Raw genomic sequence first — 59412 nt, forward strand, 5'->3', positions numbered from 1 at the left:
GGGGTCAAATCGCTCCCACTTTGGTTTCATGGGTATAGTCGGGATTCAGTTCAGAGTTGTGTCCAAATATTTGGCTTTTTTTTATGGACAAGACTATATTAATACTTTATTACGCCCAAATCTGGGGATACTCTTCTGCTTTGTCAGGTGATTTAAACAGTTATTAGCGTCAGGGTTGGATGAACTGACTAAGCGTATGTCCAGGAAAAATCTCGTAGTGTTGATCCTCCACCCAAGACCGTACCTTGGGGGCGGGGGTTTGAGCCCCCCCCCCCCTAATGTTCTTCCGACTAGTAAAGCGTAATGAATTATTATAAACAAACTTTAGATGCGTTTCTTAAAGTTCCTTGTAAAAAAAAAACTTGCCAAAAATCCTTTTGTAAATCCGACCCACCCCGCCCGCCCGAAAAAAATTCATAGATACGGCCCTGTCTCCACCTTTCCATATGTACATAAATTTGTTTGGTTATTTTATAACATCCATTCTGCTGATGAATTACCACCATCCCTTCCACCATGTAGTGGTGGAAGGGATCCCTCTCGTAACAAGTTCATGCGTACTTGTTCTTAACCCCTTGCATAGCTAGTGTAAAACTTTGTAAATCAAGCAATAGCTGTAAACAGATTGCTCATTTAAAGGCCACTAATGCTCAATTTCCTTTACAACTTCCTCTTCCTCTTATTTGTAACGTAATATATAACATTTGCACTGCTATCTCCCTGGTCCTTCACAGCAACCAATGAGAGAAGTATCCCTCTTGCAAGCTTCAATTTCATTGGGCTAATTTCTACCAATTAGAGCAGAAAGAGAATAAAACAACTGATCCCTCCAATTTCAAATTTGGACAATTCATTACCTAATCACAGTTTTCTTTCAAAAAAGATCTTGATCAGTTAAGAATGACTGACAACAGTGAAAGTAAAAGGAAAATGACTCCCTCGGAGTTTTTTGCGAAGTTATATAGTGATGTAGACAAGAAAGATGATCAAGGAACAAAAGAATCAAGCTTCGTACCATGGCAGAGTTGTCACTCACAGCCAAGCGGTTCGGAAGAAATACCATTAAATTTAAGCGTTAGTCAAAGATTGACAATACCCGAAATGAGGTATTCCGCTGCTTTAGCTGCTTTCCGTAAGTCAGAGCTACCATAATTTCAAGACTAATCATTTTAATCAAGTACAATCATTTCAAGACTATGAAGATGACGTGAAATTTTCATAGGAAATGGGGGAGGGGGCAATTTCAGGTTTACATCTCTCCAAAGAGGCGCGAAGGTTTTGAAGTGATTTATAACTTAAATTACATTTTTTTTTCTAAATAGTACAAAATTTTACACTTCATATATCATATGTCCTTAAAAAAAGAATTGGGGATATCCCTGCACCCTACCCTCTATATACACGTCTAAGATTTTTATATTGATATCATCGTGCCATCACTGGTCAGTTACAGCGAGTGATTTTTTTTTGTGAATTAGTATCTTAATGTATGCTGTTAATTAATATTGAGGCTCTTCATAAACGTTTCCAACATTTTTAAAAATAGTTTAAATGTCTTTGGGGGGAAGTTGGAGGCAATTTTAATTTGCAACAGTCAAATCATTATACCTATACTTTAAAATAGCCATCTAAAAACAGTTGATTTACGATCGCAGCTTTATATCTCATAAAGAACAAAAGGTAAATTTATCCGTATGAAACCAAATCACAGTCTAAGGAATGAATTTTAATTCTGGACAGCTTAAGTGCTGTGAAGCCCCAGGTCAAGGCCTCCAATGATTAGTTGATGCTTCTGCTGAAAAATTTAAATAAATATCGATTGCGGTTGAAGTAAACCAAAATTAGGCCCAGATATTCTGGCATTTTTGAGTCCGTTTTAAATAGCCTTTGAGGCTAGGATATATTTGTCAGAATCTTTAAAATGTAATAAAATACATACAAACCGACTTTTGATGTGTTTCTAAAAGAAAATTTGTCGTAACCCCCCACACCCCAACAACTAAATTCTTGATAGGGCATTGATTGTTAACCAGTTTGAACTGCCATAGGGTGTTAAAATGGCCTTTTTTTAATAATTATGATTGAAAATTTAATTTGCTATTTATTTTTTTTAATTTACATTTTAAAGATTGTTGACTTTTTTGTCAATTGCGTGACTGAATTGCTTACTATGGGAATTTCAGAAACGTATCGGCTAGGACGATATTTCAGGGGAAGATTCACGGAAATGTTTGGCATATTTGCTTACTTTTAGGTTTCTATCAATAGGAAAATAAGCTGATATCATTTGAAAATCAAGAGTGACATTATAATTCCAAATAAGCAGATATATCCAAATAAGCAAATAAGCAGAAATAAGCAGACATTTGAATTGTCAAACATTTAATAGTAAGGAAATGTAGTAAGGAACGGCGCGAATCAATAGTAACCGAGCTAAAAAAAAAAAAAAAAAAAAAAAAAAAAAAAAAAAAAAAAAAAAAAAAAAAAAAAAAAAAAGTTATAGCATTAAATACATCAAAAGAGAAAGATAGTGTTGGGCATACCCACTTCCCGTTCAGGAAAAATAAGTATTAATGTGTTTCAAACAGTTTGTGGTAACAAACTGTAAGTAAGAAGCGACACGGCTCAATAATAACCAAAACTCAAAGAAACAGAGTTTTGATAACCTTAGATACTTTGCCCAATTTTCAAAAAAAAAAATAATAAAAAAGGAAAGCACCCACAAAAAGTCAAGTTATTTTATTGAAAATTACACCATCAGATTCAGAATATCATAGAACCTTACTGTAGAAGTTTCAAGCTCCTATATACAAAATATAGAATTTTGCATTTTTGGCCAGAAGAAAGATCATAGATGAGTGTTTATTTGTTTGTTGGTTTTCCGTGGGACTATTGTAACAAAAAAAACTATCTTAGAAGATCGAGAGAGGGCTCACTTAATCAGAAATCAGAAGTTCTGGTGCCTTTTTTAATTGACCAGAAAGATCCACGACCCCTTTTCCTCAAAATCATCTTATCAAAATTTTGAGATAGTCTCTGATTCAGTATAGTTGAAAATTCTGATAACTATACCTTGAGGATGACATGACCCTCCATATTCCCTGGAGGAAGGCTTGCTTTTTGGAGGGGGATTTTTTGCAGCGATTATTGTCCATCCGGAGAACTTTCCTTAGGGAGGATATTTACCCGGGGGGATTTTCCAGGAGAAATTTAAATAGGGAGAAGGGGATTTCCTGCCATTATTTGAAAAACATTCAGAAACTAAACAAAAAAAGAAACAAGCTTTTTTTGCTGAATGTAAGGAGCAACATTAAAAGTTAAAACATGCAACAATTATTTTGTACTAGAAAGGAACTATCCTCTCTTCAATACCCCGTTCTTTGCTCTTTAGTTTGACTCTTTCATAACTCTTTAAGGACGACTCCTAAATATAAAGGCCGTTTAATTAAAATAAGAATTGTCTTAAAGTGGTAAATAAAAACTTTAGAGTAAAGAGCGGGATACTGAGGAGGGGACAGCTCTTTTCATATACAGAATATTTTCTGTTCGATTTCAGTTTTAATGTTGATCCTTACTTTCAGTTGAGAAAAACTTGTGTGTTTTTATTTGATGGCTATAAAGAAAGAACGAAAAATTAGGTAGCTTTAAAGCACTAGAGTGAATTTCAGTAGGACTAGAATCTAAATACCTTAACAGCCCTATACCGCTTGACAACATTACTTTTGGGTTCATAAATTCTTGCTGTTAGTCTAGGGTTTATCCAGTATTTTTTTTTTTTGGGGGGAGGGGGGAGTCAGGTGATGTAACAAAAACAAACTTTATGATTCACAGAAAAATGTATTTATATGCATTTTTGTTACTTGTTTATTTTATTTTTAGGGGGGGGGTCAAACCAGGTACACCATATTGGACAGGGTCTTGTTATTAGTACATAGAGGTATGATCATGTTACAAGTATATGGCTGGGAGTATAGCCCCAAAAATATATAAAGATTTTTACGATTTATTATGTTAATTCATGTATTTTTCATACAATTAGTTTTTCTATTAGTAAATTCAAACCCTATTCCCCCGCCCTAGAGATGGAGAGCCCCCAATTAAGCTCCAGGTTATGTGCTTTGTTCTAAACACACTCAGCAAGATGAATCTGTGTATAAATTTGTAACAAAGAAGTTATCTTAGAAGATCGGGAGAGGGCTCATTTGACCAGAAATTAAAAGTTCCAGTGCCGTCTCCGATTGACCAGAAAGATCCACGACCCTTTTTCCCCAAAATCATCTTATCAAAATTCTGAGATACGCTTTAGTTTGACTCTTTTTCACAACTCTTTAGGTAAAAAAAAAAAAAAGGTAAAGGATACGGCATTAGACTTTACAGTCTCTACCGGCGGTGCTGATCTCCGTTTCTTGGCCCTTCAGCCAGGAAGTGCAATGGGGGGTTGGGGGCCAGCCATCCTGTGCTTTCACACACCCTTCCTGTTTACCTTCCCCAGATTTCTTCAGGTACCCATTTAGAGCTGGGTCGACTCTGGCTAAGCGTTTTTTATTTGATGGCTATAAAGAACGAATGAAAAATTAGGTAGCTTTAAAGAACTGGTGTGAATTTCAATGGGAGCAGAGTCTAAATAGCTTAACAGCCCTATACCGCTTGAAAACATTACTTCGGAGTTCATAAATTCTTACTGTAAGTCAAGGGTTTATCCAAGATTTTTTTTTCGGGGGAGGGGGCTCAGGGGATTTGACAATTTGACTTTATGATTCACGACAAAAATGTGTTTAAAATCCCGAGTAACATTTTTGTTACTTATTTATTTTATTTTTGAAGGGGGGGGGGGTGTCAAACCGGGAATACCATGTTGAACACGGTCTTGCTATTAGTACATAAGGATCTGATCATAAAACACCTAAAGTTTTCAATATTTTAAAACATTAAAGCTTTCTTCATTTGAACCCAGTCCATAAAAATATCATATTTCTATCTAAACGTTCTACGGCCTGGATTGAGCCAATTTATTAAATTTTTATAATTCTGAATTGATAACCATTTTAATAGTTTTTTCGATTCCTATCCCATAAACAGAAGAAAGGGACACGGTTCGAAAACCCTGTTTTTAAATTCTAGGTTCATTGAGTTAAAACAAATTTGAAACAAGAACCAATAAAACGGCCTAAAAATTGGTGGGTGAAATCTACAGGTATTTCACAGAAATATGCATGGATGACATCTTTAGTCAGTTCGTCGTTAAGGATAGCAAATCTTAATGGACGATTTTTTTTTATAAACATATTCTATATGCGTTTAGATTATGCCAGTAGATTAGACCAAAATAGGCTAGATATATCACAAATTTAATATACGAGTAAGTAAAATATGCTAAAACGGATCTAGACAGGATTTAAGATGTCCAACCACTTGTTCTTAGTAAAACCGCCAATGTAATGAATTGAAGACACCAATTCTCGGTTATAAGAAGGTGAAAAGATAAAAACGAAACAATGTGTATAAGTAGAAAGCATAAAAGTTATACAAATTTTAAACGTCCTTAAGCCGGATGACAGAAATAAATTTCTCATTATAAGAGGCAAAGGATTGCCCATTTGAAAGAGTGAATTTTAAAACAAATCTAAATTTGGAAAGATTGAAGTCAGAAATCTGAGCAGAGGGCAATGTTGCAAAATTGACGGTGGTCAAAAGTTCAATAAATCTGAATTTTTATTTGGATATTCTCCGTACTGACGAATTCTATATTTGAATTATAAGTTTACCCACATTTACGGTTATTAATAAAAAAAAAACTTTCGCATAGAACAAGCTTTTCAAAGAAAAGTAAGAGTTCCATTAAGCCATAGATGAACAGAAATGAAGTTAAATAATCTTCCAGGGATAAAACGACCAAAAAACCATCAATGGATTTATGAAACTCAAAAGGGACAGAAATTACAATAGAAAACCGAATCAAACTCAAAACGATCAATGATTAACATGAGTAGGGCTTAAAATTCCCATCCCTTCTCAAGACAAGAACACAATTTGCACCTAATTGAAAAAACAAGGGCTAAGAGGTCATATGGTATGAGCTCTAGCAAAATTCTAAGAATCAATAGATTGATTTAAAAGGAAAATCAGAGGCTTAATGCCGGTCGGGATTTAAAATAGGGGCTCAGAGACACAAGTTCCTTTTAAATATTGCCAAAGCACTGGACATCCCCCCTAGCTCCCTCAAACAGAGCGGATCCATTCAGGTTACGTCAATCACGTATCTACGACATTTGCTTATTCTACCAACCAAGTTTCATCCTGATCTCTCCACTCAAAGCTTTTTTCAGTGTTTCCGGTTTCCCCCTCTAACTCCCCCAATGTCATCAGATCTGATCGATATTTAAAATAGGGGTTCTGGGACATGATTTCCTTCTAAACATTAAATATCATTAAGATCCGACAACCCGTTCTTAAGTTAAAAATACCTCAATTTTTCTAGTTTTTCCAAAGTAACCCCCCTCCCCAACTCCCCCAAAGAGAAAAGATTTATTCCGGTAATTTCAATCACGTATCTAGGACTTGCGCTTATTATTCCCACTAAGTTTCATCCCGATCTCTCCACTCTAAGTGTTTTCAAAGATTTTCCGTCTCCCCCTCAAACTCACCCAATATTAGCAGATAAGGTCGGGATTGAAAAGGAGAGCTCTGAGACAAGAGACCCTTCTAAATATCAAATTTTATTAAGATCCGATCACCCAGTAAGTTAAAAATACCTCATTTTTTAAATTTTTCCTCTCCCTCCAGCCGCCCAGATGGTCGAATCAAGGATACGACTGTTATCAAGTCAATTTGTGTAGGTCCCTGACACTCCTACCAATTTTCGTCGTCCTAGCACGTCCAGAAGCACTGAACTCGCCAAAGCACTGGAAATCCTCCCCAACTCTCCCAAAGAGAGTGAATCCATTACAATTATGTCAATCACGTATCTAAAACTTGTACTTATTCTTCCCATCAAGTTTATTCTCGATCTCTCCACTTTAAGCGTTTTCCAAGATTTCCAGTTTCCAAGATTTTTGTTTCCCCCCTCGAACTCCATATGTCCTCATATCTGATTCAAATTGAATTAAATAAAATAAACAAGATTTTTTTAAATGAAAGCAAGGAGCGACATTAAAACTTAAAACGAACAGAAATTACTCCCTATATGAAAGGGGCTTTTCCTCCTCAACACCCCGCTTTTTACGCTGAAGTTTGACTCTTTCTCTTAACTGCTTTTTAAAACAGTAAAACACTTTAGCGTAAAGAGCGGGGCGTTGAGGAGGAAAAGCCCCTTTCATATACGGAGCAATTTCTGTTCGTTTTAAGTTTTAACGTCGCGCCTTACTTTCAGTTAAAAAAAACTTGTTTTTTTTATTTACTTTCTGAACGTTTTTGAATTAATGCATGTTTTGATTTTGGCTCCCCGAACATAAATAATTAAAACAAAATTTGCATATTAATTTTATTTTAGCTAAATGACTTTCTCATAGTTTTAATCGGAAGATTCTGAAAAAAAGGAGCGGGGAGGAGGCCTAGTTGTCCTCCAATTTTTTGATTACTTAAAAATGCAACTAGAACTTTTATTTTTTTACAAACGTTTTCTTTAGTAAAAAATATGCGTAGCTTACGAATTAATTTATGTAACGAACTTCTACATTCGTATGTTTTTAGGATGTATATGAGGGGGTTCACTCCCACGTCAATACCTCACTCTTTACACTAAAGCTGAAATTTTGCCTCAATTCCTTAAGAATGACCCCTGAATCATAAAGGCCGTAGAATAAATAGTTGAAATTACTAAAAATACTTTAGCGTAAAGAGCGAGGTGTTACGGGGAGGTGAACCCTTCATATGCGTAATAATTTTTTTCCATTTTAAGTTTTAATGCTGCTCCTTACTTTCAGTTGAAAAAACTTTTTATATTTATTTTTTCATTGTTTATTTTTTAAGTAACGTTAGAAAATCCTGCACCCCATTCATTGGAATTGTCTTCCCCCATGACAAATTCCTCCATGGAAACATCCTCCCACGTAACCCCCCTGCCTCAACTTCTCCCCTCCCTAAACCAAAAAAAAATCCCGTCTGTACACTTCTCAATAACCATTACTATATGGAAACACTGGTCAAAGTTTGTAACTTGCAGCCCCTCCCACGGGGACTGTGGGGGAGTAAGTCGTCCCCAAATGCATAGTTATTAGGTTTTTCGACTATGTTGAATAAAATGGCTATCTCAGAATTTTGATCTGGTAACTTTGGGGGGAAATGTGCTTGGGAGGGTGCCTAGGTACCCTCCAATTTTTTTGGTCACTTTAAAAGGGCCCTAGAAATTTTAATTCCCGTTAGAATGAGCCCTCTTGCAACATTCTAGGACCACTGGGTCGATACGATCACCCCTGGGAAAAAGAAAGAAAAAAACAACAACAAATAAACACGCACCCGCGATCGGTCTTCTGGCAAAAAATACGAATATCCACATTTTTGTAGATAGGAGCTTGAAACTTGTATAGTGGAGTTCTTGCATAGAGCTGCCCTCTATCACTTTTGACTCTTAAAAGGGAACTAGAACTTTCAATTTTCAGTTTAATAAGCCTCCTGTAAAGCTTATGCAACCAAACCTTTATAAGAAACTTACAAGTTATCTCTAGGTTATCTCATAAGAGCCTTACGTGCCTCCGGGCATAACTTACAACCTTTGCCCTGAGGGCTGTGGAGGAGGGGTTGTAATCTTCAAGGACATAATTACTGAATCTTCAAACTATACTAAACAAAATGACTATCTCAAAATTTCGATTTGATTTACATTAGGAGATAATGGGGCTGGGTGAGGATGGCTGCTCTCTAATCACTTTTGACTATTGTACAGACGTTTTCAGGGGAATTTTTTGATTGGGGGAGGTGTTGAGAAGAGGGGGACATGCTAGGGGACTTTTTCACGGAGGGATTTGTCATGGGGGAAGAAAATTTCCGTGAAGGGAGCGCAGGATTTTCTAGAATTATTTAAAAAAATGAAAAAATAAATATGAAAAAGTTTTTTCAACTGAAAGTAAGGAGCAGCAGCAAAACTTAAAACGAAAAGAAGTTATTACGCATATGAGGGGTTCACCTCCTCCTAATACCTGCTCTTTACGCTAAAGTATCTTTAGTAATTTCAACTATTTATTCTACGGCCTTTATGATTCAGGGGTCGTCTTAAGGAATTGGGACAAAATTTAAGCTTTAGTGTAAAGAGCGAGGTACTGACGAGGGGGTGAACCCGTCATATACGTAATAAAAACATGCAAATATAGAAGTTCGTTACGTAAGCTAATTTGAAAGTTACGCATATCTTTTACTAATAAAAACATTCGTAAAAAATTAAAAGTTCTAGTTGCTTTTTTAAGAAACCGAAAAATTGGAGGACAACTAGGCCTCCTCTCCCGCTCCTTTTTTCTCAAATTCGTTCGATCAGAACTATGAGAGAGCCATTTAGCTAAAAAAAAAAAAAATATGCAAATTTTGTTTTAACTATTCTTCTGCAGAGAGCCAAAATCAAAACATGTATTATTTCAAAAACGTTCAGAAATTAAATAAAAAAAACAATTTTTTTTTAACTGAAAGAATGGAGCGGCATTAAAACTTAAAGTGAATAGAAATTACTTCGTATATGAAAGGGACTGCTCCCTCATCAACTCCCCGCTTTTTACGCTAAAGTTTTTTACTGTTTTAAAAAGTAGAGTTGAGAGAAAGAGTCAAACTTTAGCGTAAAGAGCGGGGCGTTGAGGAGGGAGCAGCCCCTTTCATATACAAAGTAATTTCTGTTCGTTTTAAGTTTTAATGTCGCTTCTTACTTTCAGTTAAAAAAACTTGTTTTTTTTTATCTTAATCTCATAGAGGTGCTTCCAACTTCAGGACATGTACTACATGTGCATACACTAAATCTTTCGGAACCATAACAATCTTTAGCTTAAATTGCGCCTGGCTTACATGCTGGGTTAAGAATGCTGGGCTAATTGAAATAATCCCATTTGAATTAAGAAGAATGCTGGTATAATTGAATTAGTCCCAAAATCTGAAACTGATTCAACAAACTTGTTAGCAGCTTCTGACCCCAATTATTCAGTGACAAATTAGAAGCTTTATTGAGATCGTTTGATCAGGGAAAAAATTGTGGTCAATTCGCTTCCTTGAGAAATCTGTTTCGTTTCCTAATCTTATCAGGTACTAGTTAATAGATCCTATTACGAGAAGCAAAACAGCTGTTACTTGATTCACTTCCGATTAAGTGTGGGGGCGATAATTTAACCCTATTTAATCTGATATAGATACGATACTTCCCTTCAGGTACGGAATTGCTATAATCAATCTTCTAACTGCAATCGTTTATTGATTGCAGGTAATGGAACTTTGATAGAAAGATTTTGAGGGGAGACGTCAACTATCGACTATTTGGAGGTCTTCTCCAGGCTTAAAGCTATGTAGCAAATCCCGAGAAGATTTCCAAGACTAGCACAATGCAGCATACCAGGGATAGTTTTCCCCTAGAAAACTCATTACCTTTCAAATAAATCTTCAAAAGTGAATCAAAATTTTCAAATTGAAAGCTTAGTTGTGACATAGTAAGGAGAAATTTGTCCTCCTCAGCTCGCGGACTGCCCCTATATTCCCAGGAAAACCATCTAGCAATGCCCATGCTAGCCAGCTTAAAAAAAAACACCCAAACTAAATCTAACTAGTTGGACCAAAGACAAAAGGATAAGCAGTGATTTTATGTTTGTTTTCCCAATTCTCGATCTAAGAAATTGTTTACGTGGGAAGTAAACGATAGAAGAGATTCTAACACTCAAGTCGGTTTCAAAATTTTTTCTTCACCACAATAGACTCATACAATACAGAGTAATTAGCAGAAGAAAATTTACTTGATTTGACAAGAAATATACCGGGGGAACGTACAGATATGAACAAACATTCATGAGCGTATACATACAAATCAAACAGTAAATACAGGACATTGGAGAACACTACGCAGAAAAACACAAAGGGGAGGCTCCAAAAATTTATGTTCAAGGCTCCTGGACTATAAAAAATACTCCTAGCCTTGAATTTTCTGTATACAGAAAGCCAACTCATAATGATCGGTATCTACATGTCTCGTCAAATCATCCTCTTGTGTAAAAAAGAGGGGTAGTAATTTAGTCGACAGGGTTCTAAAAATATGTTCACGTGATCATGTAAAATCCGAGTTAGATTGCGCAAAAGATATTCTATTCTGCAATGGCGACCCAATCAATCTCACTGAAAATATAATAGATAAATGATTAAAAAAGGTAAAACAGGAAAATAGGGAGCCAGTCTACCCTGATTCAGTTACACTGGAAATTGAGAACAAAACTTTTACTAACTTTTACTTCTTTTAAAACTGAGCAAAAAGTTGAACATTTTTTCAACTCGGGAAAGGATAAAACGGACCCTATACTAGGTAGTGGTGTCTACAGAGTCCCGTGTTCATGTGGAAAATTTTACATTGGCAGGACCCATCAACAACTAGGGGCACGATTGCATGAACACCAAATTTCAATAGATAAATCCCTGAGATTTGGAAATAAAAATGACAAATTCATTCAGCTCTGGCCCAGCATATAAACAAAAATCCTGACCATTTCGTTCTCTTTGAAGAAGCAACTTTAATATCTACCGTAAATGGCCTACCACAATGTTTTAAAGAGGCAATTGAGATAAAAAAACAACAACATATAAACAGAAATTCGGCTATAAATAAAGACACGGAAGATATTTCTTTAAGCCCAATTTACAACAACTTTATATTAAAAGACTATCAATATTTTTGCCCAGTCTAATTTAAGAAAGCCTGTCTGCATATCTAATGAAAATTGAAATTGTAGACAGGAAAATATTTTGCAAGGCAAAGAATATTTATTCAATCCAATTGGTAACTTCTCTTCCATTGATCTAAAGTTGGTTTTTGTCTTTTGATTCAGTGTCTTTTCTCCTCTCGTAGAGTTCACTTAAGAAGGTTAGATTTTGTTGTTGTTTTTCTTTTCCTCTTTCTCATATTTTTTTAGCACTGAAGACGACTTGGCGGAGGTCCTTATCGAAATATTTGCTTAATTTTCGCCTGCATATTTTGCTTTGCCCAGTTAATGGCTCTGTATCTATTGATATAATGCAATCATGGTTGCAACGGTAGCTGCAACCTAGTAAAGGCCGAACAGCAGCCCATAGTAACCAAAACTTAAAATGCGCTTAGGAAACAAACTACCAAATGAAAAAAAAATTGTCATCTGACACTGATTCAAAAATGGTGACTATTATTTCGGTTCGTCTTAAAAATATAAGTTTATTGCGAAAAGAAATTTATGGTGATTTCGAAAAAAAGTCTGAAACCCCTCGAAAAAGGCATCAGATCAAAATAAAAAGTGTACCTTTGGAATCATCATGCCTGAAAACCTTTCACAGGGAAATTACAGTCCCCCACCATAAACATCAAGGGAAATCAATTTTTTGCATGGGTAGCACTGATGGGTCCTGTTATGTTTTATTTCTAGCAGGGCTAGGGGTGACCAGAACATCATAGAAATGTGTGTAATAACTCATTCTAATAGGAATTCGATTTCCCGGTGCCCTTTTTAAGTGACCAAAAAGATTGGAGGACAACTAGTCTCCCCTCCCTAAGGGCCCCCTCTCCCCAAAGTCATCCAGTGTATCGATATCACGCGTGTCACTATGGGAGTATGTTTATTGGGTGTATTAGTATCACAGATATTTTAGACAGATTTTTAATATCTCATATAAATGATATTGATCATATCAATATCATTGAAATGATATAGCCTTCCTATGAATTCCACCATTAGCAAGTTCCAAATGGCACTAAAAACGACACTTTTGGTACACTTTGGTAATAGTTTTTTAAAAACTATTTAAAACGATTCAGCGTGAAAAATTCATTTAAAAGAGACTTAAATTTCTAATCGTTTTTCTGATAGCTCAAGAAATCCCCCCTTCCATGGAATTTTTTTTTTGGAAATTCAAACATGCTGAAAATTGCCCCTAGAAAAATGTCCAAATGCAAAATTTTAGTTGGCAAAGAGAGTGTAAGACAAATAAAAAGGATTTCGTTGAGAAATTATGTCAAATCTTTCCACTGTAAAATTTATTCTTGAAATCTAGCCCCCAGTAATTTACCTCTCCACATAAACTCTCTCTATGGAAAGCCTCACCAAGCACTAAGTTCTCCCTCCCAAAATGTTCGTATACTTCCTTATAACAAATACTATACGTATACAATAGGCAAATTCCATAACTTACAGGCGGGCTGTGGGAGGGATGGGTCAGGCTACACCTGAAGACATAGTTCGACTATGCTGAACAAAATGACTATCTAAAAATTTTGATTGGCATACTTTGGGAAAAAATGGTCGTGGGAGAGGCCTCCTCCCATTTCCATTTTTTCTAACAAATAGCCCTCCGAAGGGGGGAGGGGGTAGTTGTCGTCCAATATTTCAGGGTACTTAAAAAGCGATATCTGACGACCTTCTGTGACAATCATTTTGATATGATCAACTCAGGAAAAAAATAAAAGTAAATAAATAATTAAACACTCAACTGTTATCTTTCTTTTGACAAAAAAAATACAAAAAATACAAAAAAAAAAAAATACAAAATTCTACATTTTGCTCTATATGAGCTAGAAACTTTTACGATAGGGTTCTCCGGTACGCCAAATCTGATAGCAGTATTTTCATTAAGATTACTTGACTTTTAAGGGATGTTTACCCCCTTTTTCAAAAATCATGCAAATTTTCCTTGGCTCTTAACTTTTGATGGATAACAGTAAAAATAAATTTTATGACTTCTTATAAATAATAAATTCTTGGTAAACTTATATATTTGGAATCAGCATGATAAGACAATTCTTTTGATGTGTTTATTGATGTTAAAATTCCATTTTTTAGAGTCTTGGTTACTTTTGAGCTGAGTCACTCCTCACTGAAAGCACGAACTGTTTGATACATAATAGTTCTAAGGGAGAGACGAGTGGAGGGTAGAAGTAGAACCAATGTATAATCTCCAGGACCGTAACCAGAAATGTTTTGGGTGGGTTGTTTTTCCAGGGGGGGGGAGGATAAAAAACTTGAAGAAACACATCAGAATGTGAAATTGATATTTAATCCTTCTTGATTTCTGGTTCTATTCTACGCTGTTATTATAAAGCAAAGAACAACATTTAACCCCAAAATAAGGTTCCGTCATGATTTTTGAAACTTTGGAAAGTGCTTTTTACATCAGAAATTGAGAGTTCTAGTCCTTTTTTATAAGTCGAAAGGGACTGGAGACTAACCAGCCATGGGAAGGTGGGGGGGGGGTAAATCTTGGTTCCCTTCTATCAGATCTTCTGTTAGATCTCTAAAAAAATCAGCATTTTTATCTCTATAGTCGTCTACGAAGCAGTCAAGCCAAGCCGTAATAAAACAGCCCCATTAGAAATAGACTTCCAAAGGAAGTCTATTCCTTCATTAGGAAAGGACTTCCATTAGGAATAGGCCTGTCAAATTCAACCAGCCTGTTCGTCCAATTTGCGATAGATAAAGGTTTTTGACAAAATTGGACGTAGCCATTGAAAAAACAAAAGAAACACACAAGATTTTTTTTTTATCTGGTAACAAAGTCAAAATCTTGTTCAAAATAACATATAAAAACTCTTAAAATCCCCCTGAGCACGATTGGCTTTATAGGGTGTAATCTGACCAAAATAAAGTTTGTGGTGTAAACAGAGGCTATTTTCGAAAAAAAGCTAAAATGGAAGCTTTTGAAGAATTCAGATGACATAAATCAAATCTGGTTCGTACGTTTAATTTAGGTAACTAAGCTCTTTCAAACGATAGGTCATTCATATTTTCACTTATTTCTACCCTCTTGAAATAGAGCTTTTTAGAAACTAGAGTCCGTGTGGCAGTTTATTTTTATCGAATTACCAATGGTATTTTTGGATTAAATACTTCATACACTTTTTTGGCCATGCTTAGGAGTATAAACATGGAATTTCTCACTAAAAAAATACCAATTCCCAAGAAAAATATTGAGCATTGTTTAAGATAGGAAAATAGCATTAAATCAAAATGGAGTAGATTCCTCTTAACGCCAAAAAAGTGCAATGCACATTTAGAGAAAGGATGAGTCCGAGCACCGCGGGTACATCTCACTAGGAATCTCTTTCATTCGGTTCTAATAAGAAGCATCATGCAATGAATGCCTTAAAGTAATGTAAAAAAAATGAATGTCAGTACAACTAAATTTAAGAAAATTATGTAAAAAGATTTTTTCTTGTGTGAATCATGGTACAAGGGCAGAGTATTTCTGCGGAAAAAACTTCCAGCAGGGGAGGGGGAAAATACATCCATCACGCTTGAAGTATAATTTTCACTTCACCAAGCGAAGCTAGGTTCCCTGGTTGTCATGTTTAATAGGTCGAATGGGCCTTCAAAGTCCCGAATTAATGTCGCTATTAAATTAGTCGCATCATTTTTAACAATTGTAGCGACGAGCTCTATGGGTCTTTCTAGGCTAAATGAGTATAACTTACACAGTTTAAGATTTCAATGTCCCACTGGTCTGATATTTCGCACACTAGTTACAATGTTTCAGGAATTTTAAATTGAACATGATGCGTATTTTGTGATCGGGTCAATCTTGATACGGATCCTGATCTCCTACAGCTTTTTCAGCAAACAAGTAACAAAAGTTATATCATTTAAAATTCATTGCTAGAATGTCAATACCAAAAATTTCTTTTTGCGATTCTTATTGTCGGCTGATAGTCTCAAAGACAAAGGGGCCATTAGCAAGTTGTTCTGAAAACCACTGGGAACTTCAGAAGTAATTCTGGTATAAATTGATTGGGGGGTTTTGGATATGTCAACTTTTCGAAATGTTAGTTTAGAACAAATGAAATCTTGAGTCTTTTACTAATTGTGAAGCAAAATGCTGTCTAATCAATCCACGGACAGCATAAAAAATGTACATCCTGTGTCCACGAAGATTTCAATCAACGCAGTTAGCCCAACAGGAAACTTCAAGCGCTGTCAAATTATTCAATGAGACTTCTTTCGAGTTTATTTTTAATGTTTTCCAAGAAGGCATACAAGAAAATGGTTAGGGTCTGCCCTTACATAAACCTTATTAATAAAATTCTGCTACGTTCAATCAAAAAAAAAAACTCTTTCTATGATGTAAGATTCGTTAAATCTGAATATCTCTATCTCTGGCAAAAAAATGGAGAATTTTAGTAGTTTTCTTACGATTTCCAGGATGGTAGGTGTCTGCTGTTAGTTTTCTATAGTTTATTTAGATCTCTTATCTAACCTATGGAAGTTATGGCAAAACCACTTAATGAATTCTGGATAGTTTGGCCACACAAACTAAAAAAGCCTGTAATGGACGAAATAGAGGGAATCTTCTAGTAATCACCTTAAGTAAGCAGTAGCTACGATTCCCTGTTATACCTCTTCAGTGATTTGAGGATCATCCTCAACCAGGGAGGCCAGGTTGGCGTCCCAGGGGACGCCAATTTGACGGTTATTTAGACTCGAACATATGAAAATACTCTCTAGCTACTTTATTTTTGTAGTCTGCTAGAAGCTGTGAAAACCCAGTTGGGATAATAAATTAAATGAACGCCTCAGAACATAATTGTTACTAGCAACATAGTAATATGTTGTTGAATTAAGATACTGGAATAAAATGATCAAAATAATCTGTTCCGCAAGCAGTACGACAGCACTTAGTTAATTAAACAACAAAACAAAAAGTTTGAACTATGATTTCAGCAAGCATTATTGAGGTGCTCGATTGGATTAAATTACCATGTTATAACGAGCAAAATATCAGTTCTGCTAACAGTATAGCGGTATTCCTTTGAATTCAAAAATTAAACAAACAGCCTGAAAAATGAGTGCCACAAACATTTTTTTTTATACCACGAGAAAAACACAATTCTAGATATATATTCTACAAAGTATTGATTTTATTTTACCTTGTTTCTTGTTAATTGCCACAAAGATTTTGTAAACGTTGTATTTTGTTTGTCAAGTGACTAGGAATAAAAAAGAATGGCATAATAAAAAAGAATGGCTCTTATTTATCGAATCTATGTTGGATACTAACTTTTCAAATAAACAAAGGGTTTTCTGTATGACCTGTTAAGAGTTCTGCTGATTAAGTGCTGGAAAACTAACAGTTTATTAAACTCAAAATGAAGCCACCAATCACCTTGCTACACATGAGAAAGTCCTCAGGACTGCATAAAGTAAAGCCTCAATCAAATTGTCGCTCTTTTGTGGAAGACTCTCAAAGATCACGCACTAAAATTACGCTTATAATTATACTAACTACGAAGGAAAATTATAATGGACTTGTGATTAACACGTTATTACAAGTTTATTGCTGTTTTTAGTGGCAAAACGGCGCAAAAAAGATCCAAGACAACGCCGTCAACGAACAACATTTTCAAATGAGCAAACATTTCAACTGGAATGCGAATTTCAACAAAACGAATATATTACCAGACCAAGAAGGGCGGAACTTGCGAAATCACTATCCCTTACCGAAACTCAGATTAAGATTTGGTTCCAAAATCGAAGAGCTAAGGATAAAAGGATAGAAAAGGCTCATATTGACCATATTAATAGGTAACAATGTTTAAATGTTTTTAGTTATTGTAGTACCAGAGGAGTAAGTAGGGAGACGAGGAAAGATTTAATTTTCATATTATAGGTGTTTTTGTCTCCAATGATGGCTTGGAGCCTGCCAACGTGCCTTTGACCATTCTGCCTCCCTGATGATTTGTCTCTTTACCTTGGTCCTGGGTATCCTCGTGCCCCATTACCTCTTGGCATCTGGAAAGTGTCCTGTTACTCTCCCCCTCGTGCTCGGAGGATATTTTTTTTCAATTTCGAGGAGTTTGTTTTACCGTTTTAAGACTAAGTTAGTCCCCAAGTTATGTCCTTTTCATACGGGCCTCTTCAAAGGCAATACTCTATAACTGCCTAAGTGAAGAGCCTTATGTATGTATTTTTTTTTCATCTGGCCGCTTTGTATGGAAGAAGTTGCTGTAGAAACTCTAAAAGGGCTCTTTGGACTGAAGATTTAAAGCTTTAGTGCTTTTTAAGAGTCAAAGGTGGGTGGAAGGCGACCCACCCCCTTTTTGTGTTCTTTTTGTTCCCCCTATAAATTCTAAAATCTCCTCCTCTATATGGCCTCCACAGCCTGAAAGGGGGGGGGGGTTCAGCAATCAATATAAATGCCTAATTATTTCGACTAATTATTATTCGACTTATGGGAAAAGAAGCACTTGTTTGATGTTGGGTGTGCAATTGATAGAAAATTTGAGATAACGTTCTTTGGGTTAAAAGGAGCAAAGAAAGGGTATTGACCTTAATTGTGTAAATTACCCGTTGTTCACGGAGCTGTTTTTACAGAAAAGGCGGTTATATTTTGTCTCGGTTGTCCGATCGGCTAGGAGCTTCTAGGGATCGTTTGCCAAGTCAAAATTTCAAAAGTTTTCGAAGAGTGAAAACTATACTCCTCCATGGGGTCGAGTTGGAACTTACAGAGTGTGTTTGAGGGGAAGGTATCAAGTTGATATTGCCTCGCAGAGGGGAATAGGTAAATATAATAACACTTTAGGCATCCCAAAATATCATCTACAATATCTTGGGAACTGCTTTTGGACTGAAGTTGAAACTTTTAGGCACTAATTAGGAAGGAAAGGGGAGACAAATGGTACCTTATCTAGAAACCTTATCTATCTTATCTACCTTATCTTGAAAATATCCCGGGAAAATATCCTGTAGAAAACTCCCCCCGCGAAAAATGCCCCCCGAAGAAAATCCCCCCGAGCCCTGGATATTCTGGATTTTTATTAGTAGGAAACCGAAAGTTCTACTCATCTGTTAAAGTCAGAGGCAATCCTTTGGCGTTCAATCCTATAGCGTTGCCTATACTCAAGGGCCGTAAGGGTTCAATATATTAATATTCATGTATTTCTTTATCTTTTCCCGGATGCACTTCATATGGAAGAGGTGATCGTATGAACTTCAAAGGGGGCTTATTTGGTTGTAAATAAAAATTTTTGTGCTCTTTTGAGAGTCAAAAGGGGTTGGGGAACAATAAGCCACCCGTTATACTGTTTTTTCATCAAATACATCCGACTAAGATTTGAGATAGCCATTTTGTTCAAAATAGTCCAAAGCCAAATAACCATGCCTCCAGGTTTGATTACTCCCCTTCCGGCCCCGGGGTAAGGGCTGTAAGCGGTGAAAGTTGCCCAATGTTAAGATATAGGCTAATGCTTTTATTTAGCATAGTTGACAAGCCCAATAATTATGTCTTTAGAGATAAAGTAATCCACTACAGCCCCCGTGGAAAGGTTTTTAAGTTATAAAATCTGCACACTATTTACGTATAGTATTTATTATTGGGAAGTATGTATACATTTTTAGGTGAGGAGGGGAGGACGAGTTTTCTGCTGGGAAGATTTTGCACGAGGAGAATTTTCCATGGAGAGGGAGTTTTATCCCAATTCTTTAAATACGACTTCTAAAAAACAAGGGTCGCTTAATTAGAACATTAAGGAACTTTTTTTTTAAATGTCGAAAAACTGTAGTGTGAAGAGTGATCTGTTGAGGAGGGGGCAACCCCCTCATATACGTAATAATTTCTGTTCGTTTCAAGTTTTAATGTTGCTCCTTACTTTCAGTTGACAAATTTTTTTTTTTTTTTATTTAATGAATCTTAGGGACAAATATTTTTGTAAAGGTAATGGAACAAGTATGTCAATTAAAGTAAAAGTATATAAAAATGAACAAAGTAAATAATTACAAGAAATACACAAAACAATAGCCTACTTACAAACACCAAGATATAAACTCCAGGCATTCAGTTCTGTTGAGGAATACCGAAGCGTTGGACTAACATTATCGACAGTTTTGAACTTGGTTATCAAACATCAAAATATTTAATGCCTTTAGACTGAATGCAGCGCATTATCAAAGTCATTTGTTCAAAATAAAAAATTAAAATTAAGATATAACAAAATCAAATCAGCATTTTTAATTCAATATTTTTAATTTAATTTTGTGAACCCAAAACCAATATAGATAGATATACGAATAGATTTACTCGCACAAAAACCCAATTGGGTTAGGGTGGCATACACAAAACAAGCGCAAGAATGCAGCAACAAATCATAAACTGAAAAGAGACTAAAACTGATTGTTTAAGAAAATCGTCACGAATCCTAATTCCTACCCAGACGAACGTTACATTAATATTTATATTTAAGTAACACCTACTTTTCAAAATTTCTGAATTCCAATCTCTCCTCAACCTCCCTATCAAATATTTCCAAGCGCAACTCCCTCAACTCCCTTACATTCCCCTAAAGAAATGATGCTAAGACTCATCCCTCTCTCCACACAGAGGACAACTTTAGAGACCATCCCTCAATCTGTCCCTCCCTAAATATTTCTTACGTTCTTCAAGAGGCATGAAATTCCCCCTTACATACATTACCCATTTCAAATCTTCCAGAAACCAATCCCATTTTTAGATAAATTTCTTCATCCCAGTTCTCCTTGACCTACGCACATAGCCCGAGGGACGGCAAGGTGGTCTTCTCAGCTTGCCAAACCTGAACTTCCTGATGCTCTAGCCTTTTAGCAACTAATCTAGATACAGTCCCTACCATCCCTCCTATCCCCTTTCCTTCCTGTAATGGAAAGCCGATCCAACCCTAGCATTAAAGATATACTTTAGCAATCATCCATCTCTAATTTCCTAACTACTAGTTTTACTTAAACTTTCTGCGAACTTTCTTGTACAATAATAACTGCACTAATTACTAATAAATAAATGAATATTTATGATTACCATAAAAAGCTGACTCTTTGGTTTACTGTTCTCAACAGTTAGGCTTTTATGCTTTCGTTATTGACAAGGACCATTATTTACTTACCATTCATTACTGTGAAGAATTCGTTTTTTTTTCTGTTACTCTAACCAAATCATATAGAAATTTGTTTTATGCAAAACCGGGAAAGGGTCACTCAGTCACAAATAAGAACTTATATTTTCCTTGTTAAGGGGTTCTGTTGGCAGGCAGCCAACAATGGGAGAGCACACATTTTTCCATGGTTTTTCCCTTTTCTACTCTTTTCCCTTTGGTTTCCGTATAATTACTTTATAGTCCCAAATTTCCAGGGGGACATAGTCCCCCTGCCCCCTGTTGGTTCCCAAGTTCTCAGGGGGTGATACTACGGGGTGAACTTTCCACGGAGGGTATATTTCTGATGGGTATTTTTCGTACGGAGGGGGCATTTTACATCGGGGGAATTTTCCGCAGGGGGGTCCAGAGAATATTTATCCCGCAGGGGGAATTGTCCGGGAAGGGGGAATTATAAGTTAAAAAGATACAAGGGATACACATCGTTCTTGAAAAAGTCAATGCCACTGTGTTGTTTGTTAAAATAGATATCTAAAAGGGAAGACGAACCTGAAAATTTTGAGAAATATTTTGTATAATATTTTATCAGAACTTAGCTTTACACCTACTTTTGATATTGTTCAATGAATACAGAGTTCACTAGACGGGGAGGAAAGGATTCTGCCCAGTCTAGCCCCCTAGCCACATGATTGAGCTAAGCATGAACGTATAATTTAATTAACATTTAAGGTTTTTTCTTGGAAATTCTTCTAGAAACTGGCTTACTTTTGCAGTTTCAAATTTTGTGTTTGTCGACATTAGTTTTGTTAGCATAATATTTCCTTCGCAAATTATGGGCAGAATACTTTTGCTTTAATGCCAATCCCTCAGTTATGATTTGCCTTTTTGGATTAGCTTTAAAATTCAGGCGGGCATTTGTTGGAAATACCGGCAAAATGTTTGACATTGACCCTTATCCTCATTCACACATTGTATTCATTTCATACTTAGTCATTCTTTTTAGTCACTCGAGTTTCAAGATTTTTTAGCATTCGATTGGCATGTAATTTTTCTTGTGACTCTTAATTGCTGGTTCAGTGCGAAATGAAACTATTTATAAGCAATTTTCTAATTTACTAATCAATTTACTAATTTACTAAGCAATTTACACACATACAAATGTGCATGAAAAGCATTGTTGCTACTATTTCAATCCATTCCAAGTTGTTTACATAATCTTCAAACGTCTTTTTCGTATGTTAGTGGGTGTAAACAAGTAAAGAGGTTAATACCCGTTTTTGTCACTAAGAAACTAAAGTCCGGAACATAGGTCACTTAATAAGGCAGTTTTAGGTGAAATTAGTTGTAAGTGATCAAGTTTCAGGTATTTGCAGCTATTATAGAGCCTCTTCCTCCTCTGATCAGATTAGTTAAGAATTTGATCAGAAGTAGTTTGATTATAAAAGGGCCTAATTACTTTTCATAAAATCATTGATAGTCTTGTAAACATATTTTTGTTAGCAGTATTTCGCAAGATAAGTTTTTGTCAACTTGATCCAAAAATTTTTTGTCACAAATTTGTTTCCGAACAATTAAGAAAAATTTTTCTTATCTGAAAAGAACTTTCACGCCATTCCTGATGGCACCTGGATTGAAGTATAATTTAGCATGACTAAAATGGTACCAACATTTCCAGGAACTAAATTTTTTCCCACATTTTGACAGTAGATAATTACTTTTAATTACAAGGCCCCATCCTAGAGCTTATTGAGTTTAAATGGATTCTTTGTAAACGGTTGAATATGGTCACAGTGTAATTAATATCCTTTGGGAACTGAAACAAGTGTTTTGTGATGGAAATTGTTTTCACTTCCATAAAAAATAATCACATAAACGAACAGTTGGAAGCATTGCCGCAATAAAAAGGTAAAAAGTATTAAGTGCAGTTCTGAAATTTTGAGCAATTGAAGTTCCAGGGAATACAATTCTCACAGCCTTTATAGAAGATACTGAAAATATGAATAGTTACATTCCTTTCAAGAATTCCTCGAAAAAGATTAGCCGTGGCGGAAAAGTCAATTATTATTTTATCTGTAGTGTACCGAGTGCCTCCACACCATCTGAATGCTGATATAAATTAAGAATACATATAGATCCCCATCTCCTTCAAGCTCTTTATGTTTGTCTGTGAATTTCCCCATAATACCCCATTTACTCTCCATATTGATGAAAATGAGCTCCTTCAATGTTTCACTCTCCATAAAGATTGTTTCTACGTGGTTTCCAGCTTATATTGTGATGCCCTAGTATATTGCAACACACAAGCTTAAAATGTGCTTATAATAAAAAAAAAACAGATGGGTGATTGTCCCCCTCCCCAAGTTTTTCTAAAGTCACCAGTGTTTTTCTTCAAGTACTGAAAACCATTTATAGGTATATTTTTTTTGCAAACAAGTATTATCTCTTTTATAAAAAAAAACTGCTGAAGAAAAACAGGTATTTCAAAAGATGTCTCTTTTTGTCTATAATATTTTAAAAACAGTTTTTACGGAGGAAGTAAAGAGGAAAGTTGAAACTTAAAACAAACAAAAATGATTACTTCGCAACCTATCTAACACACATCGATAAAACCAGTTTAAACAGACAAACTGGGTATATTTCCCTACATTTGTAGGATTACAGAAAACTAGCCCTTTACTGAAAACACAAAAGCCAAGCATAAAAAACAAGAATATTGATTTGGCAGTCAAAAGTTATTACCTAGCCTCACAGCAATAAACTAATCAATAAAGCTTGTCATAGTCTTGCATGAGCTGTTATATCAGTAACTTTCAGTATAAAATTAAAGTTATCTATAAAAATGAATATCATCAAATAAGTGCAAAGTTATTAAACACCATAAATAATAATGGATTGGCTTATCAGTTAACATCTAGTCTCTGTCTCACCTAGTGTTGCTCGAAATTAAGAACAAATAAACCGTAGTAATAACTCTGGAAATCTGGTTATTCCTCTCTATACAACGGATAATTTTAAGATATGATACAAATTCTAAAGCGAGTCTGTAGTTTTAATACTATGAAGATTGGTTCACTTCGAACTTGTCTACAATTAAATAAAAAAACTAGTTTTTTTTAACTGAAAGTAAGGAGCGACATTAAAACTTAAAACGAACAGAAATTACTCCTTGTATGAAATGGGTTGTCCCCTCCGCAATCCCTCGCTCTTTACGCTAAAGCGTTTAATTGTTTTAAAAAGTAGAATTGTGGCAAAGAGTCAAACTTTAGCGTAAAGACTAAAGAGCGAGGGATTGCGGAGGGGACAACCCATTTCATATAAGGAGTAATTTCTGTTCGTTTTAAGTTTTAATGTCGCTCCTTACTTTCAGTTAAAAAAACTAGTTTTTTTTATTTAATTTCTGAACGTTTTTGAATTAATACATGTTTGATTTTGGCTCTCCGCACATAAATTATTAAAATGAAATTTGTATATTAATTCTTTTTTTTGCTAAATGGCTTTCTCTTAGTTTTGATCAGATGATTTTGAGAAATAAGGGGTGGGGAAGGAGGCCTAATTGCCCTCCAATTTTTCTGTTACTTAAAAAGGCAACTAGAACTTTTAATTTTTAACGAACGTTTTTATTAGTAAAAAATATGCGTAACTTAAGAATTAACTTACGTAACAAACTTTTATATTCTTATATTTGTATTATGTATACGAGGGGGTTTGTACCCTTGTTAATACCTCGCTCTTACACTAAATCGTAAATTTTGTCCCTATTCTTTAAGAAAATGACCCCTGAATCAAAAAGGCCGTAGAATAAATAGTTGAAATTACTAAAAATATTTTAGCATAAAGAGCGAGGTATTTATCTCCTCCTAAATACCTCGCTCTTTATGCTAAAGTATTTTTGGAACCCCTCATATGCGTAATAATCTCTGTTCGTGTTAAGTTTCAATGCTACTCCTTACTTTCAATTGAAAAAACGTTTTTATGTTTATTTTTTCATTGTTTTTTTTTTTATAGTAATGCTAGAAAATCCTGCGCCCTTTTCATTGAATTTTTCTTCCCCCATGACATATTCCTCCAAGGAAAGATCCTTCCACATAGCCTCCTCCCCTCAACCCCACCCCCAAGCGAAAAAAATCCCCCTGAAAACGTCTGTACACTTCCCAATAACCATTACTATATGTAAACATTGGTCAAAGTTTGTAACTTGCAGCCCCTTCCCCAGGGATTGTGGGGGAGTAAGTCATTCCCAAAGACATAGTTATAATGGTTTTCGACTATGCATAACAAAATGGCTACATCAAAATTTTGATCCGTTGACTTTGGGAAAAAATGAGCGTTGGAGGGGGCCTAAGTGCCCTCCAATTTTTTTGGTCACTTAAAAAGGGCACTAGAACTTTTTATTTCCGTTAGAATGAGCCCTCTTGCGACACTCTAGGACCACTTGGTCGATACGATGACCACTGGGAAAAAAAAAACAAAAAAAAAAAACAAACAAACAAATAAAAGCGCACCCGTGATTTGTCTTCTGGCAAAAAATACGAAATTCCACATTTTTGTAGATAGGAGCTGGAAATTTTTGCTATAGGGTTCTCTGATACGCTGAATGCGATGGTGTGATTTTTCGTTAAGATTTTATGACTTTTAGGGTATGTTTTCCCCTATTTTCCAAAATAAGGCAAATTTTCTCAGGCTCGTAACTTTTGTTGACAAAGACTAAATTCAGTGAAACCTGTATATTTAGAATCAGCATGAAAATTCGATTCTTTTGATGTATCTTTAAGCATCAAAATTCCGTTTTTTAGAGTTTCGTTTACTATTGAGCCGGGTCACTCCTTACTGCAGTTCGTTACCACGAACTGTTTGAAATAATCATAAAGTGTCCTTTTCAGATCTAAAACGACAGTCAATCCTTGGACTTAGGTCAAAGTGCAGAAGTGATAACTAATTAAACGAAAAAATTAAGCAACAATATACTGTTAAATATCCTTAAGTGGTTTGCTTTTACTGTACCAAAACCTATATTGTCACGAGTTTTCAGTAAAGTGCTAATTTTCTGTAATCCTTCAAAAATAGAACACTAGTGAAATTTGCACTAGTTCTATCGATAAATGTTAGATCTATGCCCGTTTTTAATTTGAATTTAATATAGAAGCAACACTTCAATAATCATTTTCCGGAAGGGGGCGGAGGCAGCCGTTCAAAAAAAAATTAAATTTAGTAGCACTTAAAGAAAGTAGATTCAGGCGAATAGCTTTGACACCAAAGGTTAACTAAGCGGATAGCTTTGCATTTCCAGACATATTTTTGGCTAATTTTGGTAGCTTAACAGAAGTGTGCCTTTAGGCTTTGGGGGTTAATTGAACTGTCCGTAAATGGAAAAGCCACTCATTACTTGTAAATGACATCAAAGTTTCAAAAAGATCATTTCTCGTGTAGCTACGATAAATGGTATTATAAACCAGGTTTTTTGAAATGAACTACAAAAGATCACATCTTCGTCTGCTTTTGAAGCCAGAACCACTTCGAATCTACTGTTTATCACGGTTGCAGTGGCCGCTGCAACCTAGTAAAGAGCGAACCACAGTCCATTGTTACCAAAAGTTAAGAAACGCGTTTAGAAAAAAATTACCTAATGAAAAATTGCCATCTGACCCCGATCCAGGAATGGTAACTATTATTTCGGTTCGTCTTTGAAGTAAAAGTTTATTGTGAAAAGAAAAGAACGGTGATTTAAAACAAAGGCTGAAACCCCTCGAAAATGACATCGCATCAAAATGAAAAGTCTACCTTTGGAATCAGCACGGTCGAAAACTTAATCATGGGAAATTACAGCCCCTCTTCTTAAACAACAAGGAAAATGACTTTTTGCATGGGTAGCACTGGGCTGTCTCCCGTTTTTTTTTTTTTTTTCTAGATAGGCTAGGGGGTGACCAAACATCATAGAAAGATATGTAATACCTCCTTAAAACACAAATTGAATTTGCTAGTGCTGTTTTAAGTGACCAAAAATATTGGAGGGCAACTAGACCCCCTTCCTAAGGGCTCCTCCCCCCAAAGTCATCCAATCACAATTTTGAGATAGCGATTTTGTTCAACATACTTCGAAGGTCAAACGTCTTTCGTTTTGGTGATGATATGACCCCACATAGTCCCTGGGGAAAGGGCTGCACACTGCATCAATATTGGACGTATTGATATCACGTGTATCGGTATTGGCGTATTTTTATTGGGCGTATTGGAATCGCAGGTATCTAGACAGATTTTTAATCCAGATAAAAAAAAAGGCTCGTAACTTTTGATGGGTAAAACTAAGCTTGATGAAACTAATGTATTTAAAATCAGCATAAACCTTTGACTCAGCATAAACTTTCTTTAGAGTTTCGGCTACTACTGAGCCGGGTCGCTCCTTACTACAATTTGTTACCTCGAACTGTTTGATAATTCCAATGGTGAATAATGTATAACCTTAAATTGTAAAAAATGCGCCTTAGTATTGCTCGAAGTGAAGATCAAATAAGCCAAAATATGAACACAGGATACCCAGTTATTTATACAGCAGTAAATTTCAAGTTATAATATATTGTAAAGCTTGTCTATAGTCCTAATACTATCAAGATGGAGTTACTTCGAACTTGTCTACAAACTAATCATGGCTTGTCCTCTTCACAACCAAAAAGAGCCAGTCATTGAACTGAGCCATTATGCAGAAGTGATTCCAAATTAAATGAAAAAGAAAATTAAGCAACAATCCTAAAATATCCCATTTTCATTCTGTAAAAAATGTCCTTAATTGGTTTACTTTTACAGTACCATGGCTTCTATATTATTTGGTGTTTTCAGCAAAGCGCCAGTTTTCTATAATCCTAGAAACATAGGGAAACATAATTGGTTGGTTATTTGCACTAGTTTTATTGATAAATATTAGATAGGCTATGAAGTAATAATTTTTGTCCGTTTTAAGTTTCACCTTTGCTTTTTATTTCTCTCAAAAAAAACTTTTTTTTTTAATGAATCTAGATAAGAAGTGATACCATAAGTGCTGTTTTAGTGTTATATCACATTTCGGATTGGTCTTGTCGCGTTTGATGATCTAGGTTCTTTATTTGTCATCTAGGCATTATAATTACTCCCTTTACTTGCTCTACTTACCTAGGCATTATGAAATTACTTGAAAAGCCTTTTGTAAATAGACTAATTAGTAATAGACCAATTATAATGCAATAGACTAATTACACTTGGTATTTTATACTTAAGTATGTTCCTTTTGTAATGTCTAATGCGTCATAGAAATAAAAACGATACTTTCACTCTTTGGGAAGGAAGGGGAATAAAATTTATTCTTTTGGAATGCACTAGTAAATATGACGTTGGAAATATGATTTTTCTTGTCAATCATTTGTTTCTTGTGTAATTTTGCATGCATCATAGACAGTGAAAACGATCCAACCAATAGTGAGGCAAATATGACGTATGTATGCTTTTCAAATGTGTTCATGAGCATGACGTCACTTACGTAATGTTTTTTTTTTCAAATTTGAGGCTTTCAACTAATTTTCCAAAAATTCTGACCTACATAGATCGCTCTTTAGACCAGAAAATCGTAGGTTACCAATTTTCCCAAAAAAATATTAACCCATTTTCGAGAAAAAATAAATAAACACAAAAATAAATAAATACACAATTATTGCTCGTTTATATATATATATGTGTTTAACATCGTTACATTTAACGATATCGTGTGATATCATGCCATATTATTAAGAATGCGTACTATAATTAATTCCTAGAGAATTGAAAATAGTTTACAACCTCATGGAGAGAGGATTGAGGGGCTAGAAATAGGAGCTGTGCCCTTTTGCTCTGCGACCAATAATACAATGATCTAATAACTTACCCTGGTAATACTGCCACTTATCCGGTAAAAGCTTTTAACAAAAATAGGCATTAAAGCTTATTATCTATATAGGATCTGATTAGTTTTTATCGTGTTTATTGCGAAGCAATTTCAGATAGGGAAAACAGCGAGCAGGAATTACCACGGTCAATTTAACTTTCTTGCATGTTTAGGAATCAGTTTTTTCTCGCTAGAAAATAATTATTTAATTAGATTGTTAAAGGCTAACGTAACTTGTGGAGAGAACAAATGGGAGGGTAGCATTAAAAGAAAATTATTACTATTATTCTAATGCAATTTTCTACTTGAGTTAAAAGTCTATGTGGTGCGTCATGCATGTCAAACTCGTTTGGTTGAAGAGCCCTTTTTCGTTCGAAAATGAGATGTAAACGTTATTAGGCACTGATCCAATCTAAGAACTTCTTGACTTAAATTCATATGACTAATATCCATCACATTTCATTAGTATCTTACTATTAACATAAACAGATCAAAATATCGCACATATAAATACAGGGTGAGTGTTGCAGCAGTTACTGTAACCCAGTGAAGACCGAACCACAGTCCATAGTAACCAAAAGTATGAAAACGTGTTTATAAAACAGCTCCCTAATGAGAAAATTGCCATCCGACACTGATCCAGGACTGGTAACTATTATTTTGGTTCAGATTCAAAGTAAAGGTTTATTGCGAAAAATAAATTTATGGTGATTTTGAAAGAAAAGCAGAGACCCCTAAATGGCGTCGGATCGAATTGAAAAGGGCAGCGCTGGAATCTGGGTCTTTGAAAACCTAGAATAAGGGAAAGTCCCCTACCTTGAACAGCAGGGAAAATCACTTTTTTGCACCGGTTGAGCTGATGTGTCTCCTTTTTTTCTTTTTATGAGGGCTAGCGGGTTACCAGGGTATCCTAGAGATATGTTGAAATCTATTTCTCATGTATACGTGCCTTTTATAAATTGCACCTTCTGAAAGTGCCATATGGCACTAAACATGGAGCTTTGTGTGTCATTTATCAAGGGATGGGGCTAGTGGGCTACCAGAACATCGTAGACAGATGTTTAATAACTCATATAAAAGATATTGCTCATATCTACGTTCATACTATGAATTTTTTCAACTAAAAGCGCCAAATAGCACTAAAAACGGCACTTTGGTGCCTAGCCTCAAGTAAACAATTTGGGGCTAGTAGCTACCACAACTTCTTGGAGAGTTGTTTAATGGCTCATTTGAAAGATATTGCTGATGTCTACGTGCTTTTTGTCAATTTTACCATCCTTGGGTACCATGTAAAACTAGAACGGTACTTTTGGTCCCACTTATTGAGTGGAGAAGCTTGGAAGGATAAAACGGTACCATTATAGTAATTCAAAGCCCTTAACTTGAGGTTTGCAAGTACCCCTTCTCCTTAATTTCCCCTTCTAACCCCCTCTTAGTAAATCAACAAAAGTAGATCTACAGAAAGATAAATGTCATACTTCCCAATAACAAATACTGTGCGTAAGCAATGAGCTAATTTTCTAGCTAGCCGCCCTGGCTGAGTTGTTCGCGCGCTGGCGTGGGAATTCTGTGTCCAAGGGGGACGGGTTCAATCCCATTTGTGACCAGTTATCTAGTTTGGGACGGGGATCACTGGCGTGACTCTGTAAGCTCAGCCAGAGCCGACCCAGCTCTAAATGGGTACCTGGAGAAATATGGGGAAGGTATGCAGGAAGGGTGTGTGAAAGCACAGGATGGTTGGCCCCCAGCCCCCCATTACACTTCCTGGTTGAAGGCCCATGAAACGGAGATCAGCACCGGGTCTAGTCCCATCTTACTTACTTACTTACTTACTTAATTTTCTAGCTAAAAACCCTTTTGTCAGGGGTTTTGAGGGGGGTCATGGCATCCCCAGAGGTAAGTAGCATGCAAGTATGCAGTCTGAGCGCCCAGATAGTCCAATAATTCCAAGCGCAAAGGTATCTCATCATTTCGAGCACATAGTACTCTATCATTCCGAGCAGACACATATGACGTTGACGCAATTTCAGGGTGACAGGGAAATTTATGGAAGTGTTATTATCTGAGTTTCGTGACCACGAAAAATGCAATGCTCTTGAACAAGCGTGTGTTAGACTAAGGACATTAAATGGAATGTAGTCAAAGAATTTCATTGATGCCAAAGGACTTACAAAATCAGGATTCTCTTTTGTTCACCATAGTGACAAGGTTCAGTGTGTTTTTGTGCTGGTGTTGTTGGAAACTGGGAAGAGAGCAATGTACCTATAGATGAGCGTAGAAGACACTTTGAAACATGTCCCTTTGCTCTAGGATTTGATGTGGGAAACCTTCCAATTAAACCTCCTGTTTCAACTGGAGGCTATGACATTTGTGAACGATACAGGGGATCAAGAAGCTATAGCCAAGACTACATTATTTTTGTCTGCAACCACAAAGGTATACCTTTACTGTCACAAGAAGAAGGTAGTGCTCTTAAACGAGAGGATATTAGTCAATAACTAGGTATTATGTAATTGCAGATATCATGACAGACAAGTTGTAAAATGTATTATCCTAAGGATTTTCTCCATGAAAAATGCAGGGCTCCTAAACGAGAGGGTTTTAGACTAAGGACATTTAGTGGAATGTGGTCAATATTTCAGCGATGCCGAAGTTCTTACAACAGCAGGATTATTTTTTGTGGGCTAGAGTGATCAGGTCCAGTGTGCTCTTTGTGGAGGTGTGGTTGGAAACTAGGAAGAGGGGGATGTGCCTATAAATGAATGTATGAAACCCTTCGAAACATGTCTTTTTGTTCAAGGAGTTGATGTGGGAGACATTTCAGTAAAACCTTCTACTTTAACGGGAGGTTATGACATTTGTGAGCGATACATGTGACTGCGTTTCTGTGTGTCTAAAAACATCTAAGTCCAAAAAAATTGAAAATTGAAAAAAAATTGAAAGGGGGCAGAAACTTGGGGAGGGCATTGGGGCCCTGGAGGGTGACTCGGAGCCTTGGTAGTGTATATTGGGTCCAGGATGGGAATGTGGGGACCCAAACTCATGTGAAAGCCCCATAACTGAAAAACAGATGTGCTCAGGGCCATTTACATCACAGAAATGATATCTGGCTGGTTGTAGTCATAATCAATTATCAATAATCAATAATCAGCTAGATACTATTAGGATATAAGATCTCCTCCAATTGTATATTAGAATCCGTATCAAAAATTCGTTTATTAAACATCATGTCACTTCAAGCTTACTGAAATTATTGAACAATATGCTTGGCAAACGAAACTCAGATAATGATGCTTCCATGAATTTCCTTATAAACCGGAAATAGCGATAACGCCATAATTTTCTGCTTGCAATGATGGGATACTGTGCACTCAGAATAATGGGATACCTGGGCACTTGGACTGCATGCTAGCATACTACTGACGCATTGTTATTACACCTCTCAGCTATGGGGAATAAAATGGCTATCTTAGAGTTTTAATCAGATATTTCTGAGGAAAAAAAATGTATGGGAGGGGAGCTAGTTGCCCTCCGATCTTTTTGATCACCCAAAAAGGGATACCATAACTTTTAGTTTCCGTTGGAATTAGCCTTCTCCCTATCTTCTTGGACCGTTGGTTCGATACAATCCAATCGGGGAAAACAACAAAAAAAATATCAAGCATCAGTGATGTTTATTCTGGCAAAACATATAAAAATCCTTATGTTTACAAATTGGAGATTGAAATCTCTAATGTAAGGGTCTGTGACGAGCTGAATCTCAAGCTGCGATTTTCATTAAAATTAATCTACTTTTTGGGGGTGTTTCCCCCTTTTTCGAAAATCAGGCAAATTTTCACAGGCTCGTAACTTCTGGTGGCCAAAATTGAATCAATCAAAACGAAATCAAACAGTTCGTGGTAACGAACTGTAGTAAGGAGCGACCCGGCTCAATAGTAACCAAAACTTTAAAAAATGGAATTTTGATACCAATAGCTACATCAAAAGAATCGCATTTTAATGCTGGTTTTAAATATATAAGTTTCATCAAGTTTAGTTTTACCCATCAAAAGTTAAGAGCCTGAGAAAATTTGCGTTATTTTAGAAAATAGGGGGAAATGCCCCCTAAAAGTCATAGAATCTTAACGAAAATCACACCATCAGATTCAGCGTATCAGAGAACCCTACTGTAGAAGTTTCGAGCTCCTATCTACAAAAATTTGCATTTTTTGCCAGAAGGCAGATCACGGATGCGTGTTTATTTGTTTTTTTTTTTTTTTTTTTTTTTTCCAGGGGTGATCGTATCGACCCAGTTGTCCTAGAATGTTGCAAGAGGGCTCATTATAACGGAAATGAAAAGTTCTAGTGCCCTTTTTAAGTGACCAAAAAAATTGGAGGGCACCTAGGCCTCCTCCCACGCTAATTATTTTCCCCAAGTCAACGGATCAAAATTCTGAGATAGCCATTTTATTCAGCGTAGTCAAAAAACCTTATAACTATGTCTTTGGGGACGACTTACTCCCCCACAGTCCCCGTGGGAGGGGCAACAAGTTACAAACTTTGACCAGTGCTTACATATAGTAATGGTTATTGGGAAGTATACAGGCGTTTTCAGGAGGTTTTTTTTGGTTTGGGGGAGGGGTTGAGAAGAGGGGGATATGCTGGGGGAATTTCCTTCGAGAATTTGTAATGGGAGAAGAAAATTTCCATGAAGGGAGAGCAGGATTTACTAGCATTATTTAAAAAAAAAACAATTAAAAAATAAAAGTGAAAAAGCTTTTTCAGCTGGAAGTAAGGAACAGCAATAAAACTTAAAACAAACAGAAATTATTACCCATATGAGGGGCTCACCTCCTTCTAATACCTCGCTCTTTACGCTAAAGTATTTTCGGTAATTTCAACTACTTATTCTACGGCTTTTGTGATTCAGGGGGTCATTCTTAATGAATTGGGATAAAATTTAAGCTTTAGTGTAAAGAGCGAGGTACTGACGATGGGGCGAATCCCCTCATATATGTAATAAAAACATGAGAATACAAAAGTTCTTTACGTAAGCTAATTTATAAGTTACGTAAATCTTTTACCAATAAAAAGATTCGTAAAAAATTAAAAGTTCTAGTTGCCTTTTTAATTAACCAAAAAATCGGGGGGGGGGCAACTAGGCTTCGTCCCCCGCTCTTTTTTTCTCAAAATCATTCGATCAAAATTATGAGAAAGCCATTGAGCCAAAAAAAAAAAATATGCAAATTTCGTTTTGATTATTCCTCTGCGGAGAGCCAAAATCAAAACATGCATTGATTCAAAACGTTCAGAAATTAAATAAAAAAAACAAGTTTTTTCAACTGAAAGTAAGGAGTGACATCAAAACTTAAAACGCACAGAAATTACTTCGTATATGAAAGAGGCTGCTTCCTCATCAACGCCCCGCTCTTTACGCTAAAGTTTTTTACTGTTTTAGAAAGAAGAATTGAGAGAAAGAGTCAAACTTTAGCGTAAAGAGCGGGGCGTTGATGAGGAAGCAGCCTCTTTCATATACGAAGTAATTTCTGTGCGTTTTAAGTTTTGATGTCACTCCTTACTTTCAGTTGAAAAAACTTGTTTTTTTTATTTAATCAAACATAAAAAGCCAATTCTTAGAATCTGACTTATTAGAATTTTGGTTACTATTGGGCTGAGTCGCTCCTTGCTTACAATTCGCTATCCCAAACTGTTTGACATATTTTCTGATGTTTCAGAAGAAGAAAAAAAAAATTAAATCTGGTAGGCAATTATTTTCATTGTTTTTTAATGTGTTAGCCACCCAATTTGACATTAGTTATTCTTAAATGAAGAACAGCGTATACTTTTTTCAATTGCAAATTATTGGTACATATAGAAGTCTTGATGATACGAAATTTTGCTCAACATAAATAGGACTAGTCGCTGAATATTTCTGGTGATTTATTTTTTGTTTAAAAAAAAGTAATAAATTTTCCAGATACTGTACTTTACATCTATTTTTAGAAGGTGTCTTTTGAAATAACTTGTGGTGAAATTTTCTCTGTCAATCTTCAATCTCTTTCTATATTCTAGATGCGATGGCCAGCACGACATGTTGCAACCATGTGCAGCTTGTTTTCCCTCTGCAGCGTTTCCGTTTCCTCCAACAATATTCTTTCCGCCATCTCTTGTGTTTCGGCCCAGCCCGTCGACGTTGCAAGAAAACTCTAGTCATTAAAAATGTGTATTTGTTTGTTTTTTGTAATCTACAATTATAATTGTGCTTCTCTTCATATTTTAAATGCTATCAATGATAATGAAAAGACTGCTACTGACCTCAGTTCAAATATTGTAAAAATTGTTAATTAATATATGAAAAGAAGGGTTTGAAGGCAGGTTGTTTTAGGGGGAAATGCAGAATCGATAAACTATATGAAAATGTAAGAAATTAGCGTGTAAATTGTTAAAACCTCACGAATTTGATGGACCAGTCTGGATGGTCATTTGTTCAATCCCAGTCTAGCTAAGAGGGAACCAAACCTTGCATAATACACTCTGTGTACCTGTTTTTTTTGTGTTTTTTTTTCACAGGCGTTTTGGGAATATGTAGAGTCCATTTGAAGAACTCAGCTCAACTCAATTTATTAACATCAAATAATCAATTCATGCATCTCTTTTAAAATCCCTGCAAAAGGCTCTATGGCCTTTGAACGTAGATGAAAAATTAACCCAAATGACTTTTCATCAATCTTTCGAAGACATCGATGGAGGGACAGTGTCAGATATTCTTCGGCAGGGAGTTCCAACCCCCTTCTACATCCGTATATAGGGCTATAATCTGACCTCACGGTGGGAGTTCTAAAAACCACCAAAATTCAGAATTACGAGTTCCATGAAGATTTACACTAACTCGGGGTTGTAACAATTACAACAAATATACCAAGACAAATATACCTTAGCTTACGTATCATACCTAAGCTTCTTGACACTTTTAATCTTAGAAATTTAATATGGTTATCACATGAAAGATTCTCATCGACAAGGACTCCTAGAAACCTAACAAACTTATTTTGTGATCTAGAACTAGTACATTTAGAACTTGGAATAATATTTAAGCCAGGAAACTGCAAGCCAATTCTGAAAAAAAACAAAAAATTGAGACTTGGAAACATTTAGACCGAGACGATTTGCTTGAAAACAACTCATAAGCTCTATCCATCAGTATTTGTATTACCAAATTATTTTGATCCTGCCCGGCACAAACAAGCGTATTCTATCTTCAGCGAATGCAAATAAATCAACATATTGTTCAATATATATTGAATTAGGATACTGCAACTCATCTGGGTGTCATATATTGCAACAAATGGACCTGGGAGCATCTCTTATAGCCCATACAAGTCACTCGTATAAACAATGTAAAGCAAAGGACCAACTATAGACCCTTGTAGAATTCAAAAGTCTACTTTGGCCTTAATATCAGACCCTGGATCAAAAGAAATAAATCAGTCATTAAAATAAGATTACAGCTATTATAATGCTTCTCCCCAAACACCAAATGCAAAAGTTTTGCAAGAAGAATCTCATGGGACAAACTCTCAAAAGCTTTACTCACATCCAAAAAATTCGTCGCTGGTGTTTTCTTCAAGTCTAGAGCATTATTCAAAAAATTCAGAGGACCAATACAAGCCTGTTCAGTAGAATACTTTAGACCGAACACGAACTGGTGCTCATGAAAAATTTATTTGCTGCAAAGAAATCTGCCAAACGAGAATGGAATAGTCTTTCAAAGACCATTGAAATTGTAGAAAGAAGGGAAATAGGGCCGTAATTTGAAGGATCAGTCTTGCTACCACCTTTGTGGATGACGATTATACGCGTGGACTTCAGTGCCTTAGGGAGAACTCCTCGTTCAAATGATCTAATAATTAATTTTGTTAGTGGAGTAACTATTGCTGGAGAATTGAATTGACTGCTCGAATGGGTATTAAAGCAGGTGCTGAAGAAGATGATCCCTTTAAATCAGAAACTATCCGAGAAGCCTCTGTTTCAGTTGTTTAAGCACAAAAGATTTGTGGCAAGAAGGAACCAAATATCTAGTAAAATCACTATTAGATCTTTATTCAGATACAGAATTAGTAGTCGAACGACCAATTGAAGCAAAATACGATGTAAATTGCTGCACATCGTATGATCGACATCGCTGGTAATGATCGAGTCGAATGACCAGACTTAACAACGGAATTTATTATCATTCCATGTTTTTTTTATATCTTTCCTGCATTCTGAAAATTTTCTACGATAGTAACCTGTTTTAACCCTACGTGTTGCTGACTTAAATATATTTCGATACTCTTTGAAATGATGATGTCGCTTAGATGTAGGATGATTCTTGTAAACTTTCCAAAGATAAAATTTTCGCTTAGTACGCTTTACTAATTCAGGAGTCATCCACGGACGCAATGGGGCTGATCTCTTGGAATTATTTTTCTTCTGGTCACGTAGACATACCTCAACGAAAGTGTCCTTGATCACTCCATAAATTTTTTTAAATACATCGTTTATAGGCATATTGAAATCATCCACAAATTTCCATGATACTTCTGATAGTTTGACCTAAGGTTTGAGCTCCTCTTCTTTTTTGAGAAAATGCTGAATTTGAAAAAGATGATTTAGAAGGACGGGTATTCAACATATCAAACTTAGAGCATACAGGGAAATGGTCTGATATATACGAAATATTTACAGCACTATTTTGAGAAGAAAGAGAGGAAAGTATATTATCAATTAAAGTGGCCGACGACTCAGTGATACGTGCTGGAATCAAAATAGAAGGCAATAAACCAAAAGACGTCATAGCAGATAAAAATCGATCACCATTGATGAGTTTTTATCCATTTGGTAAATATTAAAATCATCCATAAATATAATATCAAAGTTCAGACTATGAATTTTTTCAATACACCTGCAAGAATATCAAGGAAATAATTAGGGGGGATCCATTAGGGGGGGGGGATAAACCTTTGCAAATAGAATTGTTTTCTGATTAATTAATTATTCAATACAAAGTGACTCAAATACTCCTTCAAAATCAACACAACGATCTTCACGAACCGATCTTTACGAGGTTGTGCATATGTACAATCATTAGCAATGTAAAAACAGGACCGCCTCTAGGCATTTTCGACCTTTCTAACCGTTTAATCGTATAACTTGAAATAGCAACCAATGAATCATTATTATTATTTAAAAATATTTCACACAATCAGATTACATTTGGGGGTGAATGCAACTCACAAAGAAGGAATTTAAATTAATCAATAGACGAACAAAGGCCTTGAATATTCAACTGTGTAACTGCGAGCTCACCGACCTCAACTTGGTCTTCAAACAATCTACTTCTATATTTGGCCTTATTTTTATCAGCAATCCCTAAATAATCATCTTGCCACATAATCCCACTTCTTTCATTCAATACCTCTTCTAAATCAAACGGTTCTTTTCCCAAAAGCTCAAGACGACCCAGGACAGAAAAACCACCAGAATGATAAGATATATTTAATGTATTATTATAAGCGAGTTCAATCAAGCGCTCACCTTTTCTGAATACGCCATGATAACTAGGAGATAATCGTGGATTCATTATTAGCGATAATAGAAAAAAAACTTCGTTTTCTTAAAGAGTTAAAGAGGCTGCGTCCCAAAGTCGAACCTTAAAACGTACAGGAATTAGAAGAGGCAGTTGGGGGGCTGCCGCCCCCCAAACCCCCAGCTTTTAAAGACTTTTGTACAGGTTTTTTTTGTGGGGGGACTTCATTGTTACTAATTACTAGTTTCGGCGCAATGGTTCTCCTGTCCTCTTGTGTTTAACATTTTTCGAAGTTATTCCATTATTCATTCATTTCAATTTTTTGTTAATTAAAAGAGGGCCTTTCCGAAGCCAAGAGCGGGGGGCTAGCAAAAAACAAAAAACCTGTACAAAAGAGTCTTTAAAAGCTGGGGGTTTGGGGGGCGGCAGCCCCCCAACTGCCTCTTCTAATTCCTGTACGTTTTAAGGTTCGACTTTGGGACGCAGCCTCTTTAACTCTTTAAGAAAACGAAGTTTTTTTCCTATTATTTCTGTACGTTTTTCTACAATCCATGGTGGATGTGATTTAATAATTCCTGTACTCCTCGTACAGGAATTAGGAGAGGAACTTGGGTGGCTGCCGCCCCCCCCGCTTTTAAATCATTGTATAAAATAGAAAAAAAAATAGATAGAATGACCGAAATGTTTCTTTTGCTCATAAGAAGCTAATATTCTGTTATCTCTCAATTGATAAGCTGTCCAGGTGTTATCAAAATTATACACTTTTATTTTGATGTTGTTAAGAAAATCCGCCCGTAAGGGACTTGAACCCTTGACCCGAGGATTAAAAGTCTCACGCTCTACCAACTGAGCTAATAACTTGCATGTGTGTAAATATAACTTCTCTATAACTTTTAAAAATTTCAAATTAACATGGACTCTTATGGAGAGAAATCCGTTAATTAAATAGCTAATGTGTGGTTTCTGGAAAACAGGGAAGGAGTTATCGGATCGAGCTGAAATTTCGCGGATAAGCTCCTGGGCCGTAGGGGACCTTAACTTGTGAATTTCAGCCCGATCGGACAACGTTAAAAGGGGGGGGGTTGGAGGGTCGAAACTTTCGAAGATTTTCCTACGAAACTTTCCAGGAAAATTACTCGGAGAATTCCGCATCGAATGAGTCTTCGTACACCCAGATTCGATGTCGGATGTGACCTGTAGGCGTCTAGGAAAAAAAAGTAAATGAATTTTAAGTGGCTATGCGTGGTTTCTGGAAAACAGGGAAGGAATTATCGGATCAAGCTGAAATTTCGCGGATAAGCTCCTGGGCCCTAGGGGACCTTAACTTGTGAATTTCAGCCCGGGGGCTGAAAGGGGGGCTGGGGTTGACGGGTCCAAACTTTCGGCCAGATTTTCCCCATGAAGGAAAAGTTGAAGGGGGATGAAATTTTGCAGGTTTCTTAGTTGGAGCTTGGGCTACGAAATGCATCCCTCCCCATCCCTCTGTGACCACTGGAACCGAAGATCGCTTAACATTGTCGTGTGTCGCCTCTTTATAGAGGCACGAGTGTGCCTCCTTGATAGGTGGTGCCAACAAATTGTCAAGCAAAAACATAAGAAAGAAGACACACACACACAAAACAAAATAATATCAGTGCGTAAAACCTGACAAGAACATTTAGTTAATAAAGACAAATAAAGTGAAACCAACCGAAAAAGAAAAACGTCAGAAAAAAGGTAATTCTTCTCACTAGAAGAAAAAAAGAAGAAAATAAAATAACACAGCACATGAAACCAACCGAAAAAGAAAAACGTTATAAAAAAAGGTAATTCTTCTCACTAGAAGAAAAAAAGAAAATAAAATAACATAGCACATAAAAAAACACACATACACACAAAAAAACACTAAAGAATGATTAATTGAAAAACCATACACACCCAGCAATAGACCTGATATTTCGTACCGAAGGATCTCCAGGCAACTTAACGAGAATCTGGCCGCGATCTGACCACACGTTTTACACGCCAAATTTGTCCCTTGCTAGATTTATGATGTCACAACGACATTTTGTAAGAGCTTCCGAGACACATATATCAGTTTTGACCAGTTTGGACTTAATCTTGTATATTTTGTAAGCCAAATCTTGACTTGTAATTTTGACAAAACCCGGGAGAACTTTTTCCAAACTGTTCTGTGATTACGAAAACATTCTGAACCGGTAAGTAAGTGCTATGTCATTCTCCGATACATTGACAACCATATTTTGGTTGAACACACCAAGCAGGGTAGTTTTCAGACTCACTCCTGGTTTCTGCTTTATTCCTTGGAACATAGGACTGTCATGCAGAGAATTCTGGTTGTATCCATCCAGCTTTAGTTCAAGTCTTTCAATCCGCTCTTCCAGGTTTCCAATTTCAATCCTAAGACTCTTAAGTCACAGTTGGATACTCTAAAACTTCGGTTTATATTCTAGAATTATAGCATCATAAATGTCACGTGTTATTGTTTGACTAATTCCAGAATTATATTCTAGAATTCGGATTATATTCTAGAATTATAGCATCATAAATGTCACGTGTTATTGCCTGACTAAGAACGCTTCCGTTGTCTTTTAATGTCTCAGCTAACTAGCGACTAATATTGCCCTTAATCCTTTGCTTACTTTTCGCATGGTCTAGTTCTGCTGCAGCTAATTTTCTGATAGTACGGATGCTGGCGAATGGTCTCGGGTTTGAGTCGCATTAAGAGCAGTGAAACTTTAGGAAACAATTTATAAATTTCTGGTGACGTTTGGACTTCCTCAGATGCTTTTTATTTACTTATCCCCTTTGTAGTTTTCTTAGCGCCTTCATCAGAATGATCCTTGAAGGACGTTAAGCTAGCTTAAATGACTCGGTGTTCAGAATGCGATCCATAGCAAAATAGCAAGTAGCTAGTGCCTCCTTTAGCATCAGTACTCCTCCATCATTAGTGGGTATCCCCGAAAATTTTTGTTAAACGCTTAAATTTGGCTATCAAACAAAAAAATGAAACCAAGGACTGATCATATGTACTTAATTAAATAAAATAAAACACGTTTTTTTAACGGGAAGTAAGGAGCAACATTAAAACTTAAAACGAACAGAAAATACTTCGTATATGAAAGGGCTGCTTCCTCAGCAACGCCCCACTCTTCACGCTAAAGTTTTACTCTTTCTCTTAACTCTACTTTTTAAAACAGTAAAAAACGTTAGCGTAAAGAGCGGGGCGTTGATGAGGAAGCAGCCCTTTCATATACGAAGTAATTTCTGTTCGTTTTAAGTTTTAATCTTGCTCCTTACTTCCTGTTATAAAAATAGTTTTTTTTTTTATTTAATTTCTGAACGTTCTTCAATCAATGCATGTTTTGATTTTGGCTCTCCGCAGATGAATAATTAAACGAAATCTGCATATTTATTTTTTTAGCTAATTGGCTTTCTCGTAGTTTTTATCGAGTGATTTGGTTAAAAAAGGAGCGGGGGAGGAGGCCTAGTTGCCCTCCAATTTTTTGCCCTCCGCTACATAAAAAGGCAACTAGAACTTTAGATTTTTTTCGAATGTTTATTAGTAAAAGATAAACGTAACTTACAAATTAGCTTAGTGACGAACTTCTGTATTATCATGTTTTTATTACGTACTAGCTGTTGGGGTGGCGCTTCGCGCCACCCCAACACCTAGTTGGTGGGGCGCTTCGCGCCCCCCAAGCCCCCCCGCGCGCGTAAGTCGTTACGCGCCATATTAGTTACGCGCCATTGTAGTTGTGTCCCTGTTTCCCACCTGTGAACATAGATAGATTTATATATGTGTTCCAAACTACGTAAAAATTGCGAATATACAACATTCTTGGCTTTCCCATTGTCTGTGCATATACAAAGCCGTATGTACTAATAATGACGTCATATGCAAACGCTCTTTTTACAAACAAACAAACATGCATACACACAACTCGTTTTTATATAGATAGATAGATAGATAGATACAATACAAATTAACTGCGTAAAACTTGCGAATATACAACATTCTTCGCTGTCCAATTGTCACTGCATATAAATAGATTGCCGGGTTTACCGACCCTCGAACATGCAACGTACAATTGTCCATGGAAAAAACAATCAGTATTAAGATCTATACCACATTTTTATAATGATTGACCTTGAGCTTTGTTAATGGTGATTGCAAATGCTAATCGAATTGGGAATTGCAATCTTTTAAATTGAAAAGGCAGATCCGTTGGAATCATGGGAATGCGAGGAATAATAACAGCCTCACCCTCAAAAGGCCCTGTCAAGATTGTGGCCTCTATTAGGTTTTCCATTGTTTTTTTTACGGCAAGTTGCGTGCCATTGCAAAGCTTTGGTGGGTTGATATTTCTTAAAAGTATTATTGGTACGCCTATTTTTAGTTGTAGCACGTGTGGTGGAAACCCTGAAAGATCCACGGACATTTAAAAATTCAGATGGATAATTAACCACTTCATCTGGTTCCAAAACTGTGTTGACTGAGTTGTAAAGGACTGCCTGGTCTCGAATCTTGGTCAAAACAATATTGTTGATTTCATGGACATCTATATTTTTGGGGTGTGAGAATCGCTCTTTCACTTAGCCATTTATTATATTCGGAAATACTTTTTCAATCAATTCATTTTGGACGTCACTAAAATACAGAAATCAGCAGGTAGTTGTATACGTCCTGAAATTGAGTCTACTGGGTGCAGAGTCATCGTTTTGCAATCGGAAACGCATATTTGTAGTTAATTTTAATGTTTTTACGTGTGCCCATAAATTAGTGTTTTTCAGGCAAGCATTCATTTCGTCTGCAGGAGTTGATCTAGGTATTATAGGTAATGTTTGCCTGTAATCTCCCGCAAGCAATGTTAATGTGCTGCCAAAGGGTGATTTCAACTTTTGCCGGAAGACACGGGCCGTAATGTTATGTCTATGAACCGCCGATTGTCCTTGAAGTAAAAGCTGCAGTATCTCGTCCCAAGATTGATTACATGTAAATGTAATAAATAAATCTGGACGACCATAGAGACGAACATACGCAATAGCATCTTGAGCATATTCATGCATATGACGGGGACTTCCAGCATATGACGAAGGTAAAATTGTTAATCTTCCAACGTTTGTGGTATTAACGTCATTTATAACTACATCTCGCAAATGAATGTATTGTTCAGAACAGAGCTTGGTCTGATTCAGGCGGATATATAGCAAACGTTCTGATTCAATTTTAGCATACATATCAACGACGAATTGGTGAAACAATTCACGGCATTTTAAAATATAATTTTCTTCATCCTGCCGAATCATTAGTCTATAGGAATAATAATGCATTGCACTGCATTTCTTATTCATTTCTTTGTTAGTGGCTGGATTCATCAATTTAATATTAAAGTGATAGCTGTCGGCTCCATCCCAAAAAATGATAGGATATTGTAGGGCATCGTAGCATCGATGAGTTTCTGCAATTCTTAACAACTCAGCGTTTCGCTTATGAAGAATAATATCTCGAGGTAAAAACTGATCACCGACCATAACGATTGCCACTTCGTCGATAGTTGGAGCATTGTATCTACGCACATGTTGGCCAGGAGGCGTTTTGTCAGCGGAAATAACAATTTTATGCGTATCAGTAGACATCAAATCGATGGCTGTTTTGAACAGACGCACAAAATTATTATTTTCGTGGAAAAGATGTTGCAATTGGGAAACGATTGTCCTTTCAACGTTGGGAGAAATTTCGCAACGTGCATTCAATTCAGAATTTCTATCACTGATGAAGTACAATTGTAAAAATTTATGATTCTCGCCTGAAAATGGTAGAAGGGACCCTGCTCTATGATAAATTTGCCCTTTTACTTTGAAAGTAGACATAAATTGATCTGGATTTTCGATCTGGGCTCCAAACGACGTCATTTGGAAACATGAGTTGTATTTTCTGATTTGTGACAAAAAACGCTTAGATTCTGACGTAGTTCCAGTAAGAAAAGTCTTCAATGGCTCTGGTGGTGCAGCCAATAGAGGAAGTTTAACTTTTCCTGAGGCGCAACACATTCCCATTGTTTCACCATTGAATTTCAAGGCCTTGCAATAGGGACAAATTTTAGACATTGTCCCGATTTGAACACATCTACTCAAGCTATAATCATCGACTGGGCTGTACCTGAATGCCAGGCGATAACTTTCAGGTTGCTCTGATTCCTCGGCACACTTTCTTTTCTTACTTTCTCTATCAGCAGCAAGCCTGATTTCTAGCTGTTCTTGTGATTCCTCGACACACCTTCTTTTTTCACTTTCTCTTTTAGCAGCAAGTCTGGTTTCATGGTGCTCTGGTAGTTCCTCGGCACGCCTTCTTTTTTCACTTTCTCTTTTAGCAGCAAGTCTGCTTTCGCGTTGCTCTGGTAGTTCCTCGGCACGCTTTCTGTTCTTTCTTTCTCTATCAGCCTCAAGCCTGTTTACTTGCTGTTCTTTTGATTCCTCGGCACGCTTTCTTTTCCGACTTTCTCTATCAGCAGCAAGTTTTTTGGCATAGACTCTTTGAGCATCTTCCTCGGCTGTTGCCATTGTAAGTTCATCAGTCATTTTAAAGTTAAACATTAATAGATTTCTACTTGAACGCATGTCTTAAATATCTTTAATGACGTCACCGTCATAACAAAAATGACGACAACTAACTTCATGACGTCAGTCAACACACAAACATGACGTCACCTGACAGACACATCCACAGACAACTTATTTTTATATATATAGATATGAAGGGATTCAACCCCTCGTCAGTACCTCGCTCTTTACACTAAAGCTTAAATCTTGTCCCAATTTCTTAAGAATGACCCCTGAATCACAAAAGCCGTAGAATAAATAGTTGAAATTACTAAAAATGCTTTAGCGTAAAGAGCGAGGTATTAGGAGGAGGTGAGCCCATCATACACGGAATAATTTCTGTTCGTTTTAAGTTTTGATGCTTCTCCATACTTTCAGTTGAAAATACTTTTTCATATTTATTTTTCCATTGTTTTTTTTTAAATAATGCTAGAAAATCCTGCTCTCCCTTCATGAAACTTTTTTCCCCCATGAAAAATTCCTCCATGGAAAGTTCCCCCGAAATATCCCCCTTTTCTCACCCCCCCAACAACCTAAAAATCCCCCAGAAAACGTCTGTACTCTTCCAAATAACCATTACTATATGTAAGCACTGGTCAAATTTTGTAACTTGTGGCCCCTCCCACGGGGACTGTGGGGGAGTTAGTCGTCCTCAAAACATAGTTATGTCGTCCTCAAAACATAGGTTTTTTGACTACGCTGAATAGAATGGCTATCTCAGAATTTTGATCCGGTGACTTTGGGAAAATAATTAGCGTGGGAGGGGGCCTAGCTGCCCTCCAATTTTTTTGGTCACTTAAAAAGGGCACTAGAACTTTACATTTCCATTAGAATGAGCCCTCTCGCAAGATTCTCGGACCACTGAATCTATACGATCACCCACGGGGAAAAAAACAAAGCAAAAAAACAAACAAATAAACACGCATCTAAATAAACACTGGATCAATACGATCACCCCCGGGGAAAAAAACAAAGCAAAATAAACAAACAAATAAACACGCATCCGTGATCTGCCTTCTGGCAAAAAATACAAACTTCCACATTTTTGTAGATAGGAGCTTGAAACTTCCTCTGATACGCTGAATCTGATGGTGTGATCGGATGGTGTCGTTTCGATTCTATGACTTTTAGGGGTTGTTTCCCCCTATTTTCTAAAATAAGGCAAATTTTCTCAAGCTCGTTACTTTTGATCGGTAAGATTAAACTTGATGAAACTTATATATTTAAAATCAGCATTAAAATGTGATTCTTTTGATGTAGCTATTGGTATCAAAGTTCCATTTTTCGAGTTTTGGTTACTATTAAGCCGGGTCGCTCCTTACTACAGTTCGTTACAATGAACTGTTTGATTTAAGTATGACAGGTCCAAGGCAATAGTCACGATCACCGTGTTGAAAGGTAAATGAAAGTTAGATAAACAGAGGAAAAACTTATCTTTAAGTAAGGGCTGGCTCTCATGAGAAAATCAAAAATTCATATCTAACTTTTTTGAGGTCAGCTCGTCTGCATTACACAGTTCTTACAACATATTTTAAGCATATCCAGTTACTCCTTTAAATAATGCTAGAGAAAAATTCGTTCACAGAGTAAGTAATAACACTGTTTTTACAAAAAAATTACAGTTATCTATATTGCTTAAATACTGAATGAAATCAAAGTCTAAATAATTCAAAATACAATCCTTTTTTTCAAAACTGGTTCAACACTGAGTTTAATCCTTTTTCGAATTATATCATTCTTGACCGGACGAAGACTGTATTAAGACTGAACAGTGTATTACAGTTAGGGAGAATTAGTGTGCGATAAAATATATACGAATACTTCCTAAGCAATCTTTTTAGCTGGCAGAAAGCAGGCTATCCAAACTTTTTGGTACCTTCCTCCTGTTGCTCAGGCCTCGTACGCTCGTAATTTTGAAAGCACATTCTCAACTTTATAGTTTTACTTTGTTTTGTTTGTTTTGTTTATGCCTTTGAATTTGTATTGATGTCTGTGTGCTCTGACGACCCTAGTAAAGAGCAAACCAATATTTTGCTAGGAATTTAGCATGATATCATGACACCATATAGACAATCAAACAGTTCGTGGTAAAGAACTGTAGTAGGGAGCGACCTGGCTAAATAGTAACCGAAACTCTAAAAAATTGAATTTTGATACCAGTAGTTACATCAAAAGAATTGCATTTTCACGCTGATTCTAAAAATATAAGTTTCATCAACTTTAGTTTTACCAATCAAAAGCTATAAGTAATCACACCATGTGATTCAGCGTATCAGAGAACACTACTATAGACGTTTCAAGCTCCTATCTACAAAAATGTGGAATTTTGTATATTTTTTTTTTCCAGAAGACAGATTACGGGTGCTCTTTTATTTTTATTTTATTTCATTTTTTTTCTTGGGGTGATCTTATCGACCCTGTGGTCCTGCAATGTCGCGAGAGGGCTCTTTCTAACGGAAATTAAAAGTTCTAGTGCCAATTTTAAGTGACCAAAAAAATTGGAGGCCACCTGGGCCCCCTCCCACGCACTTGTTTTTCCCAAAGTCACTGGATAAAAATTTTGAGATAGTCATTTTTTTTAGCATAGTCGAAAATTCTAGTAATTATATCTCTCAGGACGACTTAATCCCCAACAGTCCCCGGGGAGGGGTTGCAAATCACAAACTTTGACCATTGTTTACATATAGTAATGGTTATTGGAAGTGTAGATACAATTTCAGGGGAACTTTTTCGTGTTGAGGGAGGTGGGGCTGGTCAGGGGAGGGAGTTACGAGGGAGGATCTTTCCATGGAGGAACTTATCACGAGGGAAGAGAATTTCTGATAAGGGGCCCTAGGATATTCTAGCATTATTTAAAAAAAAACAAGAAAAAAAAGTTTTTTTAGATGGAAGTAAGGAGCAGCATTGAAACCTACAACGAGCAGAAATTTTTACGTTTACAAGGGTTTTGTCTCTTCTACAATACCTTGCTTCTTGCGCTAAGGTGTTTTTAGTAACTTCAATTATTTATTCTACAGCCTTTATGATTTAGGGGTCATTCTTAAAGAATTGGGACATAATTCGAACTTTAGTGTAAAGAGTGAGGTATTGGCGAGGGGGCGAACCCCCTGATATACGTAACAAAAATATACAAATATAGAAGTTCGTTACGTAAGTTAATTCGCAAGTGACGTATATTTATTACTAATATAAATACGCTCGTTAAAAAAATTAAAAGCTCTAGTTGCCTTTTTAAGTAACCAAAAATTCGAGAGCAGCTAGGCCTCCTCCCCCACCCCTTTTTCATATCAAAATCGTCCAATCAAAACTATGAGAAAGCTATTTAGCCAAAAAAAAATAATATGCAAATTTGTTTTAATTATTCGTCTGTGGCGAGCCAAAATTAAAACATGAATTAATTCAAAAATGTTCAGAAATAAAATATATATAAAAAACAAGTTTTTTAAGCTGCAAGTAAGGAGCGACATTAAAACTTAATACGAACAGAAATTACTCCGTATATGAAAGGGGTTGCCCCATCCTCAACGTCTCGCTCTTTGCGCTAAAGTTTTTATTGTTTTAAAAAGTAGAGTTATGAGAAAGAGTCAAGTGCACTAATTTTTTTTTATTGTTTTAAAAAGTAGAGCTGTGAGAAAGAGTCAAACTTAAGCGTAAAGAGCGATGCGTTAAAGAGGGGGCAGCCCTTTTCATTTACCGAATAATTTCTGTTTGTTTAGGTTTTAATGTCGCTCCTTACTTGTAGTTAAAAAAAACTTTTTTATTTATTTAATCATACTATAGGAAGGAATGGAAGCAGCCATTCTAAGGTTAGAGGATTGATTTCATTTGGTCAAAGCTTACAATGGCTGGAGCCATTGTAAAGTTTGAAGGCTGTTTGTAATGGTTATTGGGACGCGTACAGACGTTTCCAGGGGGACTTTTTCACGTTAAAGAGGAGTCAGGGGGAGGGGGTTACGTGGCAGGATCTTTCCATAGAGGAACATATCATGAAGGAAGAAACTTTCCATGAAGAGGCCGCAGGATTTTCTAGCATTATTTAAAAAAAAATGAGAAAATAAATAAAAAAAGGTTTTTTAAGGTGGAAGTAAGGAGCAGCATTAGAGCCTAAAACGAAATTTATATATCTATATATATATATAAATAAGTTGTTTGTCTGTCTGTCGACTGACGTCATGTTTGTGTGTCGACTGACGTCATGTTTGTCGACTGACGTCATGTTTGTCGACTGACGTCATGTTTGTCGACTGACGTCATTATAAGGATTGAGCTGTATGTCGTCATGAAGTTGTTTGTCGTCTGACGTCATGTTTGTCGACTAACGAAACTACAGACCGGGACACCGGGACACAAATGACGTGTTATGTCTGTTATAACGTAATAGAGGCAACAATCTTGACAGGGCCTTTTGAGGGTGAGGCTTTTCTTATTCCACGCACTCTCATGATTCCAATGGATCTGCCTTTTCAACCTAAAAGATTGCAATTCCCAATTTGATTAGCATATTTAGTTTTCAGTCCAGAACCACTAAAGCTATTATGTAAATATCATAAATATTTATGTTGTCTGAGCAATAATTTTTAGTTTTTATTTCAAAATAGAAAATTACCTGACAATTTTAGAATTATATCTATCTATATAGATAAAAATAAGTTGTCTGTCTGTGGATCAGGTGACGTCATGTTTCTGTGTCGACTGGCGTCATGAAGTTAGTTGTCGTCATTTTTGCTATGACGGTGACGTCATTAAAGATATTTAAGACATATATGTTCACGTAGAATACTAGCTGTACGCTATATACGTATATACGCTATATACGCTATATACGTCACGTATATACTAGCTGTTGGGGTGGCGCGAAGCGCCACCCCAACAGCTAGTATATATATATATATATATATATATATATATATATATATATATATATATATATATATATATATATATATATATATATATATATATGTATCTATATATATATATATACATATATATATATATATATATATATATATATATATATATATATATATATATATATATATATATATATATATATATATATATATATATATATATATATATATATATATATATATATATATATATATATATATATATATATATATATATATATATATATATATATATGATATATATATATATATATATATACATATATATATATATATATATATATATATATATATATATATATATATATATATATATATATATATATATATATATATATATATATATATATATATATATATATATATATATATATATATATATATATATATATATATATATATATACATATATATATATGTTTTTAACTACGTAAAACTTGCGAATATACAACATTCTTTGCTGTCCCATTGTCTGTGCATATAAATAGATTGTCAGGTTTACCGACTCTTGAACATGCAACATATAATGGTCCATGGGAAAACAATCCGTATTCAGATCTATACCTCATGATTCTAATGATTGCCCTTGAGATTTGTTGATGGTGATTGCTAATCGACCATTCCCTGTGTCGCCATCGTCATTTATATATCCCCCTTTGCCCCCCGGCGTCCCCTTTGTAGTTTTGTCCCTGTGTCCCGGTCGTCATTTATATTCCCTGTGTCCCGGTCGTCATTTGTGTCCCGGTGTCCCAGTCTGTGATTTCTCTTTGAGTGTCCCAGGCGTCATTTATATTCCTTGTGTCCCGGTCGTCATTTATATCCCCCTGTGCCCCCCGGCGTCCCCATTGTAGTTGTGTCCCTGTGTCCCTGTCGTCATTTATATTCCCTGTGTCCCGGTCGTCATTTGTATCCCGGTGTCCCGGTCTGTATATACATTCGTTTTTTAGTTTTGTTTTTCTCCTTTTTTTTTCCTTTTTTATTTTTTTTCTCTTTTAGTTTATTTAGATTTTTAGATTTTTTAGTTTTTTTATTAGTTTTTAGTTTTTTTTTCTTTTTATTTTTTTGTAGTTTTTACCTTTTTTTTAGTTTTTTTAGTTTTTTTTTACTTATGTCTTGGTCGTCATTTATACTCCCTGTGTCCCAGTCGTCATTTGTGTCCCGGTGCTTTGTTGATTGCTAATCGAAGATTCCTTTTGTCCCGGTCGCTTTCTCTTTGATCGTCATTTTATATTCCCTATGTGCCGGTGTCCCGGTCGTCATTTGTGTCCCGATGTCCCGGTCTGTAATTTCGTCAGTTGAGAACATGACGTCAGTCGACACACAAACATGACGTCACCCGACAGACAGACCCACACACACACAGACAACTTATTTTTATATATAAAGATTGTTCCGAGTTTTCATCCGTCAAGATGTCTAAGATTGAAAAGGATAAAGTTCAACTGGATGCAAAGTCAATTTATGTTTTTAACGACGTAAAACTTGTGAATATACAACATTCTTCGCTGCCCCAGTGTCTGTGCATATAAATAGATTGTCAGGTTTACCGACTCTTGAACATGCAACATATAATTGTCCATGAGAAAAACAATCCATATTCAGATCTATACCTCATGATTCTAATGATTGCCCTTGAGCTTTGTTGATGGTGATTGCTAATCGAACATTGCCTGTGTCCCCGTCGTCATTTATATATCCCCCCTGTGCCCCCGGCGTCACCGTTGTAGTTGTATCCCTGCGTCCCGGTCGTCGTTTATATTCCCTGTGTCCCGGTCGTCATCCCGGTATACATTCGTTTTTGAATTGGTATATGATGAAATAAATTTTTAATTTTTTCCCTTTTTTTCTTTTTAGTTTTTTTTTATTGGTTTTTACCTTTTTTAGGTTTTTTAGTTTTTTTCTTTTTAGTTTTTTTTGAAGTTTTTATCTTTTTAGTTTTTTTATTTTTATTTATATTTTTTTAGTTTTCTTTTTCTCCTTTATTTTTCATTTTTTTTCCTTTTTTTAGTTTTTTTTAGTTCTTTTAGTTTTTACCTTTTTTAGTTTTTTTAGTTTTTTTAGTTTTTTAGATTTTTTTAGTTTTTTTTATTAGTTTTTAGTTTATTTTATGGTTTCTTCCTTTTTTTAGTTTTTTCTTTAGTTTTTTACCTTTTTTTAGTTTTTTTTAGTTTTTAAGCTTTTTTAGATTTTTTTATTTTTTTTTAGTTTTTTTTTGTAGTTTTTACCTTCTTTAGATTTTTGCTTCTTTTATATTAATGCTAAAGCCAAAGATCGAACCTGGATCCTCTTGAACCTAGAACCTGGAACATAACGCCTTATCAACTCAGCTACATCGGCTTGAATACATTCGTTTTTGAACTGGTATATGATGAAATAATTCAGACGTCACATTATATGATGAAAAAAATTTTTATTTATTTTTCCTTTTTTTTAGTTTTTTATTGGTTTTTACCTTTTTTTTTAGCTTTTTTAGTTTTTTTTCGTTTTTTCTTTTTAGTTTTTTTTGTAGCTTTTATCTTTTTTATTTTTTTTTATTTTTATTCATATTTTTTAGTTTTCTTTTTCTCTTTTATTTTTGAGTTTTTTCCTTTTTTTAGTTTTTTTCTTTTTTAGTTTTTAGTTTTTTGTAGTTTTTTACCTTTTTTTAGTTTTTTTAGTTTTTTTTTTAGTTTTTTAGCTTTTTTAGTTTTTTATTTGTTTTTAGTTTTTTTTGTAGTTTTTGCCTTTTTTTTATTTTTTTCAGTTTTTTTTTAGTTTTTAGTTTTTTACCTTTTTTTAGTTTTTTTTAGTTTTTTTAGCTTTTTTAGTTTTTTTTTCTTTTTAGTTTTTTTTTGTAGTTTTTACCTTTTTTAGTTTTTTTTCTTCTTTTGTATTAGTGTGAAATAATTCAGACATCATATGCGGACAAACACGACGTCACTCGACAGACAGACATAACCCACAAACAACTTATTTTTATATATACAGATATATATATATATATATATATATATATATATATATATATATATATATATATATATATATATATATATATACTAGCTGTTGGGGTGGCGCTTCGCGCCACCCCCCGAGCCCCCCCGCGCGCGTAAGTCGTTACGCGCCATATTAGTTACGCGCCATTGTAGTTGTGTCCCTATGTCCCACCTGTGAATATATATATATATATATATATATATATATATATATATATATATATATATATATATATATATATATATATATATATATATATATATATATATATATATATATATATATATATATATATATATATATATATATATATATATATATATATATATATATATATATATATATATATATATATATATATATATATATATATATATATATATATATATATATATATATATATATATATCTATATATATAAAAATAAGTTGTCTGTCCGTTACGCCAGATTATATCTATATATATAAAAATAAGTTGTCTGTGTGTGGATCTGTGGATGGATCAGGTGACGTCAAAACTGAAAAAAACTAAAAAAGGCAAAAACTACAAAAAAACTAAAAACTAATAAAAAAAATAAAAAAGCTAAAAAACTAAAAAAATTAAAAAAAAGGCAAAAACTACAAAAAAACTAAAAACTAATAAAAAAGCTAAAAAACTAAAAAAGCTAAAAAAAAGGCAAAAACTACAAAAAAAACTAAAAACTAATAAAAAAATAAAAAAGCTAAAAAACTAAAAAAACTAAAAAAAGGTAAAAAACTAAAAAAACTAAAAAGTAAAAAAAAACTAAAAAAAAAGGAAAAAACTGAAAAATAAGCTAAAATAAAGGTAAAAACCAATAAAAAACTAAAAAAAAACTGAAAAAACTAAAAAAAGGCAAAAACTACAAAAAAAAACTAAAAACTAATAAAAAAAGTAAAAAAGCTAAAAAACTAAAAAAACTTAAAAAACTAAAAAAAGGTAAAAAACTAAAAAAAATAAAAAATAAAAAAAAAACTAAAAAAAAGGAAAAAACTGAAAAATAAGCTAAAATAAAGGTAAAAACCAATAAAAAACTAAAAAGAAAAAAAGGAAAAAACTAAAAAAAATTTTCATCTAAAAAACTAAAAAAAAATAAAAAAGGTAAAAACTAAAAGAACTAAAAAAGAAAAAAATAAATGACGACACTCAAAGAGAAAGCGACCAGGACAAAAGGAATGTTCGATAAGCAATCAACAAAGCACCGGGACACAGGGAGTATAAATGACGTCCAGGACATAAGTAAAAAAAACAAACTATCTATATATATAAAAATAAGTTGTCTGTGGATCTGTGGATCGTGGATCAGGTGACGTCACCTGAAAAAACTGGATCAGGTGACGTCAAAACTGAAAAAACTAAAAAAAGGCAAAAACTACAAAAAAAAACTAAAAACTAATAAAAAAAATAAAAAAGCTAAAAAACTAAAAAAAATAAAAAAAGGCAAAAACTACAAAAAAAACTAAAAACTAATAAAAAAGCCAAAAAACTAAAAAAAAGGCAAAAACTACAAAAAAACTAAAAACTAATAAAAAAAATAAAAAAGCTAAAAAACTAAAAAAACTAAAAAAACTAAAAAAAGGTAAAAAACTAAAAAAACTAAAACTAAAAAAAAATAAAAAAAAAGGAAAAAACTGAAAAATAAGCTAAAATAAAGGTAAAAACCAATAAAAAACTAAAAAAAAAACTGAAAAAACTAAAAAAAGGCAAAAACTACAAAAAAAACTAAAAACTAATAAAAAAAGTAAAAAAGCTAAAAAACTAAAAAAAACTAAAAAACTAAAAAACTAAAAAAAAGGTAAAAAACTAAAAAAATAAAAAATAAAAAAAAACTAAAAAAAAGGAAAAAACTGAAAAATAAGCTAAAATAAAAGTAAAAACCAATAAAAAACTAAAAAGAAAAAAAGGAAAAAACTAAAAAAAATTTTCATCTAAAAAACTAAAAAAAATTAAAAAAGGTAAAAACTAAAAGAACTAAAAAAGAAAAAAATAAATGACGACACTCAAAGAGAAAGCGACCAGGACAAAAGGAATGTTCGATTAGCAATCAACAAAGCACCGGGACACAGGGAGTATAAATGACGACCAGGACATAAGTAAAAAAAAACTAACAAAACTAAAAAGAAGGTAAAAACTACAAAAAAACTAAAAAGAAAAAAAAAACTAAAAACTAATAAAAAAACTAAAAAATCTAAATAAACTAAAAAAGAAAAAAAAAGGAAAAAAATAAAGGAGAAAAACAAAACTAAAAAACGAATGTATATACAGACCGGTACACCGGGATACAAATGACGACCGGGACACAGGGACACAACTACAACGGGGACACCGGGGGAAACAGGGGGATATAAATGACGACCGGGACAAAAAAACTAAAAGGAAAAAAAAAACTAAAAACTAATAAAAAAACTAAAAAATCTAAAAATCTAAATAAGCTAAAAAAGAAAAAAAAGGAAAAAAATAAAGGAGAAAAACAAAACTAAAAAACGAATGTATATACAGACCGGGACACCGGGATACAAATGACGACCGGGACACAGGGAATATAAATGACGACCGGGACACAGGGACACAACTACAACGGGGACACCGGGGAAACAGGGGGATATAAATGACGACCGGGACACCGGGACAGGGAATGGTCGATTAGCAATCACCATCAACAAAGCTCAAGGGCAATCATTAGAATCATGAGGTATAGATCTGAATACAGATTGTTTTCCCATGGACCATTATATGTTGCATGTTCAAGAGTTGGTAAACCTGACAATCTATTTATATGCAAAGACAATGGGACAGCAAAGAATGTTGTATATTCGCAAGTTTTACGTAGTTAAAACCATATATATATATATATATATATATATATATATATATATATATATATATATATATATATATATATATATATATATATATATATATATATATATATATATATATATATATATATATATATATATATATATATATATCTATCTATATTCACAGGTGGGACATAGGGACACAACTACAATGGCGCGTAACTATTATGGCGCGTAACGACTTACGCGCGCGGGGGGGCTTGGGGGGTGCGCGAAGCGCCCCCACCAACTAGGTGTTGGGGTGGCGCGAAGCGCCACCCCAACAGCTAGTATATGGGGGCGCTTCGCGCCCCCCCCTAGCCCCCCCGCGCGCGTAAGTCGTTACGCGCCTTAATAGTTACGCGCCATTGTAGTTGTGTCCCTATGTCCCACCTGTGAATATAGATATATATATATATATATATATATATATATATATATATATATATATATATATATATATATATATATATATATAATATATATATATATATATATATATATATATATATATATATATATATATATATATATATATATATATATATATATATATATATATATATATATATATATATATATATATATATATATATATATATATATATATATATGGTTTTAACTACGTAAAACTTGCGAATATACAACATTCTTTGCTGTCCCATTGTCTTTGCATATAAATAGATTGTCAGGTTTACCGACTCTTGAACATGCAACATATAATGGTCCATGGGAAAACAATCTGTATTCAGATCTATACCTCATGATTCTAATGATTGCCCTTGAGCTTTGTTGATGGTGATTGCTAATCGACCATTCCCTGTCCCGGTCGTCATTTACATCCCCCTGTTTCCCCCGGTGTCCCCGTTGTAGTTGTGTCCCTGTGTCCCGGTCGTCATTTATATTCCCTGTGTCCCGGTCGTCATTTGTATCCCGGTGTACCGGTCTGTATATACATTCGTTTTTTAGTTTTGTTTTTCTCCTTTATTTTTTTCCTTTTTTTTTCTTTTTTAGTTTATTTAGATTTTTCGATTTTTTAGTTTTTTTATTAGTTTTTAGTTTTTTTTTCTTTTTAGTTTTTTTGTAGTTTTTGCCTTCTTTTTAGTTTTGTTAATTTTTTTTTTTACTTATGTCCTGGTCGTCATTTATACTCCCTGTGTCCCGGTGCTTTGTTGATTGCTAATCGAACATTCCTTTTGTCCTGGTCGCTTTCTCTTTGAGTGTCGTCTTTTAGTTTTTTAGCTTTTTTATTAGTTTTTAGTTTTTTTGTAGTTTTTGCCTTTTTTTAGTTTTTTTAGTTTTTTAGCTTTTTTATTTTTTTTATTAGTTTTTAGTTTTTTTTGTAGTTTTTGCCTTTTTTTAGTTTTTTCAGTTTTGACGTCACCTGATCCAGTTTTTTCAGGTGACGTCACCTGATCCACGATCCACAGATCCACAGACAACTTATTTTTATATATATAGATAGTTTTTTTTTTTTACTTATGTCCTGGTCGTCATTTATACTCCCTGTGTCCCGGTGCTTTGTTGATTGCTAATCGAACATTCCTTTTGTCCTGGTCGCTTTCTCTTTGAGTTTCGTCATTTATTTTTTTCTTTTTTAGTTCTTTTAGTTTTTACCTTTTTTAGTTTTTTTAGTTTTTTAGATGAAAATTTTTTTTAGTTTTTTCCTTTTTTTCTTTTTAGTTTTTTATTGGTTTTTACCTTTATTTTAGCTTATTTTTCAGTTTTTTCCTTTTTTTTATTTTTTTTTATTTTTTATTTTTTTTAGTTTTTTACCTTTTTTTAGTTTTTTTAGTTTTTTTAGTTTTTTAGCTTTTTTACTTTTTTTTATTAGTTTTTAGTTTTTTTTTGTAGTTTTTGCCTTTTTTTAGTTTTTTCAGTTTTTTTTTTAGTTTTTTATTGGTTTTTGACTTTATTTTAGCTTATTTTTCAGTTTTTTTCCTTTTTTTTTAGTTTTTTATTAGTTTTTAGTTTTTTTAGTTTTTTACCTTTTTTTAGTTTTTTTAGTTTTTTTAAGTTTTTTAGCTTTTTTATTTTTTTTATTAGTTTTTAGTTTTTTTGTAGTTTTTGCCTTTTTTTAGTTTTTTTAGTTTTTTAGCTTTTTTATTAGTTTTTAGTTTTTTTGTAGTTTTTGCCTTTTTTTAGTTTTTTTAGTTTTTTAGCTTCTTTATTTTTTTTATTAGTTTTAGTTTTTTTTGTAGTTTTTGCCTTTTTTTAGTTTTTTCAGTTTTGACGTCACCTGATCCAGTTTTTTCAGGTGACGTCACCTGATCCATCCACAGATCCACAGACAACTTATTTTTATATATATAGAAGATATATAAAAATAAGTTTTCTGTCTGTCTATCAGGTGACGTCATGTTTCTGTGTTGACTGACGTCATCAAGTTAGTTGTCGTCATTTTTGCTACGACGGTGACGTCATTCAAGATATTTAAGACATATGTTCACGTAGAAATCTATTAATGTTTAAGTTTAAAATGACTGATGAACTTACAATGGCAAAAGCCGATGAAGATGCTCAAAGAGTTTATGCCAAAAAACTTGCTGCTGATAGAGAAAGTCAGAAAAGAAAGCGTGCCGAGGAATCAAAAGAACAACAAGGAAACAGGCTTGAGGCTAAAGAACGCAAAACCGCGCAGTTAGATGAAGATCCACCTGGACAGCGAGAGTCAAGCATATCAAAACTGAAAATGATAGCGATGATGATTGGGTTTGGGATTTTGACTTGGATAAGGTCATCAATGCCTACCAGATTTTAGTTAAAAAAACAAAGGTTCGGCGATATGTATTTCATAGTGAAGCTGAAAAATAAAGAAGAAAAAGAAAACTGAAAAAAGAAAAAATGTAAAAAACTAAAAAATACTAAAAAGAAAAAACACTCAAAGAGAAATTACAGACCGGGACACAAATGGCGACCGGGACAGAGGGAATATAAATAACGACCGGGACACTCAAAGAGAAATTACAGACTGGGATACCGGGACACAAATGACGACTGGGACACAGGGAATATAAATGACGACCAGGACACAGGTATTAAGAATATCGTTCAAAGACAAATTTTTAATTGTAAGAAGACCGTTGAAAGAGAAATTTCTAATTGTAAAATGACTGAAGAACCTACAAAGGCAACGGTACCACCATCGAAGTAGATAACCAGTGGGTTGTTCCATATTCCCCATTATTATCAAAAACATTTAATGCACACATAAACGTTGAATACTGTAACTCCGTAAAGGCAATCAAATACATATGTAAATACGTCAACAAAGGCAGTGACATGGCAGTTTTTGGCTTGCAGCCCGAAATCAAAGATTTCGACGAAATCGTACAATAACAGGCTGGAAGATACATAAGCAGTAATGAAGCTGTTTGGCGAATTCTTTCATTTCCGATACATGAACGTAGTCCAGCTGTTGTTCACTTAGCGGTACATTTACAGAATGGTCAACGTGTTTATTTCTCGGAAACCAACGTGCAACAAAGAGCCCTGAATCCACCGGATACAAAATTAACAGCTTTTTTTTTCGCTTTGCAAAAATGATTCTTTTGCAAAAAAAAACTGCTGTATACTGAAGTGCCTTCGTATTACACGTGGAATACTAAAAATAA

At 34.8% G+C, this 59412-nt stretch overlaps 1 protein-coding gene and 1 long non-coding RNA gene across 2 annotated transcripts; both read left to right on the plus strand.

Annotated features, from left to right (window-relative positions):
* Positions 1-890: 890 nt before the first annotated feature.
* Positions 891-35154, plus strand: LOC136036623 (homeobox protein rough-like). The gene is made up of 3 exons (XM_065718927.1): positions 891-1132; positions 17468-17702; positions 34953-35154. The coding sequence occupies exons 1-3, from the start codon at positions 901-903 to the stop codon at positions 35095-35097; spliced, it is 612 nt and encodes a 203-aa protein (XP_065574999.1). The 5' UTR covers positions 891-900; the 3' UTR covers positions 35098-35154.
* An 18188-nt stretch (positions 35155-53342) lies between these two features.
* On the plus strand, positions 53343-54397 carry LOC136036624 (uncharacterized). The gene is made up of 2 exons (XR_010619759.1): positions 53343-53445; positions 54265-54397. It is a non-coding gene; the product is annotated as an uncharacterized LOC136036624 (long non-coding RNA).
* Positions 54398-59412: the final 5015 nt, after the last annotated feature.

The sequence above is a fragment of the Artemia franciscana genome, chromosome 15 (genome assembly GCF_032884065.1).
Source record: "Artemia franciscana chromosome 15, ASM3288406v1, whole genome shotgun sequence".
NCBI lineage: Eukaryota > Metazoa > Arthropoda > Branchiopoda > Anostraca > Artemiidae > Artemia > Artemia franciscana.

Bases quoted from the DNA above. Each gene is read 5' to 3' on its own strand.
- LOC136036623 (XM_065718927.1), top strand. From the start codon at position 901: ATGACTGACAACAGTGAAAGTAAAAGGAAAATGACTCCCTCGGAGTTT. The intron at 1,133-17,467 runs GTAAGTCAGAGC...TGCTGTTTTTAG, and splicing joins CGCTGCTTTAGCTGCTTTCC to TGGCAAAACGGCGCAAAAAA. The intron at 17,703-34,952 runs GTAACAATGTTT...TCTATATTCTAG, and splicing joins CATATTGACCATATTAATAG to ATGCGATGGCCAGCACGACA.